Here is a 60,095-nt window from a genome sequence, read left to right as displayed (position 1 = left end):
TGTAGCCCTGGCTCTCCTGGAACTCACTTTGTAGACCAGGCTGGCATCGAACTCAGAAATCCGCCTGCCTCTGCCTCCCGAGTGCTGGGATTCAAGGCGGGTTGTTGGTTTCACGGAGGATGGTAGATTAATAGACCAAATGGGGAAGGGGATAGTCATATGGAAGAGAAAGATTTATGACTGAATGGTGTATGTCAGATAACACAGATATGTCTTTAGTGCATTAATGTAATGTAAGGATTAATATCCATGTTGTAGTAAAAGTAATGTTGAATTTTAGTATGTGTCATAGATCACTGATTAAATTTACTTGCTTATATGCTAGGGGGAAATAATTTAATGCACGATATACATTAATGTTCTATTGTACTATATAATTTTATGTACCACGCCCGGATTGTTTTGTTTGTTTGTTTGTTTTTGGTTTTTTAACTTTGGATTTGGATTTTTTTCTTGGTTTTTGTTTTTTGTTTCTTGTTTTTTGTTTTGTTTTGTTTTGTTTTGTTTTTCAAGACAGGGTTTCTCTGTATAGCCCTGGCTATACTGGAACTCACTTTGTAGACCAGGCTGGCCTCGAACTCAGAAATCCGCCTACCTCTGCCTCCCGAGTGCTGGAATTAAAGGCATGTGCCACCATGCCCAGCATTTCATTTTGTTTTGATTTGATTTGTTTTTGTATTTCTACACAAGGTTTCTCTATGTAGCCTTGGCTTTCCTGGCACTTGCTCTGTAGAACTCAGAGATCTCCCAGCCTCTTGGCTCCCACTGCCTGGTAAACGATTCAGTATTAAGTTTGGTATCTAATAAGGAAATCCTCCTGCCAATTTTGTTTTGGTCACTTGGTCAGTTGGTTGGTGGTTTGCTTGAGACATTGTCTGTCTGTCTGTCTCAGTCAGGGTTTCTATTCCTGCACAAACATCATGACCAAGAAAAGCAAGTTGGGGAGGAAAGGGTTTATTCAGCTTACAATTCCATACTGCTGTTCATCACTAAAGGAAATCAGGACTGGAACTCAGGCAGGTCAGGAAGCAGGAGCTGATGCAGAGGCCATGGAGGGATGTTACTTACTGGCTTGCTTCCACTGGCTTGCTCGGCCTGCTCTCTTATAGAACCCAAGACTACCAGTCCAGAGATGGTCCCACCCACAATGGGCCCTGCCCTCTTGATCACTAATTGAGAAAATGCCTTACAGCTGGATCTCACAGAGGCATTTCCTTACCTGAAGCTCCTTGATAACTCCAGCTTGTGTCAAGTTGACACAAAACCAGCCAGTATACTGTCTCACTTCGTAGCCCTGGCTAGCCTGGAACTCACTATGAAGATCAGGCTGGTCTTGAACTCACAGAAATCTACCCTCTTCTGTCTCCCAAGTGTTGGTATCAAAGACAAGCATGACCACATGTGTCTTCTAGCAATTCTTTCTCAAAATTGTTTTCAGGGCTGGAGAGATGACTCAGAGGTTAAGAGCACTGGCTGCTCTTACAGAGGACCCAGGCTTAACTCCCAGCACCCACATGGCATATGTAACTCTAGTTCCAGAGCACATGACAGCTGTCTCTTCTCTAGCCTCTGGCCATCAGGCATAGATGTGGTGACACACATACACACAGACAAAATACCCACATGCATAAGTAAATCTAAAATAATAAAATTTAAACTTCAACTCTCTTTTTTTTAAGTAAGCAGTTTGGACCTTAGGCGCTGGTATCGTAGCCTAGCATGTAGCATAGCAACAACACTAACAAGGAAAGGAGAGTCATCATTTTAACAAGGTTACAACCCAGCACAGGGTGGGGCAGAAGGAGGAGGAGAATAGAGGGCACATGGGCTAGGGTGGCAACAATTGAATGGACACTCCAGGAAACATCAGAAACAGTAACTAAGTGATAGATACAACAGTCCTATGGCAATCATTTGGGGCGAAGCAATTTGTGCCAAAAGTGCACTTTTGGCCAATCCAAAAGTTGTTTTGTTTGGGTTGAGATGTTGAACTTCAGTAATGGAAGCAAACACATTCCAAAGCAGAAAGGAGGAAGACAAAGAGACACCTGGGTCTGAGTTCTCCCAGGGCTGGAAGCCAATTTAGGCTGAGCCCACTTGACAGTGAAGAAGGGAAGACTTTTGTACTCTCCAGGAGCCGTCAATATCACACTCCTATATCACATTATGATTTTAATCACCACTCACAGAATCTCTGGTGGTTTGGTTGGGTGAGTTTCTTACTTTCATTAAGTGATCAAAGTTAGATTTCAGAGTGTTTGGTCTCAGATTTTCAGCAGGAGGATTTTCTTATCAGTCACCCAACTTTATACTGAATCATTTACTCTCACTCACTCTTTATGAGTACTCATTATATTGTGGTCTCTTTAAGTTCTAGGTGTCAGTCCAGGAGCTTGAGCACTAGCGTTAAGGAAGGAAACAGTCCTTTTATCTACAGTCAGACCTGTAGTCTGTATTTGAATGTCTGAAAGCAGAAATTAGAAGAAATGTGGAATGTAAGTCCATGAAATGACAAACACTTGAATTCACCCAAGCTTTACATTCCAGATCTGGTGAAAACAAGCAGATGATTTCAGCCAGGCGATCATTCTGCACCAGACTGCCACCTAGTGCTCACAGGAGTTAGTGCAGCATTTTATCAGCATCGACAAACTATAATGGATCATCGTCCTTTTCTATACCTGAGTCCTGCTTACTGGGAAAAAATATCAAGGAAGAGGGGAAACATTCTGTTACAATGTAGCTTGAGCCATTCCAGATGCTGTAACAGACTTCATGGCATAAAAACCTGGAAATGTATTTCGCACAGGTCTGGAGATTGGGAAATCCAAGATCAAGGGTGTGTGAGGTTCTGGGTCCCATGCTTAGAAGGAAAAAAAAAAAAACTACTCTTTATAAGTTTATTCTCCCAGTAATTATAATAATGGAAAGGTAGATAGCACCATCCCTCTACGTGTGGGCTGGAACTGTATTTTGGTTCCCAGCATTTGGTATTTTTAAAAACATAATGTTGCTGGGCAGTGGTGGCACACGCCTTTAATCCCAGCACTTGGGAGGCAGAGGCAGGAGGATTTCTGAGTTCAAGGCCAGCCTGGTCTACAGAGTTCCAGGACAGCCAGGGGCACAAAAAAAAACCCCTTTTGGAAAAAAAAAAAAAAAAAACAAAACAAAAAAAAAAAGTTACCAAAAGATTTATTTTAAAAAAATTATGTGTGTGCACATTAGTGTACTTACAGAGGCCAAAGGATTTCTAGAAGCTGGAGTTATAGGTCTGCAGGGCACAAGGCTTGCTACATACATGAGTGCTACGATCCAAAAGCCCAGTCCTCGTGACTATACAGCAAGCAGTCATAATCACTGAGCTATCTCACCAGCCTGCCTGGCTTCTACTTTCTTGGGATCCCATTGACTCTGTGTCAGCCCAGAGGACTTAACAATAGAAGCTGCCCCACTTAGTTGTAGCCTAATGTACTCTCTAGCCCATCATTGAGTCTTCATCCTGAAACTCCTCCCACTGACAGCAGGTTTAAGTGATAGACCAGCAAACTCCTTAGCTCCTTGCGCATGGAGATTTTGTAGCCTGGAACACAACTTGGAAAGAACATGGAATTACAAGTCATAGAGACACAGATTTGACTTCGGTGCTCGAGTGGTCTCCCCTCAATGACATTGGGTTTCCTCAGCTACAAAATAAGAATGAGAAGCTAAAGAGATGACTCAGCAGTTAAGCGTGCAGGCTGCTCTTGCAGAGGACAGGTTCAATTCCCACAAACATGTAAGGTGACTCACAACTGCCTGTAACTCCAGCTTCAGGGACTCCAACGCTCTCTTCTCACCTCACTGTATGTGTACCACACTCATGCATGCACGCACACGCATGCGCGCGCGCGCGCACGCACACACACACACACATTTTTAAATAATAATATTCTTTTAAAAATAAAAATTAATCTAAACCTATGAATATTTGAAGAAGTGACTAGCATGTCTGACACATATATTACATGGAATGAACGCATGCTTTACTGTAAGTTAAAGCTGTTGGCTCAGCTGCTTTAAGAAATTAATAACATCAAAATTTTAGCCGTAATATGGTTGACTCTTCTCTATCAGGTAGAAATCTCCCCACATGGTGCTTTTGCTAGGGGAAAATCTGTAGCGAATAAAAAGGAGCTATTTTTCCTTATCATCTCACTGAGGGTTTTCAGAAAGATGTTGTACTGGGCGTGTCTCTGCTGACGTCACAATGAAGCAACAGGACTACTAGGCTGTTTTTCCAGATAAGCACAGACCGATGTAGAGGGACATGCAAAATCTAACAGATTAAATAGTTTTGATTGCTCTAGCCTTCAAAATATTTTTGGAACTTGCCCCCCAGAACTGTGCTCAAAACTTGGAAAGCTCTTATACTGTCTTATGCCTACATATTGTAAGTTTAGAGATTACATGATATGCTTTCCTTTATGTGAAATGGTGTCCCCACACACACCATCACTACTTATGCACATGCACAACACCATTGATAGTTCAACTGAAGGCTAGGAAGAGTAGATCAACTAAACATGCTCTCTAAACTACATTCTGGGTTTTGTTGTCAAGTTCTTTTTATGTTTATTTTATTATCCATAGTGATAGAGATTTGAGTCTGACAGAACTATTTAAAATAGGAAGAAGTGAGTTGGAGGGTTGGGGGGCGGGCTGGATTCGAGACAGGGTTTCTCAGTGTACCCTTGGCTGTCCTGGAACATTCTCTGTAGACCAGGCTAGCCTCAGAGATCCACCTGCCTTTGTCTTCTGAGTGCTGGGTGTGTGTAAAGGCATGTGCCACCATCACCTGGCAAAAGAAGTGAATTTTAGTATCCTGATTTAGTAATAGAACAACATCATTAATTGGCACTAGATTTATAGGATTGCAATTTTATTCCTGGAAAATGTATTTTAAAACGTTACAGTATATGGGGGGACGATGCATACCTTTAATGCCAGCACTCAGGAGGCAGAGGCAGGAGGATCTCTGTGAGTTCAAGACCATTCTAGACTACAGAGTGAGTTCTAGGACAGCCAGGGCTGCACAGAGAACTAACTCTCAAAAAATAAGTAGATAGATAGATAGATAGATAGATAGATAGATAGATAGATGTATAAAATTTCAGTTAAACAATACGAGTAAGTTCTTGAACATACTGTACAGCATGGTTAGATATGGTGAACTATCTATTCAGTTTAAAAATGCAGATCCCTGGGCTTCAGAGATAGTTCAGAGGTCAAGAGCAATGGCTGCTCTTCCAGAGATCCTGAGTTCAATTCCCAGCAACCATATGGTGGCTCACCACCATCTATAATGAGATCTGGTGCCCTCTTATGGCCTGCAGGCAAACATGTAGGCAGAATACTCTATACATAATAAGTAAATAAATCTTAAAAAAAAAAAAAAAAGACAGATCCCATCTTAAGTGTTCTGGCCACAAGTGGCACTGAGAAATTTATGGGTGTTACTTTGACTGTGAATGGCTTCATGGCTACTGGCATCTATCTATCAAAACCCGTCAAACTGTATTCACTAAGTATGTGAAGTTTGGGGTATAGCTCCGTGGTAGACTGTGCAGTCTGGTAGACTGCCGCCTAGCATGCCAGAGGTTACAGCTTGCAGCTCAAGCACAAGGAGGAAAAAAAGGGTGGGGGGGGGGAGAGACACAGAAGGACAAAGGAAATGTTTTTACATAATGTATTGTGTTAAACAGCAGTGTTTTCCAGATTACATGAATTTTTTCCCTTTCTGTTATATAAGTAATAACAATTAATTTATGAGCCACTACACTTTTCATTGAGAGGAAAATATGAATATTGAAGCTGTGAGGTTTTTTTACCTGGCCTTTTTGTTCCCAGAATAATGACTCTTGAAACAATTAATAAATGTAGAGGCCATAAACTTTGGCTTGCTTCCCCCAGTTAGCTTGTAACTTACATAACCAGTTTAAACTATTCTATGTCTTCCACATAGTTAGTTACCTCTCCTCAGTTTCATTCAAATATCCTATGCCTGACTTTTTCCCAGAGTTCTCTCATGGCAGAACTCCCACCTCCTATTTCCTGCCTAAGCTAATTGGCCAAAGGTTTTTGATTGATAGGTGATGTTTCCACATAGTACATAATAGATTCTCTCTACAGAATGTAGATGTAGAGAGAATTCTGACCAAAATGGAAAGGCTGACACAGCAGGACTGGGGTTTGACACCTACCCAGAACACAGTTTACCCTTAATTATCTCATCTACCAGAGTCACTGGAGTTTGAGTTGTTTTGTATGCACTTTTAGGTCACTTTTCAAACTCATTCTGTTTCTCCTATTTCCTGGGTGAGTCTCCCAACAGTTGTACTGTGTTCTCCACTGATTTTTACAAGATTTGCAGATTTCGATTTATTTTAATTTCTCTGATTTAGATAAAATTATATGTATTCTGAAATTTTTCATTCTAGTTAATTTTTTTAGTGTGTATGAGTGTTTTGCCTGCAGTATATCTTTCTTTGCACCTTGAGTGCATCTAGTGACAGAAAGGCTAGAAGAAGGTGGGGAACTGTGTGGAGTCCTGATCTCCAGGTAAAATCCTGTGTGCTCCTGGACTCACAGGGCTGTGAGTACTTACACAGGAAATATATATATATGAGTGTGTATATGTATGTGCATATATATGTATATATGCATGTATAAATGTGTATGTACATGTATATATGCATATGTGTGTGTGTATACACAAACATAATACTGTTTGTGTTGTCTGATGCCTGTAACCTTAGCACTTGAGAGGCAGAAGCAGGAGGCTACCCCGAGCTACATAAGACACTGTCTCAAAAAAATCAAAAGCAACAGAAAAAGGGACATAAAGCCATCTTATATTAAAATAAAAATAAATCAAAATCCGAGTATGGTATTACATCCTATATGATGGTTCAGAACCATAGGATGTGGTGGTGTGTGCTTGAATTAAGCCCATGCTAGTGGTGGAGGAGAGAAGATAAGATTTGTCAAATCTTCATTGGCTACAAACAAAGTTAGGCCGGCCCGGGTTACACGAGACCTTGGTTTTTGTTTGTTTGTTATTTTTTTTATTTTTGGTTGTTTTTGGTTTTTGGTTTTTTTGTTTTTGTTTTTTGTTTTTTGGGGTTTTTTTTGTTGTTGTTGTTTTGTTTTGTTTGATTTTTCAAGACAGGGTTTCTCTGTGTAGCCCTGGCTGTCCTGGAACTCACTTTGTAGACCAGGCTGGCCTGGAACTCAGAGATTTGCCTGCCTCTGCCTCCCAAGTGCTGGGATTAAAGGCGTGCACCACCATGCCCGGCTGTTTTTTTGTTTTGTTTTGTTTTGATTTTTGGGTTTCTTTAGGGGATGTTTGTTTGTTTTAGGGAGTTGCCTCTTGAAAGCATTCTAAAATGAACAAGTAAAAATGAAACTACAAAGTACTTACTTTAGACCAGAATCAACTACAGTAGGGAGAAATTAACTCAGTTTCTAGATCATTTTCCTTGGAGAAAAATGGGAGAATCGGAGAACATATAAGAGAAACCTAACCATGTATGCTTTTTTTTTCCTACATTCTGTGGTGACATGGAGGTTTGTAAAACAAACAAAGGAACTAAGTTGCTGCCCACTGGCTTATATAAAACTCACAGTATCTATGGTCTTTCTACACTATGACCTTTTAAAAAGATGTTTCCTCAGATGCCACCCATGTGCGATGCCATGTTCTGCGAATGATTTCAGACTTATCATTAGCTTGGGGAGGAAAAAGTGTTGCTCAGAAATCATAACAATAAGCCTGCTGCCATGGTGCTCACCTATCATCCCGTCACTTGGGAGGCCAAGGCAGGCATATTGCTCAAATTCAAGGACATCCTGTGCTACATCATGAATAGCAACCCAGCCAGAGACTCTGCCTCAAAACAAACGATGGGAAACAATTAGCAATGGGAACAGGTAAAAGACTCACAGCCAACTGAAAGAGCTCCCCATTACCAAAACTATAGCAATCTGATCATCAAAATAAATAATATGGCTGATAATCTAATCAACAGAATAAGTAATGTGTTAGATTCTGAAATAAAGTATATAATAGCCAGGGGTTCATACTAGTATAAAAAGAGAAATCGGTGTAGAGGAGACAAATCTGCCTTATGAAAGAACTGCTCTCCAAAGTGTGCCCCTAACTCCTTGACCCATAAGAGTAGGATGAACATGCTGGCTTTCTTCCAAAAATAAAAGCATAGAAAGAGGTAAAAATATAAATAAATAAATAAATAAATAAATAAATAAAAAGACAAACTCTAAGCCAGGCATCCAATGATGCCTACTATCACCACCAGTACTAACCACCAATCACAAATTACATCATATCCAGCCCAGCCCCTGGAGACTATATGACAAGAAAGGCTCCCTACTCTGGGCTGTCTCCAAGACAATCCGTATCTTTATTTGGTTGGTTGGTTGGTTAGTTGTTGTTTGGTTGGTTTTGGGTTTTTTGGCTCTTAGAAACATTCTAAAACAAAATGAAAATGAAAACTGCCAGGCAGTGGCAGCGCATGCCTTTAATCCCAGCACTTAGGAGGCAGAGGCAGGCGGATTTCTGAGTTCGAGGCCAGCCTGGTCTACAGAGTGAGTTTCAGACATAGAGAAACCCTGTCTCAAATTTTTTTTAAAAAAATGAAAATGAAAACTACAAAGTACTGGTTTAATTACAAGGAAAACATTAGACAAACTCAGGTTGAGAGACTGTCCAGAAAAGCATCAGTATTCTATAAAACTGATGAGGTCAGCAAAAAGGAAGAACATCTGTGAGAGCCTAAGGAGATACAATAATGGAACTTAATATGTATCCTAAGGGCTGGTGAGATGGCTCAGTGGGTAAGAGCACCCAACTGCTCTTCCAAAGGTCCAGAGTTCAAATCCCAGCAACCACATGGTGGCTCACAACCATCCGCAACGAGATCTGGCGCCCTCTTCTGGAGTGTCTGAAGACAGCTACAGTGTACTTACATATAATAAATAAATAAATAAATCTTTAAAAAAAAAATATGTATCCTAAATAAACCCTGGAAGGGGGAGGAGGGTACAGGGAGGAATACAGGTAAAAGGGAAAGAAGTCCAAATAAAGTATGATGCTCATTAAATACCAAAATGCTTCCATAGTTGAAATAAATGTGTCATACTCTCTTAGATCTTGAAAAGGGGTCAAAGTTGGCACACTGTATAGAGAGCTTGTCAGAAGCCAGTGATTATAGGCCAGGGCAGATCCACAACCCACATTGTCTGTCACCTATAGCAACCTGAGCTCTCAATCAGATAAACCCAGGATCTTGACTTCACTGCAGAAAAGAATCTCAGCATAGCCAGGATGAACAGGGCCGACATTTATTTCGAAAAGACTTTAAGCAAGATTTAAGCATTGCTGTTAGGGAGAATGACTGGTGTTTGGGGAAAGGATAATATTCACCAAAGAAGTGTATTAGCAAAGGTGTGGCCTTCTCAAAGCTAAGTGAGAATTGCACCCAAGTGTCTCAGCAGCCACTATGTATATGATTTTGGTGGCCTTTTAGTTACAGCTTAAAATGTTGTTAAGAATCGCCCCACATACACACACACAAGCAGGGCAGTATGGATACTTGCCTTTAATCCCAGCACTGGGGTGACAGAGGCAGTCCTGGTCTACATAGTGAATCCCAGAACAGCTAGGGCTACACAGTGAAACCCTGTCTCAACACACACACACACACACCCTTCAGTAAATGACAGCGTGCCTGTCAGAGTGCCGTGGATGAGACTGCCAGCTGATCCAGTAAAACCATGGATCATAAAGTTGCACAAGAGTGTACCCTAAGTGGGGCTTCTTGTCAGAGTCCTAGAAATCTCCCCAGGTTTACAAGTCTTGGAAAGGAAAAAGGTCATAATGGAAGGATGCTTAGGCCTTACATATGATCCTTCACAGCAAATTGTGTTAATTGTGCAGAAATTCTTAGCTCAGCCGGCAGGATATTTCCCCCAGACCTGGGAGTGAGGGGCTCCTTTCCCATGTCCCCACAAAGCCAGCCTTCCTATCTTACCTTGAACTCTGGATACTGACTTTGCAACTTTTCTGTAACCTGAGCCTTCTCAGGTAATAAGTATACTTAAACATGGTGCTGCTGATTTCAAACTCCCCAAGGCTGTTGGAATCTGATTCCCTGTGTTGGAAGATTCCCTTGGCTGTCCCTGCCAAAAAGGATGATCTTAGCAATCTTTTCTCAGAGAAACGGAACCAATAAAAAAGAAGAGATACAGTGTTGAACAAACCTATTGGCTCACACAGGACAGCAGAGGTGCAGAAAGATGAGAACCCCCGAGGCTAATGAAATCTGTTGGAGGAGTTCAGGGGTGGGGGGGTGGGGTACAAGGGGATGAGTTAGGGAAGCTGGGTTTGTTTTTTGTTTGTTTGTTTTTGTTTTTTTGAGACAGGGTTTCTCTGTGTAGCCCTGGCTGTCCTGGAACTCACTCTGTAGACCAGGCTGGCCTCGAACTCAGAAATCTGCCTGCCTCTGCCTCCCGAGTGCTGGGATTAAAGGTGTGCGCCACCACGCCCGGCTTGAAACTGATCTTTCTGTTCTAATCAAACCTTCAAATAAATTGAAATCCACTCACGTGGAGGACAAGCAAACTGACACATCAAATTAACCACACCAGAACTGCTGTTTGAACATACATTTTATAAGAATTTGCCAGGGGGGTATGCACAAACTCAAGGGCTTTATCTCTACAACTGTCTTTTTGAAAACTTGCCCATCAGCATTTACTGGCCCAAGAGTTAGGGATATCTTTAGTAAGTCTCAGTCATCCCTTCTTCTAGACAGGGGCCTCACCTGACTTACTGAGCCTCTGCTCTTCCTTGGTCTGCATGGAAATCTCCAAGGGCGTCTACCACATCTGTCTTTTCCATCGGTCTGCAGATATGGCTTTTATTACTCAGAGGCCCGATGGCCCCACCAAGGCTGACTGAAGCATTTTCCTAGTTCCTCTTTCTTAGAGTCAGCAGTAGGGAAAATCTGTCCAAATTAGATTTACAGAGAAGACACCCACACGCTCATACATCATGTGGCCTGCCAGCTGGGGATGTAGGTCAATGGTATGTATCGGCGTTAGTCTAATATGTGTGAGGCCCTGGGTTCAATCCACAGTATCTTCCTAAAGAGAAAAGGCAGCTGCCTACATTGGGGTTCACCTCTGAAACAGGCAACTTCGTCGGACAAAACATGATTTCCTTTGCTACTTTTCAAAAGCCATATGCTGTCACAAAACGGACAAAGACTGGAAACTGTATTATAGACATCTAGAAGGCAAATAGTCCCTCCCCATTTCCCTAGCTCCCTATCACTGCGAGATGCAAACCCCATCGCCGCCTTCAGGCTGTCCAATGCCCGGGCTTTTACTAGGGCAAAAGAGGACTGGACTCCCTACAGCCCGCGACACACCTCGCACAGCGCAAGCGCCACACCCAACCCAACCCTGCCCACAGCGGGGTATTGCCCGAAACTAAAATGGCGCCTTAGGAACAGGCAACCAGAGATGGGCGTGCCCTGAGGGCGGGGCAATATCCTGCCCCGCCCAGCCAGCGCGGCGGAGGGCTGTCCTGCCGAGAGCTAGGTTGGCCAAGCAACGACACCGGCACTTCTGCTCTCCAGGCGACATGAGGCCCCTGCTTCGGGGTCCGGCGGGAAACGATGATGAGGAGAGCTCGGACAGCACCCCGCTCCTGCCGGGCGCACGGCAGACCGAAGCGGGTGAGCTGCGGGACCACCGAGTGTTTGCTAGTGGCAGCGTTCCTGGCGGGCGGGTGGTTCCCGGCCGTGGACGCCTTGAAGGAGTGGCTGCGGGATCGGGGGGACAGGTAGCCGGTGTAGTGCTGTGGGTCGGGACGGAGGTGCCTGTGGCGCTGGCGGGACTGAAGCAATTCAGGGTCGGAGGGGTATCCGATCCGAGTCAATAAGCAAAGGGGCCAAAGTGCTTCTTGCTCCCTTCCAGCGGCCGCCAGGTTTCCGCTTATGCCGGCCTGTAAACATGTGATCTGGTAGCGCCTTGTTCAGGGAGGAGAGACAAAAACAAAACAACAACAAAGAAGAGTTAACAGCTGTTGAGTGTGCGGGGGACAGTTGCATAACCCAGCGAATATCTTGACTTTGTGCTGTAAGACATCAAAATATTGCAGACATTTCTATTTTTTCCTTGTCTATCAGACTGCAATTGACGTTAGGAAACAGGTTATTCTCAAGATAAGATATCTTTAGCACTCTAAGATAGTATGCCGTGCTAGAGGTCTTGCAGGTGATACTTCAAAAAGCATATTCATTGCCGGGGGGGGGGGTCGGGGGGGGGCGCTTGTTGCACAGCGGTATAGTCCTTGCCTGACAAGGGTCTAGTCTCCATACCCACCATCCCCCAAAACACAAGTATGTGTCTTCACTGGATTTCGCCACACTTTTGTAATGTAGCTTCCTAAAGCTACAGAAAACTAAAGGACAAATCGGCTTGGACACATTCAAGGATATAGGTATGAGAAAGAATTGAACTGGAAATTTGCCTTTGTTGGCCGGGAACAGTCTTCTGTGGGTGTGTCTTTTGTTGACATAACCAAAGAATTCTTTCGTAAGTGTTTTAACCATCCTTCCCACTTGTGTGGGTAACTACCCTACTTTCTGACTTTATTCAGACTGCTTTTGTTGGCTATGGGGTGATCTGTTTTGGTTTTGTTTTTATTTTTAGAATAGTTTGTTGGGGAACTGGAAAGATGGCTCAGCAGTTAGAGCACTGGTTGCTCTTCCAGAGGACGCGGGTTCAGTTCCCAGCATCCACATGGAAGCTTACAACCATCTGTAACTCCAGCTCAGGAGAGCCAACACCCTCCCTACTCAGACACACCTGTGGTACACAGACATACATACAGGCAAACATTCGTATATAGAACAGATTTTTTTTTTAATCTAAAATAGAATGTTTTATTTTGAAAATTGTAAGGCATCAGTGAGTCAAACCTGGGACTTGCATTTTTTTGGTTGGTTGCTTGGTTTTCTTTGAGACAGGGTCTCATGTAGCCCCAGCTGGCCTCTATTTTGTAACTGAGGGTGACTTAGTACTCCTCACCTTCCTGCCTCCACCTCCTGAATGCGTGGTAAGCAAGCATTCTGTCCACTGATTCACACCTCCTGCCCCCTTGGCTTCCCTCTTGGGTTAGAATAGAAGTTTGACACTTTGCCACTGCTCTGGATCCCCTGTCCCTGTGCCCGGTCATCACATCCTCCTCGGTGCCACAGACACGTGGCACCGGAAGTTGCACACAAGTCCGATTGCTCCGCCAGTTTGGTAGGGATATCTACCTTCCCAAAAGTCCAGTCTGTTCCACTAGGAGCCTCGTGCCCCATAAAGCTTAATTTCCCACAAATGAGAGATAACTACACGTCTTAACATGTGAGCTCGATCTCCAGGATCCAGAGAAGGCAGTGATAACAATTCAGTTCCTGAAGTTACTGGGTGCAGAGCAGTGTTCTGTGTACTTTGCGGCTCATCGTCATCGTTCTGTAACAGGAGCTCAGTACAGTGTGCGCTCTACGGTAATGTGCACTATTTGTTAATAAACCAGCTCAGGCGAAGGAAGGTCCTATGTTCTCCCTGTGCCTCTCTCACATCCCTACTTCTGCAGGCCCTTGTCCTGCTTTTGCTAGAATGGCTGTGCTCACACCCACCCCACCCCCGCAGCTACCTGGCAACTTCTGCCCATTGAGGAAGCCTCCGTTAAATATCCCTCTTCCAAAAAAGACCTTTCCTGGCTCATCTCCCGAGATTCTCAGGCCTCCTTTCTCCCTTACATAGGTACGTAGCCCTTTATTTTATTAGAAATGCTTTCTCAGAGCCAGCCAACGATGGCACTCGCCTCTCATCCCAGCACTTGGAAAGCAGAGGCAGGCGGATTGCTGAGTTCAGGACCAGCCTGGCCTAGAGCGAGAGTTCTAGAATAGTCGAGGCTACACAGAGAAACCCTGTCTTGAACCCCCTTCCCCAAGCAAACAAACAAACAAACAGACAAACAAAGTGCTTTCTCTGGTATGGAGATGGGGACCATGTGAATGGACACTGTGAGTTCCTGTGGTCTTTAATCCCCACAGCTCAGCTGATATGGATAGTCGCAGGGAAACCTGCAATGTTAAACACGCAGGGTTGTCTCTTCAACAGAAGATATGTATAACCTGTTTTCCACCCAGAAGGTTGGGAGTGGGTGTGGTTAATAGTCTAGTGACCTGTGCTGTCTGTAAGGCCAGGCCACCCCTGACTCCCTCAGACTTTTGCCTACATCCCAGACTCTTCCTCTCCAGAGCTTTATCTCGGACATTGTTTCTCAATAGATAGAATTCATCTTTATGAAAGAGATCACATGTACTTTGTAATGCCATAAGCTTCGTCATGCACATGGGATTGAGTTAATTGTCACCAGGAAACTTTTTTCCAAAATTATACTGTACTTAAATGTGCCTAAAGCAAACGGTCCTTCCGGAGTTTGAACCAACACCAGCTGCTGAACTGCGTGCGTTAAGCCAGATTTCCTTCTTGCCTCACTTGTATCAACAACACTCTGCGGGCCGTGTTGTTGGCAGAGAACCCCACAATCAATGTGAGGGGCTCAACCATCAGAGATGGTGTATTAGTCAAGGTTTTACTGCTGTGAACAGACACCATGACCAAGGCAAGTCTTATAAAAAACAACATTTAATTGGGGCTAGCTTACAGGTTCAGAGGTTCAGTCCATTATCATCAAGGTGGGAGCATGGCAGTATCCAGGTAGGCATGGAGCAGGCAGAGCTGAGAGTTCTATGTCTTCATCCAAAGACTGCTAGTGGAAGACTGACTTCCAGGCAACTAGGGTGAGGATCTTATACCCACACCCACAGTGACACACCCATTCCAAACAGGTCACACCTATTCCAACAAGGCCACACCTTCAGATGGTGCCACTCCCTGGTCCAAGGATATACAAACCATCACAGATGGTAAGAAAATTTTCCTTTAAATAGAAGCAGAAGGCAGGAATTCAGTCTTCTTGCCCAACGAATCAGGATCTTAAGTGAGATTAGTTCAAAGAATCATGGGTTCTAATGAGTCCTCTGTGACAGAGAACTTTATACAATTATTGAAACATTTGCTAAGACCCAGAGGAAGGGGTTGGAGAAATGGGTCAGTGGATAAGAGCACTGACTGCTCTTCCAGAGGACCTGAGTTCAAATCCCAGCGCCCATATGGCAGCTCACAACTGTCTGTAACTCCAGTTCCAGGGATTCTGACACCTTCACACAGATGTGGGGGGGGGGGGGCAAAACAACAATGCACAGAAAAAATAAAAATAAATAAATAGATCCAGAAGAAAAAATATTAAAAGCAAGAGTTGTACAAGTAACTGTAAAATGTAATCCTTGGCTTCCTCACCAAGTCACTATTGATGATAATAAATACTAGAAGCACATAGGAACTAGAAGTAGGTAAAATGTCTGTCAATTATTTTGCTAGCTAGTGTACACTAATGTTGGACCTGCTCAGGAGAAGTATTTGAGGGAGAGAAAGAGAAACAAAAAGACAGAGAAAAGACAGTTTTCTGCTGAAAGAGATCTTGGCAGGGTGAGTCTGATGGAGTCCCACAGCCGCTCAGGCATCCCAGCCGGGAAGTCACCCATCTCTGTGCTTTTGGGACTTGTTCTCCTGAACCACCTGACTGGAAGCCTCCATCCACAGGCTCCTCCTGCTGCCTGGGTCTGGGAGCTCAGAGCTGCCTGGTGTAACACCTGAGTTCCAAGGACAGGCGGACAGGGCTCCCCTGCTGCCACATGAGCTGGGTCTAGGCACCCCCGAGTTTAGCGTGCTTGGAATTTTGTTTTGCTTTAGGGTCTCACTATGAAGCCCTGGCTATTCTAGAACTCATTCTGTAGACCAGGGTGGCATTGAACTCAGCTCCTCCTGCCTCTGCCTCCTGGGTGCTGGGATTAAAGCTGTTGCCACCACCTGCCACCATATGGCTTTTGATAAGGACAAGGAGCATATGTTTTATATACAGATTCCACATGCTCCACAAAAAAAATGATTGTTACCCACCCCTGGTTGTACAGCTCAATGGTCTGACCTTGCTAATCAGCCAGGTTTTATTAGGTGTTTCTCAGCCGTTGAACATTTTTTTTTTTTAAAGATTTATTTATTTATTATATGTAAGTACACTGTAGCTGTCTTCAGACACCCCAGAAGAGGGCGCCAGATCTCATTACGGATGGTTGTTAGCCACCATGTGGTTGCTGGGATTTGAACTCTAGACCTTTGGAAGAGCAGTCGGGTGCTCTTACCCACTGAGCCATCTCACCAGCCCCTGTTGAACATTTTTAACTGACCTATTATATATAAGTTAGCACATGACAGACAGAAATGCACCGTGAGTAGAAATCCACCTAACTTGAAAAGAAATGTTGCAGAAGGATTGTGAATGTACGGAGAGTATAAGGGAAAGATGGAAACCTTTGGAATGAGGCCCTCCAGGGTGGAGTCTAGTTAACAGAGAGTGGGAACAGATGGGACAAGAGCAACTAGGGGACAGAAACGGAAGAAAGAGACAGAAATGAAAAAAGGTTCCGTGGGCTCCTTCAGCTAAGTTCCCTTCCTTTGAAAATAAAAGATAAATTAAAAAAAAAGAAAATCAATTCTTTTGAAACACAGCAGTGAGACTGAACTGCTGGCACCTCTGTCTCTAGAGAAAACAAGCAGGAAAGAGCCTGCCTCTGCAGGCAGCCAGGGGCGCCCATGGCTGTTGCTGCTAGTAGGGTTGGTGTGGTGTGTGCCTGTTACTGAGACTACAGGCGCAGACTCTGCTGATTCCCAGACACAGCGAGAAGCCATCCAATGACTCAGTGCATCAGCAAAATAAGGAATTCAATCAGTGGAGACTTTCTTTTTTCTCTGTGTAGCCTTGGCTGTCCTGGAACTCACTCTGTAGACCAGGCTGGCTTTGAACTCGGAGAGTTGCCTGCCCAAGTGCTGGGACTAGAAGCTCGAACCACCACGAACCCGGCTCAAAGTGTTCAACACATTGCGGTGTGGTTTTGTTTAGTTGGTTGCTTCTTTTTTGCTTAAGGTTTATTTATTTTTATGTGCATTGGTGTTTTGCCTGTATGTATGTCTGTGATCCTTTGGAACCTATGCCAGCTTCCCTAGATCTGAGCAGACAGCTGTGAGCTGCCATGTGGGTGCTAGGACCCTGGTCCTCTGGAAGAGCAGCTAATGCTCTTAATAGCTGAGCCATCTCTCCTGCCCTGGGTACATAACCATGGCTGTCCCTGAACTCAGAGATCCTCCTGTCTCTGTCTCCCAAGTGCTGGGATTAAAGGCATGTGCCACCACTGCCCGGCTTTTTTTTTTTTTAATTTGTATTTTTGTACATTACAAAAATTTCTAAAATAACTATGTAAATAGGCTTGGGATGGATTTAAGAAGGAAAATAGTACATTGGAATAAAGTTTTTAAAAATATCCTATATAATAAGTGGCCAAGAAATGCAAACATAATTACATGTTTCTCAAACCTACATGTTTCTCAAACCTCCTTGGAGGCCAGAAGGGATTAAACCAAAAGTCCAATCAATAGCAATGAATAAAAGTTGGATTATTTTAAATTTTCACCTAGAACTATTTTTGGTACAGCCTGAGAATTCCATTACATCATACTGTCTATAAAATGTAATAGAAACTAAAGCCTGCCATCAAGTTCTTCCTCCATGAGACTGTTGCGCTTGGGTAGGGTTCACAGTTGTGTTTCATTCACAGTGTCAGTTGTACTGATCTGTGCTTTCTTTGCCTAGGAAAACCCAATGGCTTTCTTCCTCAGAATTTCCTGTGATTAGTTCCCAGGTGCTGCTGAAAACCCTGTTACCTAGCAGGAGAGTCTTAAGCTCAAAATTAAAATAGATTTAAATTTTAAAGATCCTCATTAGCTGGAACATTTGTGGTACATGCCTTTTTGATCCCAGCACTCAGTCGGATCTCTGAATTCAAGGCCAGTCTGGTCTGCAGAATGAGTTCCAGGATAGCTAGGGCTCCACAGAGAAACCCTGCCTCAAAGAATGAATGAATGAATGAATGAATGAATGAATGAATGAATTCCAAGTCTTAAATTTAGCTTTAAATCTTTAAAACGTAAAATCCATTGTTATTAAGTGATTTTGTTTGTTTTTTACCTTTTTGCTTGCCCTTGGTCTAATAAGTGGTCAGACCCTGGCAAGAGAGTATGTTAGCAGAGGCTCACAAGAGCCTATCCTCTACAGAAGCCACTGTTTTGCACAGTATTGCAAGTTTCTGGTGCATAATTAGTAGTAAGTGTATGTCAGCTTGGCATTTGAAGCTACAGCTGTCTGTCTGGGACCCTCTCTGCTGTCAGGTATATAGAGAACTATGCTGGAATGTACTGTGGGTGTACACAGTACGCACCAGGCATGCATAGGGCTCCTCCTCATGTTGTCCTATGGTCTCTGGGATGCTGTTCTGTTCATATGCATCAAAGTGGGAGCCATCTGGGACTTTGTTCATTTTCTGGAAAGACATAAACATAACCTGTGACCTCGTCAGTCACAGAATGCAGCCCGGGACGAGGCACAGGTAGCTAGGAGCTGCAAGAAGAGTCTGTATGCCACATGTAGACTTGACTTTGTCAAGTAACTCTTTTGTTTGTTTATTTCTTTATTGTTGTTACTTTTTGGGTTTTGTGGGTTTGTTTTTGGTTTTGTTTGTTTGCTTGCTTGCTTGCTTGCTTGTTTTTGAGACAGGATTTCTCTGTGTAGCCTTGGCTGACCTGTAAATAACTCTGTATACCAGGTTGACCTCAAACTCAGAGATCTGTCTGCCTCTGCCTCCCGAGTGATGGGATTAAAGGTGTGTGCTGCCACCACCCAGCATCAATTAACTATACATGTTCTTTCTAGGACTCATTACAACTAAGAAATGATAATGGTCATGCTTATATTAGCAAACATTTTAAAGAATTTTACAGTTTCTGTAATATCAATCATGTTACTAAAACCCTTACAATCCACAGGGTTAAGCTGTGGAATGGCTCAATTAAATTCTTAATTGGCAAAAATTAAAAATAAAAGGGGGTACACCCACTCAATTCCCATAGACTATGCTACAGCTAACTATGCTGACATCACTTTAGAGGATAATACTTGTCCTACTGCCCAAAAATATTTTGCCCTAAAAGAAGACACAGCCTAAAGTAAGTGTGTGGTGTGTGTGTGTGTGTGTGTGTGTGTGTGTGTGTGTGTGTGCAAATAGTTCTAGAAACTAATCAATAGTAAGGTCCCAATGTTGTTCTAACATCGGGTTCGGATCCCAGGGTGTGTTTATGTGTTTCTAAAAATGAGCGAAATCCCAGATGGCTCCCACTTTGGTGCATATGAACAAGACAGCATCCCGGAGACCATAGGACAAATGAATCATCTAAAGAGAGGTGACAAACCCATCAAGAGGAGGAGTAAGCCAAAAGCGTGGGAAAACATCAAGATGTTAGCTCATCGAGTCTAGACCAGGGAAACGACAAGGATCCAGTACAACCAACCCCAAAACGCTGCTGCTACATGGCCATTCTCCCATGCTAGTGCAGCATCCAAATGCCTTTTGGATAAAAGACACACCTGCATTAGGAGACAGTGTGATGTTACGCTGTCATGCTAAAAACTGGTTTTAGGCTTTTTTTGTTGCCAGTCCCAGGAATAGTTACTGATACACAAAGAGAGGTCTCAAAGATGGCCTGTGTGATTAGCAAAACTACTAATATTACAGCAAAAAATCCTAGCAAAAATGAATCAAGGCCAGGCGTGGTGGCGCACGCCTTTAATCCCAGCACTTGGGAGGCAGAAGCAGGCAGATTTCTGAGTTTGAGGCCAGCCTGGTCTACAAAGTGAGTTCCAGGACAGCCAGGGCTATACAGAGAAACCCTGTCTTGAAAAACCAAAAAGAAAAAAAAGAATCAAGAGATGGGTGGTTTGAGGACCACAGTTTTACAAAATAGAGCTACTATGAATGATCTGTTGCTCAAACATAAACTTGGTTACCAACAGTTTCCTGGTATGTGTTGCTTTAATGTGTCAGATTTTTCTCATAGTATTGATGGTCAAATTACTGACTTACATAAAGAGATGCATGAGCGAAATCTCTCAAGTGACTTTTGAATGGTTGTCATGGTTAAGGAGGCTTTCTCATTTGGTTCTCTGTTCATTAGTCGTGAAGTTCTCTTATGCTTGCCTATATTAATTATATGTTTGCCTATATTAATTAGACTAGCCACGGAGCCAATGTATTCAGCCACGGCCCCCGTTACAGCCACTGCTTTTTCCTTAAAATATTAGAAATGGGAAGATGTACAGGGAACAAGGCCCTTGTACTCAGAGATAAGCACGAGGGAAACTAGGAATGTTGAACACACGCAGGGTTGTCTCTTCAGCGGAAGGGGTGTATACCTGTTTTCCACCCAGAAGGCTGGGAGTGGGTGTGGTTAATAGCCTGGTGACCTGTGCTGTCTGTAGGGCCAGGCCACACCTGACTCCCAAGACTTTTGTTTATTCCAGACTCTTCCTCTCCAGACCTTTATCATGGGCATTGTTTCTCTGTCAATAGCAACTGTGCTCATGGGAGATGTCATATGTACTTTATAAATGGAGCAGAACACATATACACACACACAAAGAGAGAGAGAGAGAGAAAGTGCTCACATTTTAGAACTGAAAACCTTGAGGATGAAAAGATTGTCATCTTCATTTATTTCATCTAAGTAAGTAAACACAGGTGGCCAGAGCTAAGAGTGGACCCTGGGCCTCGCTCCTCCCTACGCTTCTGTTCGCTGTCACACCCAGCCTACATTCCCCTGTGTGTATAAAGCGCGTTTTAGAGGCTGGTGCTTGTTTGGATGAGTGCTCTGTTCCGTCACGCAAGCTTGATCTTGCTTTGAACTCAGTGTGGTGGGTATCCAGTGGGCCGGCTCTCTGCCATGCAAGCTTGTTTTACCTCGAATCACTTTCAAAGAGTATTCCAATTAATTCATAGGCACATTTTCTTTCCTTCCTAAAAATATTTCTGGCTAAATGGGTTTACAGTCACAACCATTTTCATAAGCCTGGCATCGATTTATTTTTCCTGTAACTTTTAAAACTCTGTAGTCTTGTATTTTCTGATCATTGATGGTACCTTAGACAGGTAAGTTGCCTGACCTGTATTTTTAAATGGTTGTCATTAATATTTTGAAACACTTTGCTCACCTTTACATTTTTTTAATTATTTGTTTTTATGAGTTTTGCCTGTGTGTATGTCTGTTCTCTGAGTGCATACAGTGACCATGGATGGGAGAAGAAGGCAGTGGGTTCTCCAGAACTGGAGTTTCAGACTGTTATGAGCCACACTCTGTGGGCGCTGCTCAGCTAACCCTGTCCAGTTTCAGACTGTTAAGGGCAGTCAGCGCTCTTAACCACTGAGCCATCCCTACAGCCCCTTGCTCACCTTTTAAAAACCCTTTATTTAGTGTTGGGGATGGGAGTCAGAGGTTCTTATCCACTGAGCCATCCCTACAGCCCCTTGCTCACCTTTTTTTTTTTTTTTTTTTTTTTTTTTTTTTTTTTTTTTTTTTTTTTTTTTTTTTTTTTTTTTTTTTTTTTTTTTGGTTTTTCGAGACAGGGTTTCTCTCTATAGCCCTGGCTGTCCTGGAACTCACTTTGTAGACCAGGCTGGCCTGGAACTCAGAAATCCGCCTGCCTCTGCCTCCCAAGTGCTGGGATTAAAGGTGTGCGCCACCATGCCCGGCACCTTGCTCACCTTTGAAAAACCCTTTATTTATTTAGTGTTGGGGATGGGAGTCAGAGGATAACTTTCAGAAGTCAGTTCCCCTCATCATGCTGCTCTCAGTGGCTGTCAAGCAAGCACCTTGCCACTGAGCCGTCTTGCCTGCGCTTTCTCCACCTTCCTTCCTCAGCCTCCAGACCCATATCGCGCTCACATGATAAAGGGCTATAAAGCCACAGCAACCAGGGCGTGAGGTGATACGAACAACGTGCAATAAAAGGGGGACTAGAAAAAAAATATTGCGATGGGAAAATACAATAAAGTAGCCAGGCAGTAGTGGCGAATGCCTTTAATCTCAGCACTCGGGAGGCAGAGGCAGGTGGATCTGAGTTCAAGGCCAGCCTGGTCTACAGAGTGAGTTCCAGGACAGCCAGGGCTACATAGAGAAACCCTGTCTTGAAAAACCAAACAAATGAACAAACAAATATTTTTTTAAAAATTCCTCTCGTGATTTATAGATCATATAATTTAAAGTTTTCTCTCCATCTTAATTTCAGCTCCAGTGTGCTGCTCTGCTCGGTACAACTTAGCGATTATGGCTTTCTGTGGTTTCTTCGTTCTCTATGCATTACGGGTGAACCTGAGTGTTGCGTTAGTGGACATGGTAGATTCAAATACAACTGTGACTGATAATAGAACGTCTAAGGAGTGTGCGGAACATTCTGCCCCCATAAAAGTTCACCACAATCACACAGTAAGTGCTGTTTTTAAACAAAAATGGGATATACTTAAAAACTGAAATACTTAAAAATAATGACAAATATCTGCCCTTATCAGAAAGATACCAAAATATTGGAGGGTTTGGTTTGGTTTGGTTTGGTTTGGTTTGGTTTGGTAGTCTTCTCAGGTCAGGATCTTTTTCTGTCTTCTTGGGAGTTAGTTGAACAATTAACTTAATTATAACTCATGCCCCCACATCTATTGATCTGTTTGGAAAGTAATTTTTCAGGTTCCTGAGGAGAACTTGAAGACATTTCATTGGCACATCCCAAGATTTGGTTGTTTTAAATTATTTTGGCTATCCCAGAACTCACTATGTAGACCAGACATACCACGGAGAAATGTCTGTCCCTGCCTCCCCGGGTGCTTGCATTAAAGGCGTGCACGCCACCACAACCCAGCCCAAGCCTGTGGCTCTATTTTGAACCTTCTAAGTCAAGGTTGTTCTGACACCTCGACAGTTCCTCTCATAGAACAGCATCCTAGACTGGCACACTTGATGAAGTTTATGGCTTTCGGTTCTTTATCCACTCGCTTCTGGAATCTACGTGTGGTAGCGACTCACCTACCTTCTAGTAAGCTTGTCTCTGGTCTTTGTGATGAAGCACCAGAACCAAAAATAACTTGGGAGGAAAGACTGTGCTTTCTCTTGCCGCTTACAGTACCTCATGAAGGGACATCCCATAACCTGCGCAGCTTGCTTTTCATAACCCAGGGCCATCTTTCCACAGTAGCCTAGGCCCTCCCACATCCATCATCAATCAAGAAAATGCCGTGCAGGCCGGGCGTGGTGGCGCACGCCTTTAATCCCAGCACTCGGGAGGCAGAGGCAGGCGGATTTCTGAGTTCAAGGCCAGCCTGGTCTACAAAGTGAGTTCCAGGACAGCCAGGGCTATACAGAGAAACCCTGTCTCGAAAAACCAAAAAAAAAAAAAAAAAAAAAGAAAATGCCGTGCAGACTGGCCTGTGAGCCCATCTGATGGTGGCATTTCCTTCATTGAGGTTCCCTCTTCCCAGATGACTGTATGTAGCCTATGTCAAGTTAGGGGGGTGGGGGGAAGCAACCAGCACAGTTTGCGTGCTTTGCAGTCCAAATCAGCAGTTCAAAACTTTAAAGTCAGGGGCTGGAGAGATGGTTCAGCGGTTAAGAGCACTGACTGTTCTTCTGGAGGTCCTGAGTTCAAATCCCAGCAACCACATGGTGACTCACAACCATCTGTAATGGGATCTGATGCCCTCTTCTGGTGTGTCTGAAGATAGCTACAGTGTACTTACATACATTAAATAAATAAATAAATCTTTAAAAACTTTAAAGTCAAAGGATTCTTTCTACTGCTTTACAGGGTAAAAAGTACAAGTGGGATGCAGAAACTCAAGGGTGGATTCTCGGCTCTTTTTTTTACGGCTACATCATCACCCAGATCCCTGGTGGGTACATTGCCAGCAGGGTCGGAGGGAAGCTGCTGCTGGGCCTGGGCATCTTAGGCACCTCCGTCTTCACCCTGTTCACACCGCTGGCCGCAGACTTAGGGGTGGTGACTCTCATCGTGCTTAGAGCACTGGAAGGACTGGGAGAGGTAAAACTTTGCGTTCTTGTTTTACTTCTTTTTTTTTTTTTTAAGATTTATTTATGTTATGTGAAGCTACCTTCAGACAAACTAGAAAAGGGTACCAGATCCCATTACAGGTGGTTGTGAGCCACCTTGTGGTTGGTGGGATTTGAACTCAGGACCTTTGGAAGAGCAGCCAGTGCTCTTAACTACTGAACCATCTCTCCAGTCCTTTCTTCTTATTCTTTATCTCATCTTCCCTCCTGTTCTAAGTGTTCTTTTAAAAATTTATTTTTATTTGATATGTATGTATGTGTATACACACACACACAAAAACACACACACATGTACAATGTGAGTGCAGATTCCTGCACAAGCCAGAAGAAGGCGTCAGATCTCCTGGAACTGGGTTAACAGTGGTTGTGAGCATCCAAGTGAGTGTTAGAAAGCAAACCTTTGTCCTTAACCACTGAGCCATCTTCTCCAGCCCAGAAAACATTTTCTAACGGAGACAGTACCTCATGCTTCAGAAGACAAGAGAAATAACCCTCTGTCACAGTGGCTAAGATGGCCCATACTTACCATACATACACACATTTTGGCTTGTGAGCCGCCACCATATGGATGCTGGAATTGAACCCAAGTCCTGCAAGTGTCTTAACTTCTGAGCCATCTCTCCAGCTCCTCTGTTGGCAAACCATGTTAAATTGCCTTATTTTACTAAGTTTGTTATTATGTATGGAACTCCCTCTTTATCATTAGTTCATAGTTTTCTGGTCTTCTAACCTAGAATTTATGATTCTATCTAACTATAACATGATTTTATCTAACTATACCAACTTACTTCTAGAATTTTTTTTTAATGTTGATGGAAATAAGTCAATGAAAAACCAACTTACAGAGTTCCAAGTTCTTTTACTTTTTGCTTATTTTTTATTTTTATTTTATGGACATTGGTGATTTGACTGCATATATATCTGTGTGAGGGCGTCAGATTCCCTGAAACAGGAGTTACAGAGCTGCCATGTGGGTGCTGAGAATTGCACCTGGGCCCTCTGGAAGAGCAGCCAGTGCTCTTAACCGCCGAGCCATCTCTCCAGGCCCCTAGAATTCTTCTAAGCTTTTATGCCATGAGAAATATTACTATTTCTTTGTATGCCCTTCATCATTTTTCTCTTACTTAATTTTGTTTCTGTGGTGGGAATCGAACCCAGGGCCCTGCACACACTGCAAATATTCTCTAAGACTAACCCACAGCCTATTTAGAAATCGCTTCATTTTTCTCTTTCTTTTCCTCTCTGTGCCTCTTCTGTATCTCTCCATCATAAATGAATGGATGATGGTCTTAGCGAATGGTCTCCAGGCTAAAGTGATGGATGCTCAGTGATTAAGAGCCTTTAACTCGGCCGGGCGTGGTGGCGCACGCCTTTAATCCCAGCACTTGGGAGGCAGAGGCAGGCGGATCTCTGAGTTCGAGGCCAGCCTGGTCTACAAAGTGAGTTCCAGGACAGCCAGGGCTACACAGAGAAACCCTGTCTCGAAAAACCAAAAAAATAAAAATAAAAAAAAATAAAAAAAAAAAAGAGCCTTTAACTCGAGCACACGGTAGCCACCAGGTCTGGCCCAGCTTATGGAGCTCTGGTAGGTAGCGTCATACAGTAGTGCACTGGAAAGAACACTGGCGTGAAGACATTAGCTTCTGACCAGCAGTGCCACTGTCACAGAAAAGCATTAGGTAAACCCTGACAGCTCGGCCTCAGTTTCTTCATTTTAATAACTGAGACTTAAGTACCTGTGCACCCTCAGTCACAGGAATCGTACAGTTTATATGTGGTGAAATTTGCTAGGAGGCTTGAGAGATTCCAAGACTTAATATTTTATTTTATATTATTTTATTTTATTTTATTTTATGAGACAGGATCTCTCTGTGTAGCCCTGGCTGTCCTGGAACTCACTCTGTAGACCAGGCTGGCCTCGAACTCAAAGATCCACCTGCCTCCCAAGTGCTGGGATTAAAGGCACGCACCACCACCTTCCAACTTAAAGTTTTGTTAGTAGTTTGTGTGTTCTTATTCCATCCTAGTCCTCACAGAAGTCTATTAAATAATTCCTTCCAGGTTATAAAATAAGTACTATGGGCCCCTCTGTCCCCGTCTTCTTTTTCTTCTTACCTAAATGCAGTATATTGATTTGTTGTTGCTCTTGTATCTCTTTGCTGAGCTATTCTCATGGGGTAGTCCTTGTCCTCAGTTGTTTAACGCTGCAGTCTGTTCTTCCTACTGCTGACACAGAGGGCCACTGCACTTTTTAATAGAATTTAAATTGTGTTTGTACTTAGTCTCTCATCTTCCACCATGTTTTCTGTACATACCACACTCCCCGTCCATAAAGATAGGTCAGCAACTTTTATCTTTTCTGTCTGATTTTGAAGCTGCCTTGTATTTCATCAGAAATATCCACCCCCAGGGTGTTACGTTTCCAGCTATGCACGCCATGTGGTCTTCCTGGGCTCCCCCTCTGGAAAGAAGCAAGCTTCTTACCATTTCCTATGCGGGTAAGATAATGATCCTTATAAAACTTTGGTATAATTCAATACATGTGCCCCAGCCTTGGGAAGCGTGCCTGAGTGCCAGAGTCACATGGGGTAGATAGTGTGGATGCCTCTTCCTGGGAGAAAGAATCTTTTAAGGGGGCATCTTTACCATCACTTTTCCTCTTTGGCTCCAAAACAGAATCATGTGCAGTGATTGGTGAATGCTATTTTCTCTTGCTGCTGTCATTTAATCAAAATATGCTGTCTTTTCAAATGTCACTATTTATAAAATAGTTCAGTAGCTGGAAAAAAATTATTGGTTTTGTTCTTTTTGTGATTTGTTGTTGGTTGGTTGGTTGGTTGGTTGGTTGGTTGGTTTGGTTTTTTTGTTGTTGTTGTTGGCCCTTGTGGAACTTGCTATGTAAACCAATCTACCCTTGATTTCAGAGGAATGTGCCTGATTCTGGGACTAAAGGCATGTACCCCCATGCCCAGCAGGGTTTATTTTATTAATTTTGGGTATGTGTGTGTGTTTGTGTGTGTGTGTGTGCATGAGTCACAAGCAGTTTTGAGCTGCCTGATGTGGACACTAGGAGTTCAACAGTATGTGATCTTAAGAGTGTGTGTGTGTGTGTGTGTGTGTGTGTGTGTGTGTGTGTGTGTTGTGTATGTCTGAGTGTGTGTGCTGTTGCATGCATGGAGACACCCCTAGAGGACAGATGAGAGTGTGGGATCTCCTGGGGCTAGACTACGAGTGGATGTGAGCCACCTGATGTGGAGGCGGAAGTGGTTGGGACTTGGCTCAAGACACCTGAGATCAAGTTCCTAGCACAAAGGAGATTTATTTACCCTAGAGGGGAGGGAATAAGAGACAAAGACAGGAGATAAAGGATGAGGGAGAAAGGGAAAGGAACAAGGGGGATGAAGGGATATTTGTCCTGGAGAACAAAGCACTGCCCCTAGATAGAGAGGAGACAGAGGTGGCACATTAGGCAAATGGTGGTTTATAAAGGTACAGAGGAACCCCGAGTTAGGATGAGGTCTTTTGTTTTGGCTGGACAGGTGAAAATGGCCAAAGGGAGCTTTTGATGGCTGAACTTCTAATAGTTTGATAGCTAGAAGTTGGCAGTCGGCCTCAGGAGGAGGAAGTGGCCAAAGAAGGGAACGGACCTTGGTGGGTACCTTTAGGAATAACCTAACAGTGTTCAGCAAGGCAGAGGGAATGGGGGAAGGACCCAGAACTGTGTTTGCCATGCTCAGGTGCTGGGAAGCAAATCTGGGCCTCCGCAAGAGCGGCAGCAAATGCTCTTAACTGCTGAGCCATCTCTCCGGCCCCTTTAGTCGTGATTTCTAGCTTGACTGTGCAATAGACACATTATTACTCTCATCTCTTCCCTCCGTGCGTCTCTGTCCTGTGCATTTGTTCTCATTTAGAACTGCAAGGGAGATAACATGAGCTTTTTTTTTTTTTTTTTTTTGGTTTTTTCGAGACAGGGTTCTCTGTATAGCCCTGGCTGTCCTGGAACTCACTCTATAGACCAGGCTGGCCTCGAACTCAGAAATCCGCCTGCCTCTGCCTCCGGAGTGCTGGGATTAAAGGCGTGCGCCACCACGCCCGGCAACATGAGCTTTTTGTGTAAATTATAATGTTACTAATTGTGTAAGAAATACTTGTTTGATTTCCATTGACTGAGTGGGAAATTTTCCACCTGACTAATCTTAAATACAGTGGTTAATTTTTTTTTTCAAGACAGTGTTTCTCTTTGTAGCCCTGTCTATCCTGGGAACACTCTATAGACCAAGCTAGCCTCAAACTCAGAGATTCACCTGCCTCTGCCTCCCAAGTGCTGGGATTAAAGGCGTGCGCCCCCACCGCCTGGTAGAGTGGTTAAAAGAGATTTGTCTGCAGTGATTTTTAAGCCAGAGTCAAAAGGGTAAAAACAAACTAGCCGTGGACTGGGGGTGTAACTCCACTGGGTGATCACTTGCCAGGTGTGAGGCCCTGGGTTCGATCCCCAGGCACAGCACAAACCAGGCCTCAGTGGTGCACGCACTCCTGTGAGCCCAGCCCTTGGGAGGCCAAGGCAAGAGGATGTGTTGTTGGCTTAGCAGCAGCTACATAGTGAGTTTGAGGGCAAAGGTTACAAGATCTTAGAGGGCATCAGTCCCCATTACAGTTCCCGTTAGTGGTTGCTGGGAATTGAACTCAGAACCTCTGGAAGAGTCAGTGCTCTTAATCCCTGAGCCATCTCTCCAGCCCAGGTTACAGGTTCTTAACCAAGTGAAAGACATTCCGTTTATAATCTAAAGGCCTCTCTTTTCTGGCAGTACTGAGAGTGACACGAGAAGTCTGATGGGAAACTCAAGAGTAGGTGCTGCTCACTGGGCTGCCTCTCCCGGGTCGGATGCTGGCGCTCTTGACAGCCCTGCTCCATCTTGGCCCTGGCACACAGCGCCTTTCATACTTCTCAGGCTTTATCTCTGGCCCTTCCTTTTACCTCAGTGAAGATCCCGGAACCATTGTCCACTTTCCTGTTTTCAGCCCTTGGTCCTTCCTCTCACTGCTTCCTGCTCTGGCTCTGTTTGGCTTTGTTTTTGCATTTGGTTTTTGTTTGTTTGTTTGGTTGGTTGGTTGATTGGTTGGTTGGTTGTTGTTGTTTTTGTTGTTGTTGTTGTTGTTGAGACACCACTGCCCCTGATTCCTGGGTGCTGGGAATGATGATATCCACCCCCTCACCCAGCTACCCTACTTCCTCATTGTCTTTCTTTCTTAGCCACTAGGACTGAATCTTGACCATCTTTTCAAAATCCATACATCTTGCCTTTGCTTGGGGAGGTCAGAAGTAACTCTCATATTTGAGCTCTGGATGGATCTCTGGTTCTTCCTAATTTGGAATAGCCATTGGTTTATATCTGTCTCCTGCCTATGACATGGGATTAGAAATAGTGTCTAAGCCAGGTTACAGTAATATGAATCTGTAATTCCAGTACTTCAGAACTGGAGGCCAGAAGATTAGGAGTTCAAGGTCATCCTTAGCTACATATGGAGATCAGGGCTACCCTAGGCTTCATGAGACCCATCTTAAAAAGTAAATAACTGCTATCTAGCCAAGCAGGGTAGTTCGAGCCCATAATCCCAGCACCTGGAAAGCAGATTCTGTAAATCTGAGGAAAGCCTGAGCTACATAGTGAGTTCAGGACCACCGGGGCTACAGGGTATAATCCTGTCCCGACTAAAAAGAGAAAAAACATGTATATACAGACTATCATTTAGCTCTCACTCACTTAACTAAAATGTCTTGCATGGTTAAAATGTATTGTTTTGTTTATAAAACAATTGTTTATAATATATAAAATTATGAAAAGCCTCATTCTTATTTCAATAAGCATGCCCATACCCGCTGGCCTCCTGCATCAGCCTCTCTAGTGCTGGGATTCCAGCATGCACCACATGCTTGGCTCTCATACCAAGCGGCATCTTATAGTCCTCAGTATCTGCATAGTTGAAAATGTGTATGTATATGTATATGATGTATATGCTTTACATTGTCTAGAACATGATCCTATAGGCGTGCTGGACTGTCTATTCACATGTAGCTGCTTCTGATTCCATAGCTCCTTCTGGTCTATGTCCACCGTTTCTGTCCTCCTTAAATGGTAGCCCTCCCCACCCCACCCCCGGGTTCACCTTTCCCCAAGGCTTACAGAGTCTTCTGTGTTGATCTAGGAGCACAGCTTGGAACAGTGATCTCCCTTCCTCTTTCCGGAATAATATGCTACTATATGAACTGGACTTACGTCTTCTATCTTTTTGGTAAGTAAATAAGTCTTCAAATTATAACATAAATTAAAAATGTAACAGTAGTTGGTTGCATTTAAATGTGATTCTGTCTCCCAGCTTCCTAACTAAAAGAATTTCATAACTGAGCATGGGGGGTTGTAAATCTTTAGTAAAAGATTTCTGAACACACACTGACTAAACAGTAATTCAGAGTCAAGCACATAAGGAGTCTGTGGTCCTTCTGGCAGCCCAGGGTGTGACATGTGACTTTGCTGCAGCCTGGGTGCTGCTGACTGCGTGCACTTTGGGTTCGCATGCTGCCACAGAAGCCTGAAACACATCAGCTCAGAGTCAAGAGCATCGTATACTATAAACTGAAATGTGTTCACTATCCGTGCAAAAGTGTTCTGCTGTTCTAGAAACGGAATTGTTTTACTATAGAAAGCAAAAGACAGTATCCCCTACTGTCATTCTTCAGCTTGTCAGTATCAAATTAGTGTATCTTTGGGTTGGATCGGAGTGTGTGATTTTAAAAATTAGTGTTTGAGCTGGGCAGTGGTGATGCATGCCTTTAATCCCAGCACTGGGGTGGTAGAGACAGATGGATCTCTGAGTTTGAGGACAGCCTGGTCTACAGTTTCAGGACAGCCACAACTACACAGAGAAACCCTATCTCGGAAAAAAAAAAAAATTACTGATTGAATTGCTGGATTGGGATTCATGAGAAAGAATCTTTCGCTGAGTTTTTGGCTCAGGCTGAGAGGAGAATTTCCGAGAATTGAAATGACCCTAAACACGTTCTACCGTTTTGTACCACCCATGTATACAAAGTGCTGTTCTCAGAACAAACCGTCACAAGACGAAAGTCAACCCTGAAAAGGCTTGAGGATGCTGAGCGCACTCTTTAGTGTGAAGCAGTCATCCAGTATTTAAAGTTCTATGTAAGAACAAACACATCTGTCTCAGTGTGCAGATCAGCTTCTGGCTCTCCTAAGTAGGCACATCCTTGTAACAATGAATAACAAAGAACTTAAAGTTTCTTTCATTTGTTGCTAGTAAATATTTGATTAGCCTTATGATTTTATGTACCTATATACACGGAGTTGTGTAAAAAATTCTCGATAGAAAAGGCTTAAGAAGTGCTACTCTAAGCCAGGCAGTGGTAGCACACACCTTTAATCTCACTGCTTAGGAGGCAGAGGCAGATGGATCTCTGAGTTTGAAGCCAGCATGGTTTACAGGACAACCAAAGGTAAAAAAGAAAAAACAAAACAAGCAAAAACAACAGGGAAAAAAAAAAGCCTTAAGCCCTATTCTAACTCACTGAAGGAAACATTGTCGAATCACAGTGTTCTGAAAAGGAGAAAACCTGTTTCCCAGGCTGTTATGGCTGACGGGATCAGCCCAGTGTGACCTGCTGGCTTTGGAATTGGCTTCTTTAGAAACTGCTGTTGAGTCCTGGCCTTTAGCGTCACATTGTGACAAGTTCTTCTCTGGGGGTTATGAAAATGTGTGTTTTGAAAATACTTTCTCTTAAGCAAAATAGGCTGTTGTCTCTCCCTGAGGAGGTTAACTTTTTTCCTTTCCTTTAGTATGAAGGCATTCATTTCTTAAATTGATTGTCAGGATCATGCATATTCTTAATAAATTACATTATTACACAGGTATTTTCTACAGAAAATGGACTTTAAAAATGAATGAAACAGACATCTGGGTGGATAGATAGATATAGATATAGGTGGAGGCGGGGGTCCTTTGTGTGTTTTGCTGTTTTTGTTTGTTTTGTTTTGAGACAAGGTTTCTCTCTTCGGCCCTGGCTGTCCTGAAACTTGCTCCGTAGACCAGGCTGGCCTCAGACTCCCAAAGTGATGGGATTAAAGGAGTGTGCCACTACCTCTCAGCTAGAATCTCATTCTTAAGAGATTTTTCTTGTCCATAATAGACAATCCATTAGAGACAAAATGAAAATTTAATATTTGGATGTCACAGCATGGGAAGAGATGGGAATTAAGACTATTAATTGTCACAGGTTTTCCTTTCTGGTTATGAATATGTCCTGGAATTAATTATATTAGCACAATGAAATAAATATTAAAAATTTTTACTGAGCCAAGATGGCCATGGTGGCGCTTGGGAGACTGGGAAACTAAAGCAGGAAGATTTAAACAAAACAAAAATCTGTAGGCCCTTATAAGTCCGTCTGTCTGCAGACCCTGATCAGCTGAGTCTTGGATTCATTTCATTAGAGAGTATTTGAAGCTGTGCATGGTCACACATATCTGTGATCCTAACAGTTGAAGCAGGAGAATTACCTAGAGTTTAGTCTGAGCTTCATGTTGAATACCTAGCCAGCCAGAACTACCTAGCAAAACCCTGTGTGGAACCATTCCCCCACGTGCATAGAGAGTAATAGTTACTGTTCCACTAAAGAGCTGAAGCTTGAAACTAAATCTAATTTTACATTACATTTATAGATCTGTAATCTTTTCAAGATGGGTACAAAATGCTGCTGATATATTCAAATTGCATTTAACTGTTATCTTTCTATTCTAAGGTATAGTTGGAATTGTCTGGTTTATCTTATGGATGTGGATAGTCAGTGATACACCAGAAACTCACAAGACAATCTCCCATTATGAAAAAGAATACATTGCTTCATCATTAAAAAATCAGGTAAGGACTCTGGCACATTTTAAAAATTGATATAACAGGGCCGGAGAGATGGCTCGGCAGTTAAGAACACTGACTGCTCTTCCAAAGGTCCTGAGTTCAATTCCCAGCAGCCACATGGTGGCTCACAGCCATCTGTAATGGAATCCAATGTCCTCTTCTGGTGTATCTGAAGAGAGTAACAGTGTACTCATATACATAAAATAAATAAGTCTTTAAAAAAAAAATATTGCTGGGCGGTGGTGGCACATGCCTTTAATCCCAGCACTCAGGAGGCAGAGGCAGGCGGATTTCTGAGTTCGAGGCCAGCCTGGTCTACAAAGTGAGTTCCAGGACAGCCAGGGCTACACAGAGAAACCCTGTCTCGAAAAAAACAAAACAAAAAACCTGACATAACAGTTTTTGAAATAGATCTTTCTGTTGTTCATGTCTTAGGCGGTTAGGATGAGCGAAGGCAATGAGGATCTACAGTACTGCTGAGGAAGTGCAGTTCTTTCTGAACTAAACTCATTTCTTCTCAAGGCCATCCTGGGAACTAAGGGTGGGGCTCAGTGAGTGGAGTCCTTGTGAGTAGTCAGGCACTAACTGAGCACAGACGGACAAAGAGGGTGCCATTATTAACCCCCTTGAATTGGGGAATTCTACCACATGTGACAAACCCATACTCCAGGGCCAACCCATTTATTAAATAGTAGTAGTTTAATGTCTGTTTTAGAATTAAAATGAGTATAAATAGATATCCTCATGTCTTTTTAAATTAAGAATTATTTTTATATTTCTAAATTGTCTGTGTGTCACTCTGTGCATGAGAATGGAGTTGCCCTCCAAGGCCAGAGGTGTCGGGTCCCTGGGAGTTACAGAAGGATATAAGCCACCCATTGTGGATTCTGGGGCCAAACTCAGGGCCTCTGCAAGAGAAGTGTGCACTGTCAACGGCTAAACCTTTTCTCCTGCCTCGTCACATGGCTTTCTTTGACCCAGCGCATTATCTCAGATACCTCTGCTCTGAAGGCCATGTCACCATCACTGGCTGCATATAAGACCCTCAGCTGGTTTCACTCTCTGTTCCTGCTTCTTTCCCTGAGATGCTGACACTGCCCAGGCTAGACTCAAACTCTGAGCTCACATCACCCTCCAGCTGAAACCCCATGGTTATCTGAGGCTACAGGTGTGGAGCACCACACCCTGCATGCACAGTTCCTATAAACCATTTTAATATAATGGAGACTGGATAATGAAAAACAGATCCTGATAAGTCCTTCCAGTCTCTTCACTTTTCCTTCCTGTCAGCCTCCAGCTGTGATAATGACACCGTTCTCTATTTTACCGAAGCACTGATGTATCAGGTGGCTCAGACGCGTGTAGCTTTGGTGACATTGATAATTCTACTGTACGTATGTTCTCCTCTGATCAGTCAAAGATTCTTTAGTTAATATGTTTAATGAAACAACTAAAACTGGTTAATTATTTTGCTACTTAGCATTTCACAGAGTTGATATTCAGATCTAGAATGCACAACTGGATTCGGTGTTGTGTGCTCTAGTCTGAGTTTTAGCCAATGGTGTGTGTGGTTAAGTGTTAGCAGAGCTAACTTAGTTAGCGTCTCCTAATTTGACCTTCCCTTCAGCTTTCTTCGCAGAAGGTGGTGCCGTGGGGGTCCATCTTGAAGTCACTGCCACTTTGGGCAATTGTAGTAGCACATTTCTCCTACAACTGGACTTTTTACACCTTATTGACGTTATTGCCGACGTATATGAAGGAAATCCTAAGGTTCAACGTTCAAGAGGTAAAGAGGAAATAGCTATCCGCTCTAGAATGCATGGTCAGAGCCACACCCACAATTCCCTTTTACCTTTATCAAATTCAGTCATTTTTTTTCTGTGCTGGCTAAATTTTATGTCTGCTTGTCTTGTCACAAACTAAGTCATTTGAGAGGCGAGAACCTCCATTGAGAGCAACACCCGACCACCACCATGGAGCCGGCCAGTAAGCAGCTCCTGCTTGCAGGGTCCCGCCTGGCGTGAGCTCCTGCCTGAGCTTCCCTGAGTAGACTGTGATTCATGATAAGGCCAGTAAGCCCTGTCCACTCCGAGTGGCTTCTGGTCTTGGTGCTTCATTCCAGCAGTAGTGAGCCTGATTTAAGACCTTTGTGTCTTCTGTGTTCTGATGAACTAATTTTTTTTTTTTTTTTTTGGTTTTTTCTGTTGTTTGTTTTTTCTCTTTGATTTGTTGGGTGGGGGGGGGGTTGTTTATTTCTTTTTTGAGACAGGGTTTCTCTTTGTAGCTCTGGCTCTCCAGGAACTCACACGGTAGACCAGGATGGCCTTGAACTCCCATCCCCCACCCTACCCTACCCTACGCCTGTGTGTGTGTGTGTGTGTGTGTGTGTCTGAGAGAGAGAGAGAGAGAGAGAGAGAGAGAGAGAGAGACACCCTGAGACCCTATCTCACTGAGTGAGGATAGGATTGGAAAATAAATCTGTAGCTGAATAGAAATGCAGTTGTTCAAACTGACTCTCTTTTCCTTAAAAGTCAGCGTATTCATGAAACACATGAGCTGTCCTTTGCTCACAGTAGGGCTGATTCTGAGAAGTTTGTGTGTAAAATTGTATTTTAAAACTTTAAAGTAGGGCTGGCGAGATGGCTCAGCAGGTAAGAGCACTGACTGCTCTTCCAAAGATCCTGAGTTCAATTCCCAGCAACCACATGGTGGCTCACAGCCATCTGTAATGAGATCTGACGCCCTCTTCTGGTTTGTCTGAAGACAGCTACAGTGTACTTACATATAGTAAATACATAAATCTTTAAAAAAAAAACTTTAAAGTAGCTAGATGTGGTGGCGCATTCCTTTAATCCCAGCACTCAGGAGGCAGGTGGGTCTCTGTGAGTTTGAGGCCAGCCTGGTCTTCAGAGTGAGGTCCAGGACAGACAGAGCTACACAGAGAAACCCTGTCTTGAAAAACAAAGACAAACAAACAAACAAACAAAGGTAACACCCAGGAGGACCTGGAGCAGGTGGTATGTTTCCCATGAGGCTGCTGTCACAGGGATGAGTCGGACTGAGTGCCATGATTGCAGCTGATGCTAATCATATATGTGTCATATGTGGACATCGCCACATTGCTCCACTAGGTCTGCTATTTTCAAGAAGTCAGGGTTGACTAAGACTCCTATGTTCTATCATAATTAATCCTGGGTCTCCTTCCCTCTTCCAGAATGGGTTTTTATCTGCATTGCCTTATTTTGGCTGTTGGTTATGCATGATCCTCTGTGGTCAAGCCGCTGACTATTTAAGGGTCAAGTGGAACTTTTCAACTATAAGCGTTCGGAGAATTTTTAGCCTCGTAGGTAAGTGAGATAAACCAAGTTTTCTTTTGTTTCCCAGTTGTACACATAACACTCTAAACCCCTTTGTCTCTGATCATGAAAATGGGAGGTTTTCCCACACACAACCAGCTTTGCAGCATACAAGCTATGTGAAACAGCTAAGTCTCACAAGACTGCCCTCTTCCCGTGGCCTGTCCTTGGGCTCAGTTAATTTGCTAGACTGACTCACAGAACTCAGGGCACAGACTTTATTTCTGACTGTTCATTTATTATAGAGGATGTTACAGGGGGAACAGAGAAATAGCCAGATAGAAAAATCCTTCGGGCAAGGTCTATAGAAAGGGCAATGGAGCCACCTCCCTCCAGAGGTTCCCCATCTGCCAGAGACACCACGAGGAGCTGTGCTGCTCGCAAGCTCACCTAGAGCTCATCCACATCCTCTGGTTGTGTTGTTAGTTGGTTATTTTTTTTTTTAAAGATTTATTTATTTATTATATGTAAGTACACTGTAGCTGTCTTCAGACACTCCAGAAGAGGGCGCCAGGTCTCGTTACGGATGGTTGTGAGCCACCATGTGGTTGCTGGGATTTGAACTCCTGACCTTCGGAAGAGCAGTCGGGTGCTCTTACCCACTGAGCCATCTCACCAGCCCTATTAGTTGGTTATTGGTTGGTGGGTTTGTTGTCACAAAATCTGACCATGTGGCCAGGCTGCTGGGGAACTTGCTGTATAGCTTAGGCAGCCTGGAACCCAAAGTCATCCTCCTGCCTCACTGCCCTGAGTGACTGAGTTACAAGCATGGCTACTCGGTAGCTCAGTTGCTTGTCTCCAAGACAGATTCCCCATGCTATGCTACCTGGGTTTGGCCTCAAAACTCACCCCTTTCCTGCTCCGACTGTCGAGAGCTGGGATTACAGACCTGGACCACTACACCCAAGCCAAACCTTTTCCTTTTGAGATGCTCAGGAGGCTTCATTATGTCAGCAGGACTGAGTAAATCATTGGTCATTGTGGTCCTCTCAACCTCAGGCCCACCTTTATCTCCTCCGCAGCGACCTTTGCCTTTTTGATAGCCAGTCAGTGTAGTACATACTGTAGTCCCGATGCTGGGGAAGCTGAGGCCAGAGAATCATTTGAGACCTGGAATTTGAAGCCAGGGTAACATAATGAGACTCCATCTCCAAGAAGAAAAAGAAATTGAGAGGCAGGCCTGGTGATCCCAGCCCTTGAGAAGTAGAGCCAGGAGCATCAGAAATTCAGATAAATGTAGATTTGGGACCCAGAGAACTGGCTGCTGTTACTGAGAACACAGGTTCAGTGCCCAGCACCCACACGGCAGCTCACAGCTGTCTGTAACTACAGCTGCTTGGGATCTGATGTCCCCCTCTAGCTGCACAGGCACTAGACATGCATGTGTGCACAGGCTTACATGCAAGTAAAACACCCATACACATAAAATAAACCTTTTTTTTTAAACTATATGATGAAAAGACCCATTCCAGGTAAAGTCTTCAAACACCTGCCGAGCACCCACTACAGGAGTTCCCATCCCATCCTGTCCAATACTGCTCTGACTTTGGTCATCTGTAAAGGAAATCATTTCTCTTTGGGTTCAATCTGATATGTTTTCTTCCGTGGACCTGCTGTGTGTAATAGTATGCATTTTGTTACCAACTCCTAGAACCAAGATGGATCTGATTTCTAACTACATCCAACAAAGTTTATTATTTGTGTACTATTTGTGTGTCTATCTGCGTGTGTGTGCGCGCGTGTGTGCGTGCATGTGTGCGTGTGTGTGTGTGCGTGTGCATGTGTGTGCATGTGCGTGTGTGTGTGTGTGTGCCACTGCAGAAGCCACTGGATCACCCTGGAGCTGGGAGTTACAGATGGTTGTGAGCCACCCAACCTGAGTGCTAGGAACCAAACTTAGGTCCTCTGGAAGAGCAGGAAGCACTCTTAGCCACTGAGACCTCTCTCCAGCCTCCAGTGGAGTTTATTGTATAATTTGTTTACTTTGATGATATGAATTTTAGTCGCAGTGTGCATCAGCTGTTGCTTCTCCCTTCCGCCCTGTTTTCCAGTCTTTCTGTCTTTGGTGGTCAGCTCTGTAGATGTAGGCTGAGTTCTCATCACATGCAGATTGAATAGCACGGCAGGGGGAGGGTTTCCTTTTCTTATTACAGGAGTTGTATCCTGTATTTCCTGCCAGGCTTTCTAGTGATGCAATGAAGACGCTTCGGTCTTCCAGGCAGTTCCGTGTTTGTACAGTAGGTGGCAGCACTGTCCAGTTCAGGGTTATGCACTTTTAAACTGAGCAACTACCGTAATGGCGCTTCTTTTTCTCCTACAACTTTGTAACTCCAGGAATGGTTGGCCCTGCGGTTTTCCTAGTCGCGGCTGGATTTATAGGCTGTGACTATTCCTTGGCCGTTGCGTTCCTAACCATATCCACGACGCTGGGAGGCTTCGCCTCTTCTGGATTTAGCATCAACCATCTGGATATCGCTCCTTCGTGAGTACAGATACAGAGGTTTGCTGGGAATGGCTGCGATTTTCGTTTCTTACAGTCATAATAAAACATAGATAACGTAAAACACGCTACTGTTTGCAGCCATTACCACCTGCAGTCTCTCAGCTTTTACATCTCTGCAGTTGGAATTCTGTGTCCCTTAAACCAGCGCTAATGCCACTTTTCCCGTTCCCACATCCTGGCAGCCACCATTCTTAGTTCTGCTTTCCGTGACTTTGACTGCTAGAGGAATTTTTGCTGGATTTCAGTTTACACAGCCAGTAAATTTTCAAACCATGAACTGCCACCATAGGGTTCTCCTGCACACAGAAGTGTGGCTGACGTGGGTCTGTCCCAGCTAGAATAGGCACTGTGATAGCCCATCCTCAGAACAGTCACCAAGCCTGGCACCTAGGTTGCCTTACCGCACAGATGAGTAACAGAGCCATCTTTGTCAGAGACAAAGCTGAGACCTCAGTTCAGCTTGGTAGGATGCTGGTCTAGCAGTCAGGAAGCTATGGATTCAGTCACCAATACTACATAAGCTGAGCGCTGCAGCACTCACCTGCATCTCCAGAATTTGGAAGATGAAAACAGGAGAATCAGGAGTTCAGGGCCAGTCTAGGACAGAAGAGACCATGTATCAAATAAACAGACAAATAAAATGGAGCCAGCAAGATGGACGCTTTAGGGTAAAATTATATACATATATATATGTGTGTGTATATATATATTTTTTTTTTCCTTTATGAATCAAGGAAGTGGAGGCAGGAGGAACAAAATGCCAGGCTCAGCCTTGGCTGCAGCTCAAGGCCAGCGGCACCCATAAGAGACCCTGTCTCAAAAAACAAACAAACCAACAATTATAAAAGAGTGGAGCCATTGTCTTGCCCAGTTGGCATTTAGCACGTTACCTGTCTGTGAACACGGGTGTCCAGTACGCGGCTGCTTCCAGTCTCTTACATAAACATCCTCTTGTTTGTCCTCAGAGGTCCAGTGAGGTGGGCGGGGGCTCTTGACTTACTATATAGAAACTCAAGTTCAGGGGAATTAAGTGTCTTCCACCACACAGCTAACTAATGCTAGATCCATAATCCATAATCCATAATCTGGACCTAAAATTCTTACTTCAAGCCCAGACAGGTTTTTATATCTTCCTCTCTGGAAACATTCTCTGAGCCATGGAGCTCTGTTTTTCCAGCTAGGATAAAGAGGGACTAGACTGAGCACCTCTCCTCGGAAGATTTGGGGAACTTAACTTATAAGAAGTAATGGATATCTATTTAATTTAGGAGAAATTGCGAAGTAGGTTTTTTGGTTTTTGTTTTTTTTTTTTAACCTTTGAAATATCCCAGACTAGCACCTAACCAGATGTTAGAGCCCTCTGAGTCCTGTGAACACACTAAGACAAGCCCTTGTCCACAGCTCTCAGAGAGATCCTGACCAGGCCTTACTAGGTCTGGTGGCATACTTCTATAATCCTGACATCATGGAGGCTGAGGCAGGAGGATCACAGAAAGTTCAAAGCCGGCCTAGGCTACATATTGATTAAGGAAAGAATCTGAACAGACCTTTGAAATTAATCTGCTCATATGAAAAAAAATACAATAATATGAAACAAGCCGTGCAGTGGTGGCACACACTTGGGAGGCAGAGGCAGGCGAATTTCTGAGTTCAAGGCCAGCCTGGTCTACAGAGTGAGTTCTAGGACAGCCAGGACTACACAGAGAAACACTGTCTCGAAAAACCAAAAAAAGATATGCATCAAGATTGGGGTTTCATCCTGGAGTTCAGCTAATAGAGCAGTCCCCTATGCATATGAAGTCCTGAGATCAAGCCCCACTGCTGAAGAAGAGAATAATTCTTTTTTTTTCTTTAAAGATTTATTTATTATATGTAAGTACAGTGTAGCTGTCTTCAGACACCCCAGAAGAGGGCATCAAATCTCATTATGGGTGGTTGTGAGCCATCATGTGGTTGCTGGGATTTGAACTCAGAACCTTCGGAAGAACAGTCAGTGCTCTTAACCATTGAGCCATCTCTCCAGCCCCCTAATTTAATCTTCTTAATAAGGGGGTAAGCTCCTTCCAACTAGACGGCCTTAGAGCTCCACATAGGACCATTCCCAGCAGAAACAGATCACAGAACAGCAGCGGAGTGTGGGAGATCACATCTCTAATTTCAACACCTGCCTGTTGGTTTTAGTCACAAAAGATATACATAATGTTGGGAGGATTTACTATATACCAGCAACCTTAAAATAGCTGTAAAATGTAAAGGAAGAGTTCATTGAACTTTACAAACTAGGAGCTGTGTTGAATATACATATCGATAAGGGGTGAACTAAAGGAGTTTAATAGTGAAAGTTAATTGCAAGGAAATTTGGTTGAATTTAGTGATAATTTGAAAGATATAAACATAATTGTAATCATAAACACTTTGCCAGACAGTGGTGATACACACCTTTAATCTCAGGACTGGGAGGCAGAGGCAGGTGGATCTCTTGAGTTTGAGGCCAGCCTGATTTACAGAGTGAGTTCGAGGACAGCCAGGGCTCCACAGTGAAATCGTGTCTGGCGGGGGGGGGGGGGGGGGGGGGGGGGGGGGGGGGGGGGGGGGGGGGGGGGGGGGGGGGGGGGGGGGGGGGACAGAAGGGGTCAGGGGAAACACTTCCAAGCTGAAAGAGTTGAGGCACTAAAAGCTGTTCCATTGGAACAGGAACATAGATGCCAATTTTATTAACAAAGAGCTTCATAGTAACTAGGGCATCCCTGGCTACGTACCTAGTGAGTTCACGGTTGCCTAGGCAATGAGAGAGCCCTGTCTCAAATAATAAAGTGACAAAGAGTAGAGCTATTGATTTTTCCAGTTGTCAATTGCTGTGCTACTTATGTATAAATGCCATTGTCTAGTACTTAATAGCTTAGTAGTCACTTGTACAAACATTTGTTTATCCTGAAAACAGTCTAGTGAGGTAGGTAGGTGTTCTTGACCAGTTTCAAGGCGGAGGAAATGTTAACATTTATGGAGTCATAACCAAGCCTGATAACCTAAACAGATTCAAGGAGATAAACAGTGAGGGTCTGGAGCCATGGCTCAGTGATAGAGAACTTACTGAATATGTGTAATGCTGCCATGGGGGAGGGGGGAGGTTAGCCTCTAGCACTGCAGACAATAAAGTGAAACACAAAGATTAATGCTGCCCCTTAAACCAAAAGAAAAAGAATTAGAAAACATTGCAGCCGGGCAGTGGTGGCGCACGCCTCTGATCACAGCACTTGGGAGGCAGAGACAGGCAGATTTCTGAGTTCGAGGCCAGCCTGGTCTACAAAGTGAGTTCCAGGACAGCCAGAGCTATACAGAGAAACCCTGTCTTGAAAAAACCAAAAAAAAAAAACAAAAAACAAAAAACAAAAAAAACAAAAGAAAGAAAGAAAGAAAGAAAGAAAGAAAGAAAGAAAGAAAGAAAGAAAGAAAGAAGAAAGAAAGAATAAAGAAAACCTTGCAGATGAAACATGTTTTCGATTACGTATCTTGCGGGATCCTAGTGAAAAGTTGGAAGGGTTTTGAGTAGCCCGCCCGTTCAGTATGCTGTGCACACCGGGGGCATCAGCTGAGAGCTGATGAGCAATGTAAAGTCTTGGGCTGCACCACGGACATACTACCAAGAATCCCCACTTGGAGATCCCTGGGTGAGTCTCGCACACATTCAAGTCTGAGGCACTAGTCAAAATCTGTCTTCCCACCCCCTCAGCAAACAGTTCTGAAGTTTATATACTCAGCATTTAGAACCCCACAGGACTCTAGGAAAAGATTCGGTGCCTGCTTCTGAGATTAGTCAAAGACAGGAATGAACTACTTTAAAATTAAGCAGTTGTAGTGTAGTATAATTCTTTTTCAACAAATACTAAATATCCGTTGGTACAAGCCCTAACAGACGCAGCCTACTCAACGGTGGGAGACAAGAAAACCATGCAAGTAAAGCAACCTGGTTTTGTTCCAGGCTGAGTAGAACATGTCCATAGTCCTGGTATTCCACAGGATGACAGGTTGAAGCCAGCCTGGCCTACACAGTGTAGCCTGTTTCATAAAAGCAAAAAAAAAAAACTATGGCTGAGACATTTAAATAACACCAAAGTCTGAAGAAACAGTGCAAAGAAATTAGCCAAGCTAAAGAATCAGTGGATCAGCTGGGTTTGGTGGCACACACCTTTAATCCCAGCACTCAGGGGGCAGAGGCAGGTGGATTTCTGAGTTCACGGTCAGCCTAGTCTACAGAGTGAGTTCCAGGACAGCCAGGGCTACACAGAGAAACCCTGTCTCAAAGGGGAAAGAAAGAAAGGGAGGGAGGGAGGGGAGGAGAGAGAGAAGAGTGTGTCTAGGAGTTGAGAATATAGTTACGTGGTAGAACGTTTTCCTCACCACGAATGAGTCCTAGGGATGTTGGTTCCCAGCACCACAAAACAGGGGAAAGGGCTAGTAGTCTAGACAGAGGAATTTGTAGGAGAGGCAAAAAGAAATTGGTGTCTTGGTATGTCATAACAAAAGAGGTTTAAACAAATCAACTTCATATTCCATCTAGTTCTGGGACACATTGTGAAAAAAAATTTTTGGCTTTTTGTTTTGTCTTGTTTTAAGATAAAAGAAACCTAACCCAAACATGTTAATATGCTCACAAAAGAAAGCCAGTGATATTTTACACACACACACACTATCCCTTAGCCATAAGAGAAGGAAGAAGAAAATAATCATATCCAGTTCTTCTGCACTCCTCTATGAAGGTGCTAAGGATGCTCAGGATCCTTGCAGCAAAGCCACAGCTCATGAGCCTGTGTGCATCCAGAGACCAGAAGAGAGCGCCAGAGCACTGGTCCTCTTCCTGGACCTTTGGAGCCTTGAGCTCAAGTCTTAGCTAGGCTGGAGCCAGCAAACCCCAACAGTCTTGCTTGATCCATTTGCTGTATAGCTGGGCTTATAAGCACTTTCAGGGATGCCTTGCGTGTCTTATCTCACAGGCACTAAGATTCTAATTCTTTTTGGTTTTTCGAAACAGGGTTTCTCTGTATAGCCCTGGCTGTCCTGGAACTCACTTTGTAGACCAGGCTGGCCTCGAACTCAGAAATCCGCCTGCCTCTGCCTCCTGAGTGCTGGGATTAAAGGCGTGCGCCACCACGCCCAGCTTAAGATTCTAATTCTCATCCTCACAACAGCCCAGCTTTTCCCCACTGAGCCATCTCGTTAGTCTTCACAGAACTGATCTTACTATTAGATGAGATATGGAAAGTACTTAAAAACCCCTTTTAGTTTTTCCAATGGACAGTCAATATTACTATTAACATGAAATATGTGTGTGGCATTTTCCAAGCCCTTCCATAAATTGAAATTAAGATTTTTTTTTGTTTAATTTTAAAACAGACTAGCCTCAAACTTGTATCAATCTCCCACCTCAACATCCTCTTGCTGGGATTACAGGTATGCACCACTGTGGGTAAAGCCACGGTTTACCTATGGTTTGTTATGGTGCCTGGAACCTATAGATGTTTCAGTTGTTATATCCACCGGCAACCCACACTCCAGTACCAGAAAATACTGACTGAATCTGTGCAGCGTGTTTTCTCATCTGTAGGCGTCCGTCTTCAATGGCACTTCCTGACCAAGGGGAATATAAATACTTGAATGGGCGTCTTGGTGCTGACATTTAGTATTTCACAGCATCCGTCTGTACTTAGGATCTGTCGGTAGAAAGTCCTGGCAACGTTGCAGCTGGTTCCTCCTCCTGCCAAGGTGCTAATGGTTTAAAAAAAGAGAAGGAGAGAGGTCCTGCCAAGCTTGGTTAATTTAAGCTGTACTCTCTGAGGGGAAGGAGCCAAAAAGATCTTGGCTTGCTTATTATATGGTTTGTATATGGGCTTCAAGTATAAAAATATGGATGTTTGTAGATGGCTGAAACAGGCACCGCAGAATTATTTATTTATTATCACTATTATTATTATTATTGTTATTATTATTACTTAGGGGTCTTTTAAAATGAGAAAACAATTTCAGATCAGTAGCTGACAACCTAGATGCCAGATGTCAAGGGTCCTAGTAGAAGTTGCAGCATCTCACAGTAGGACTGCATGAAAGCCGGAAACATTTCTTTCATTTGGGCCAGGACTTTGCAGGTGTCTGGGTGAACATCAGGAGGATCCGCTTACAAGGCCGTTTTGGAAGCTGCAGTCAGCTGAAACCCTCCACCTTTCTTTAGTCCTTTAACAAGGCATCAATCTAAATCAGGAGCTCTAAAATCCAGACTCTAGATCCGACCCTGTGCTTCGGAGGGACATAGAATTAATTATATTAAATGATACATCATCAGGGTAATCTGTAAAAACTAGAGTTTTAAAAGACACACATAGCACCTCAGTAAAGAGAGAGAATAGTTTATAGAATGAACTGGTTCATACAACAGTTTGTAGTAAGTCAGCAACCTGGTATGTAATCCAAAATGTTACACTTGGTTCCACCTGTACAAAATTCCTGATCTGAAATTGGCAACTTTGGATCACATGTGTAAGAGAGGCACTACCCTTTGTGGAACTAGACTCCCATGGTGGGCATGAGCCAATGGTCCAGGCATGGCTAGCCTGAGATAGCATTGACTCAGGCAAGGTGCCATGCAAAGGCAGTGGACAGAAGAGGGGAAAGTGAAGCCTGAGTTGGCATTGAGAGCGTGCGCTCAGAGTCAGCAAGCTGGAAATCCAGGACGGTTACCTGTCTTGCTAACCCGGATGACAGTGAAGATTCTGTGACAACTGCTGGAGCAGCACAGAGAAGACTTCCCTTCCCAGAAGAGAGGCTGAATGAGTGGTAGGGTGCAGGGAGTGTGGGTGGCAAGATGAATAGTGAAGTAACAGGAACGCTGTAGCAGATGTAAGCACCTAGAGTGAGCACACTGGGGGTCTGAAGGTATGGGTGTGCCATTCTTGGGAGTAAGGCTCGACACACAGGCAGCTCAGCTGTTCTTCCTCTTCTTTAGGTAGTTAGTTAGCATCTGTAATCTAGGCTGGCCCTGAACACAAAATGTCACCAAGAATTGCCCACACTTCTGATCTCCGGTCTCCACCTCCCAAGTGCTAGGATTGCAGGCGGGCACCATCATACTGAGCCATTACAGCCTTTTTGAGATAAATGTTAAACTATCCCTGTAGGCTTCTCACTAGGAAAGGAATAGCCTAGCTACGTACATTAAAGTACATACAGTCTAAAAGGTAGGCCAACCATCTTGAAATGTTTGTAGCAGCTGTAACACACATCTATAATCCCAGGATTTGAGACAGAGAAGCAGAAGAGGCAAAATTTTAAGGGAGAGGCAGGCAGCTGGAAAGGCGGCTCTGCAGAGGATCTGCGTACGAACACAGCTCTGGCTGCTCTTCCCGGGGGTCTGAGTTTGGTTGCCAGCATCCATGTCGGCGGACAGCTCACAACCGCCTGTAATCTAGTTCCAGGGAACCTGACAACCTCTGAACCCACACACACTCACACAAACACATACACTACACAAATAAAAATCTTTAAGGGGCTGGTGAGATGGCTCAGTGGGTAAGAGCACCCGACTGCTCTTCCAAAGGTCCAGAGTTCAAATCCCAGCAACCACATGGTGGCTAACAACCATCCGTAACGAGATCTGGCGCCCTCTCCTGGAGTGTCTGAAGACAGCTACAGTGTACTTACATATAATAAATAAATAAATCTTTTAAAAAAAAAAATCTTTAAAAGGCGAGTTCAAGGTGAGGACTGAAGAAATGGCTCAGCAGTTAAGAACATGTGCTGCTCTTACAGGTGACCCAAGTTGAAGTCCTAATACCCACATCAGGTGACTCACAATTGCCAATGATTCCTTGAAGAGGGTGATCTGATACCCTCTTCTAGTCTCTCTCTCACACACACGTATACATAATTTTAAAATATTTTTTAAAAAATTAAGAGTTTAAGGCCATCTTTAGCTACTTGGTGAGGTTCAAGGCCAGCCTGTGGCTCAGGAAACCCTGTCTCTGAAAGTTTGTAACTGACCCTCTTGCAACATCTATGCCCACTCTTAGGTATGAACTATCTTCTCTGAGTGACTCTTTCTCCTCTCTTGGGCTTAAATCTGTATTAAAACTTTGCCTCAAAGAGAAATTTATGACTGGGTGTACCTGTAATCCCAGAACTCAGGAGGCAGAAACAGGAATAGAGAGTTCCGGGCCAGCCTGATCTGCCTCCGAATTTAATAATGAGAGGGCTAGAGACCTGGTTAAGTGGTTAAGAATGCTTGTTCTGGCCGGGCGTAGTGGTGCACGCCTTTAATCCCAGCACTCGGGAGGCAAAGGTAGGCAGATTTCTGAGTTCGAGGCCAGCCTGGTCTATAGTGTGAGTTCCAGAACAGCCAAGGCTACACAGAGAAACCCTCCCTCGAAAAACCAAAAAAAAAAAAAAAAGAATGCTTGTTCTGGGGGTTGGAGAGGTGGCTCAGTGGTTAAGAGCACTGACTGCTCTTCCAGGTATCCTGAGTCTAATTCCCAGCAACCATATGGTGGCTCACAACCATCTGTAATGGGATCTGATGCCCTCTTCTGGTGCCTGAAAACAACAACAGTGTACTCATATACATAAAATAAATAAATATCTTAAAAAAAAAAAAAAAAAGAATGCTTGTTCTGCAAAGGACCTGGGTTCGGTTCAAAGAAGAGTCTATAGCTACATTCCAGGAGTCTCACAGCTGCCTCTGACCTACAAGGACACGTGGTAGACACGTGGAGGCAAAACATTCATACAAAATAGAACTTTTTAAAAAGAATTTAATAATAGCCTATCCCTGGAACTATTTCCATAAGTCTCCCTCACTTTTCCAGATGCAGAGGTAGCTTCGTGGTTAAGAACACTTATTGCTCTTACATCAAACCCAGATTCAGTTCCCATCACCCACATCAGAAGGCTCACAACCAGCTGGAACTAGTTCCAGGGGAATCAAGACACTCTGTCCCACATCAGACACCTGTATACATGTGGAACATATAAACTCATACAAGCTCATATGCATAAATTAAAAATATATATTTTAAAATAATTACATTTGCTCTGCTCAAAATAATAATAGTAAAAAATGTTTATAGCAGTAAACTGTTTCTTGATGAAGTACTAGATGCATGGTTTCACTTTGAGAAAATTCAGTGACTTATATGTACTGATGGAGTCTATGTTTTTCATATGTATGCTATGTGGTGGTCATCTTTGTCATGGTGGTGCTTGACCTCATTAGCCCATCCTCAGCTTTATGAGGTCCTAGTGATGAAACCCAGTGCTTCCTGCATGCCAGCTAAGCTCTGTATCAACTGAGCTAGATCGACTGGGTCACTTGAAAGGGTTTTTTGGGTTTTTTTAAAGTAGATCTGGTGGAGTAAGAGGTAGAGAACTCAGCAGTTAAGAGCACTGGCTACTCTTCCAGAGCTTGTGAGCTCAATTCCCAGCATCCACATAGCAGCTCGTACTCTGACGCTCTCTTCTGGTCTGCAGGCAAAGAGACTGTATACATAAAACAATAAATCCTTTTAAATCCACATAGCAGCTCGTACTCTGACGCTCTCTTCTGGTCTGCAGGCAAACATGCAGACAAAGAGACTGTATACATAAAACAATAAATCCTTTTAAGAAAAAAATCTGGTGACATGTAAGGGAACAGCCCTGTCCATGAGAACCTGAAGACAATAAAGTCTGCTGTCCGCTGGTCCAGGGACACGTCTCACAATGGTGGAGCTAGCAGGCATCTTTGTCTAAGCCTTTGTTCTTCATAGGATGGAATCCATGAAGGCCTCGTCATGGGAGCCTTCTTCAGTCCTTGTGTTTCTTAAATAAGTTACGGCATATTAAACAACAGAACTCAGTTGGTTTTGGGTTGTTTTGGTTTTATTTTGAGACAGAATCCTGGAATTTGCTATGTAGACCAGGCTAGCCTCGAACTCACAGAGCTCCTCCTGCCTCTGCCTTCCAAGTGTGATTTGTATCAAAGCATTGATAATATATATATATATATTATATATATATCTGATTCCAGGGGAGGGGCTGTGTGAGGGGGAGGACTAGAGGGAGGACTGGGAGGGAGGACTGCAATCAGGATGTAAAGTCAATCAATCAATCAATGGAAATTTTTTTGAAAACAGGAAAAACAACAATAAAAAATATCTGATTCCCTAAGATTTACCCTTAAAATAAATCCGTGCACTTGAGAAACCTTTCCCCAGCTTATTAAGAAAAGTCTTTCTGCCACAAGTACAAAGTAGACCTACCTGTGTACCAGGACAATGTGTGAAGATTTGCATGTCAGCAAATATGTAATTAGTGAAACAAGTGAGTTGTGAAATTGTATATTTAATATGATCTCATGTCTAATTACATGTTTGGCAATATAAGCATACACCAGTAATGAGTATATTTACCAAGGTGCTAATTAGATGATTATCTCTAAGTGAAAGAATTATAGACTTTTACTTTCTTAATTTTTTTTCTTGTCTATATAATTTTCAAATTTTTTAATTTAGAGGACTGTTGAAATCGTTCTGTAGCACTGGGCGGTGATGTTGCATGGCTTTAATCCCAGCACTCAGGAGGCAGAGCAGGCGGGTCTCTGTGAGTTTGAGGCCAGCTTGGTGGTCTATAGAGCAAGTTCCACATAGCCAGTACTACATAGAGAAACCCTGTCTCAAAAAAAAAAAAAAAAAAAGAAAGAAAGAAAGAAAGAAAGAAAGAAAGAAAGAAAAGAAAGAAGGAAGGAAGGAAGGAGAGAGAGAGAAGAAATAATTCTGTGGGTAAATAAGCTGCCATAGCGTGGTGACCTGAATTTGAGCCCTGAAACACACGTGGTGGAAACAGAGAACCAAGTCCCAAAGTTGTCTTCTGACCTCAGCTAGCATGCTGTGGCACTTGCGCGCGCGCGCACGCGCACACACACACACACAAATAAAATATCTATAAATTTAACATTTTTTAAATTGAGCTTTGTCACCAGGAAGTAGCTTTGTTTCGATGCTAAAGACTGAAACACAGAACCTCAAGCACACTGGACAAGGGCTCTGCTACTGAACTACACCCCCAGCCTATAATCTGTTCCTTTCTGGGTTTTGAAGTAGGATGGCAGGCAGCCCAGGCTAACCTCAAACTTGATACATAGCCAAGGCTTGATCCTCCTGATCTTCCTCTCTCTTCACCTCGCTATTGCTGGGGTTAAAGGTGTGCCTCACCGGGCCACACTGCCTGACTGTGGGCCACCCCCCGCCCCAGCACTGCTGCCACACTGCACCCCCCTCCCCTATGCCACACCATGCTCTAACACAAGTGTTTTCACTTTTAAGCTCCTGGTACATCCACGAAACAAAAGTTCTCTAACAAGAGGAATCCCATCTGCAGCCGTTTTACCGTGTGTGCTGTTTTATGGCAGCCGTGTCACCGTGTGTGCTGTTTTATGGCAGCCGTGTCACCGTGTGTGCTGTTTTATGGACCTTTGTGCTCACTTGTTTTTATTTCTAACCCAGTGTAGCAGTGTAGGCAGTCTTTTTTTTTTAATTTCATGTATGAGTATATGTATAGCTGTCTTCAGACACACCAGAAGAGGGCATCAGATCTCATGACAGGTGGTAGTGAGCCACCATTGTTGGGAATTGAACTCAGGCTCTCTGGAAGAGCAGTCAGTGCTGGTAACCGATGAGCCATCTCTGCAGTCCCCGAGTGTAAGCAGTCTTACAAAAGGCTCTGCCACTGACCTGCCTGCCCTAGGCTGAACCAACCCACCTTGCCTCCAAGGCTGATTTCTTTGCTCAGGCGTTGGTGCCCCTGGACTTTATCATAACTACAAACCACAAGCAGACAGTGGTGATGCACACCTTTAATCCCAGCACTAAGGCAGAGGCAGGCAGATCTCTCTGAGTCTGAGGTCAGCCTGGTTTACAGAGTTGAGTTCCAAGACACAAAGAGACTGTGTCTTGGGAAAAAGTAAAGAAAAGGAAAATATAAATGCAAGGTTTTTACTAAAATATAAAATCCTGGTTCCATAAGTCATTTCGTGGAGACAGAATGTCTCAACACAGGGATCTGTCTGTAAAGGAGCTAACTTATGACACAGGTCTCTGTGAAATTCTCTTCCCAGGTATGCTGGCATCCTCTTGGGCATCACAAACACGTTTGCCACTATTCCCGGGATGACGGGACCCATCATTGCTAAAAGTCTGACCCCTGATGTAAGTAAAAATTTGGCTTTGAAACTAAAAATATTTGGAAGTTTCACATCTGTGTCAAATTGAGCTTATTATAATGATAAAATTATGAGTGTTTTTTAATGTTTATATGGATGTTTTGCCTGGATGTTATATCTAAACACAAAATACATACAGTGCCCAAAAAACCCAGAAGAAGGTGTCAGGTTCTGTGGACCTATAGTTACACACAGTTAAGCAACACATGAGTGCTGTTGTCGGCTATTATCTAGGTCCTGGAACCAAACCCGGGCTTGCTGCGCAGGAGCAGTAAATGTTCTTAGCACTGAGCCAACCCTCCTGGCTTTTATGAAATTCTTTGTGACAAAAATAAAGTAAAATAAAGTTTATGTTGAGAGCTGCTGCTTTACTGGGTGGGAATGTGAGTCAGTGAGTGGAAAATGACGTGCCTTAGTGGATGCAGATGCGTCTGGGTTCAGGCTGGAGGAGGTGTGGCTCAGTTGCTACAATAGAACACTTTGCTGGAATCGATGAAGCCCTGGGTTTGATTCCCAGCAGTAAACTGGGCATAATGGAGCAGTTAGGGTATCTCGTATCTCGTAATCTCGGCACAAGAGAAGGAAAAGAAAAAAGTGTACTCTTTCAGAGACCACGCCTTGGGGGTTAGGCAGGATGGTAGAATTCAATGAAAATCTTCAGCCCAGAGCTCAGTACGTTGACCAGGCTGGCTCTAAAAACAGTGCTGGCTCATCAAGATGGTTCAGTGGGTAGAGGCACCAACGCCTGAGTCCAATGCCCAGGACCCACAGGCATGGTGGAAGGCTAAAACTGACCCATGACCTCGGACCTCCACACATATACTGTAGTATACGTGCCCACATACTTGCACGCACACACACTCTCAAACAGAAGTGCAGTATAAAACCTTTAAGAGAACAGTGGGGCTGGAGAGTTAGCTCCAAGGTTAAGAGCACCCAGCGGCTCTTACAGAGGATGAGTTCAGTTCTAACATCTCCAGAGAGATGATGGATGGCTCACAACCATGTGTAACGCTTGTCCTCTCAGGCACCTGAACACACATGGTATACACTCAGACATAGACACAAATTAAAAATGAAAAATAAAATCCTAACTTAAAAAAAAAAAGGCTAAGACTTTTTGACTTTATCAAAAATTTTAAATGTCACCAGGCCATGGTGGCTCGCACCTTTAATCCCAGCACTCAGGAGGCAAAGGCAAGCAGATCTCTGAGTTCAAGCCCAGCCTGGGAGTGAGTTCCAGGACAGCCAGGGCTACAAAGAGAAACCCTGTTAAAAAAAAATAATAATAAATATATCTATTCATCTAAAGACTTAGTTACAAAAAATAATAGGAAAACTAAAAATGTACCTGGGAACATAAAGAACTCCTGAAACAGCTGAAATTAAAGGCATGTGCCACAACCCCTGCTCTTAGAGCCTAAGTGTTTAACAGTCATGATATTTCACCAAACACAGTGTGTATGTGTTGGCAGGAACATGACTCAGTGGCAAAATGCTTGCCTAACACTCACAAGGCTCTGGGTTCAATCTCAGCAGCAAAAAACACAAAGAGTATAAAATACTAATTGCATGAACTGAATCATCAGGTGAGTGAGGTGTCAAGAAACTGGAGCGAGAGTGAATTGAAAGCAGCCAGAGTTATCGTGAACATCTGCAGGACTTACCGTAGGCCAAGTGAAGAGTACTAGCTTAAGCCAGCTAGTAGTGTGTGCCTATAGGCCCAGCAGTCAGGAGATGGGAGAGAGAAGGGAGAGGACAGGAATTGTTAGCTCCAGAGCAAGATCAGGGCTAGCCCAGGACACCTGTCATCAGGGCTAGCCCAGGACACATGGGATCCCTAAAGCAAACAAAGAAGTGAAAAAGCAGGCACAGTGTCACGTGCCTGTAACCCAGCACTTCAGAAGCAAAGACTGGGCTGCGTAGTGAAAGCTGGTCTCAGGGAAAAGAGAGAGGGAAGGGAGGAAGAAAGGAGACGGGAGAGAACTTGGTTCTGTAAAGACAGTTGGGGACAAGTTGTAAGAGAGACATTAGGACAATTCACAAAGCCTAGGGAGACAGCTCAATACATATTCAAGACATTGATTGATATGTGTGGGCAGCTGTTGTCCTGTCATGGAGCAGAACACTGCCCCTCAGCAAAGCTGTTCTCTTTTCCTGCCATGCCCCCCTCACCACTGAGGGCAACAGCCGTTAGCGTTGTCTGAGCTTTTTATAGAAACAGAGTGGTCAGTCTGCTCTGTCTGTCTCTGTCATGTCTACATGAACTGGTTCCCCTCATCGTCAGTCGGTGCTGGACTGAAGAATTGCTCCACAGTCCTCCTGCGGTCGGGTATCAGCTTTGCTCCAGGCACAGACATCAGTGAATATTTCTGTTCTCACAGCCTTCTGACTACAACCTTCTTATACAAACATTTTTTTTTTCCTTTGCCTCTTCCTTCCCTGTCCAGAACACTATTAGGGAATGGCAGACTGTCTTCTGTATCGCTGCTGCTATTAACGTGTTTGGGGCCATTTTCTTCACGCTGTTTGCCAAAGGGGAGGTGCAGAGCTGGGCTCTCAGTGACCACCACGGGCACAGAAACTGAAGACAACAAACAATAATTAATGTGTTTTTATTTATCATGGAAACTGAAAGTGCCTTTGGTATTTGAATGTGCGAGCATTCTATGTGAGAGAAAGTACTTATATTTGTATGGTAATCATGAAATGTTACCAGTTCCAAGATCATATAAAATGAGCTGTTGGGCTGGAGAGATGGCTCAGTGGTTACAAGCACTGACTGCTCTTGTAGAGGTCCTGAGTTCAAATCCCAGCAACCACATGGTGGCTCACAACCATCTGTAATGGGCATCCAGTGCCCTCTTCTGGTGTGTCTGAAGACAGTGACAGTGTACTCACACACATTAAATAAATAAATAAATCTTTAAAAAAAAAAAAAGAAGAAGAAGAGGAAGAAGAGGCTGGTCCTCTTTTAAAAAAATAAATAAATAAAATGAGCTGTTTTTAATTATTACTAGTATATCTGCCAGACCGTATACTGGGTTCGCATATCAGGCTGCAGGAAAGGCAGTGTGATAATAAGGTAAGGGCATAGGAAATGAAGCTGAAATGGACACCACACACACACACACACTGATAAACTTGGTTAATTAAATTAGATAAATCATCTCAGATCTTGTTAAAATACCTGTTTTTGTCTACTTCCCTTATAAAAATGCTTGCCAACTCTCCCTGACACCTAGATCTCAATAACATCTCCAAAAAACTGCCAGCCACAGTAAGAGTCGGCGGCCTGGCAGCGGTACTGGGGGATCCATGCCCAGGCAGCTGTCAAGCATTCCCTCCCTGGCTGCAGGGCAGGAATGCCCAGCACTTACCAGGGGTGGTGGCTTCCAAGTGCAGGGCCAATGACAAGTGTTTGGCTGACACTCTTTCCCCCATGGCTGTTAATGTGCAGATAAAGCTCTAAGTGGACTGGAGCAGTGGGAGCCGTAGCTACTGTCTTGACACTGCCAGCCTGCCTCGGCAGCACTGGGGCCTGACTCCTGGCAGGTGATCTACAGAGCAGAAGCGTGGTACCCAGTCAGTCACAGAGAATAGCATCCTTGATTCACATCACTGGCCCATGAATCGGAGAACACATTTTCACATTCAGGTTTTTCTAGCTACGTTAGAACTTTTTAAAATTTCTTACATTTCTTCCCTTCAGTCTGTCTTGATTAATGCTTCTGGTTACAGTTTAAAGGAACTTTCAGGGCCAGGGGTTTGGCTCAACATTTACATAGGATTGTGCTCCATCCAACGCCAAAATAGAGGTAAAAGACAGGGCATCCGCCGGGCGTGGTGGCGCACGCCTTTAATCCCAGCACTTGGGAGGCAGAGGCAGGCGGATTTCTGAGTTCGAGGCCAGCCTGGTCTACAAAGTGAGTTCCAGGTCAGCCAGGGCTATACAGAGAAACCCTGTCTCGAAAAACCAAAAAAAAAAAAAGACAGGGCATCCAAAGCTTGTCAGTCCCCTTTACCCTGCTTCCTGAAGCCAGTGTCACACAGCTTCTCCTGACCAGTGTCTCCCAGTGGCTAGGCATACTGTAAAAGGTCCCTAGTCTGTGTGGTGGTGCCTTTAATGCCAGCACTTGGGAGGCAGGGGCAGGCAGATCTTTGCGACTTCGAGGCCAGTCTGGTCTGCAAAGGGGCTTCCAGGACAGCTGGGGCTATTACTCAAAAACAAAAACAAAAAGATTATCCAAGGATTGAAAGCCTGCCTTATGTTTTGTTGTATCTGTTCAAAGCTTATCTGTAACATTTTAACTAGTGATTGGTTAATGTACTGTTGTGTAAATACATTTATATAAATTTGTTTTTAATTTGTAAATATAAATTAAGTTGCCATGTGACATTTCTTTTATAAATCATCAAAATCCTTTTGCATTAAATTTTTGTGTTTTTATTTTATTTTATGTGTATGGTGTTTTGCCTGCATGTACGTTTGTACACCTTCATTCTTTGCTTCCCAAGGAGGCCAGAAGAGGTCGTCAGCTCCCCAGGAACATAGTTATACTTAGGTGTGGGCTGCCATGTGGGTGCTGGGAATGAATTAAACCCGGTTCCTCTGGTAGACCAGCCAGCGCTCCTAACGTCTGAGTCATCAGATCCCGCTGCGTTCATCTTTGTATCTGACTGTTCTGTCCACGGTGACAGGTTTACATCTTTTCTGCATCCTCCAGAAACCATCCTTCCAGCTTCAAATGCATCTCTGCCACCACCCAGTGGGAACTGAGACATCCTCAGAAATCTCCATTCTCCCTGGAGACGTAGCACATAGGGCACTAGCTGAGCACTCCTGAGAACCAAGGTTTATTTAGAGAACTGGAGAAGGAGGAGAAGGAGGAGGAGCAAGAGGAGGAGGAGGAGGAAAGAAGAAAGGAGAAATCTCTATTGCCACCTTTCTGCCCTTCCTAGTTCTAAAAAGGGTCCAATCTTGCCAGCTGCCAGGCTTGGTGGCTCACACATTTAATCCCAGCACCTGGGAGGCATCAATAGGTGGATCTCTGAGTTCAACATCAGCCTGGTATGAGTTGCAAGACAGAAACCCTGTCTCAAGAAAGACAGAGACAGAGACAGAGAGACCGAGATGCACACACTAAGGTGACACACCTGAAATTCCAGTATTCTGCAGGTTGGTTGAGGCAAAAGAATTTTGAATTCAAGGCCAGCCTATGGTATATATTGAGGCCCTGTCTCCAAAACAATTTTTTAAATAAAATACATATCTTCCTCACCAATGATCCCACCCCCCCTCATCTAAGGACTTTAGTAATTCTTCTTTAATTTGCTGCTTCTAGCACTGACTCTTATTCTTTTCTATCTATAATAATAATAATAATATCAGGTCTTCTCTAGACTTCAAATAAAAATAGAATAAAGTGTCCTGGAAATGTAAGAAATCTATACTCAGAATATCTCTAGAATAAGAGGAAAGAAGAAATGATGGCTACCTGTGTGGAGAGAAGGCAGGCCACCAGACTTCAGACAGACTACATTTAAAAAGCAAATGGTGGGGCTGGAGAGATGGCTCAGCAATTAGCACTTGCTGCTCTTCCAGAGAACCCACACTCAATCCCCTTACCCACATGGTAACTCACAACCATCTGTAACTCCAGCTCCAGCGGATCTGACGCCCTAACACAGACATGCATCCAGGCAAAACACCAATGCATGGGGGCCAGGCGGGGGGGTGCAAACCATGTATCTCAAACTACTTTAGGGGCCACCAGATTCTCAGCTGCCTGGTGGACATATCAACTGCTGTCCTCCAGCACCTGGGATGAGTAAAATACAGCTCTTAGGCCCTTGTCTAGTCACCCATGTGTCTTTCACATTCCACATTGTTCAAGTCTGGTTTGATTTATTTTGTTTTGTTTTGTTTTGTTTTTTACCTTTTTGCCAATCCTAAGAATCTGCGGTTAGGGCTGGGGTGTAGCTCACTGGTGGAGCACTTGCCTTGCATGTACAAGGCCTTTCGTCCATCCCCAGCAACGCAAAAATAAATAACAAAAAAGCTGTGACCTTTGTTTCCACTGAAATGGATAAGAACTGGTCCAGCCAGGTGTGTGGAGCACAGCTTTCGGGAGGTTATCTCTGTGAGGTCGAGGCTGGCCTGGAACATAGTGAGTACTCAAGAATGACTTTGCATTCCAGACCTTCCTGACCCTACCTACCAAGTCCTGGGGTTTCCCCAGACGCTGGGATCGCTGACATGCCATCAGGCTCAATTGGTAAATGGTTCTGAAAATATTTAGGAATAGCTCAGTTATGTGGAGGCAAAATGTTTCACCAAGTACTTAGCCATGTTTACTGAGCATTCATGAGGCACCAATCAGTTGTTCTTTGCACAAGGACCTAGCAGAGGAAAAAAAAAAAAAGTACAAGTTCTTTTTTTTATGGGGCTTATGTTTTTATTTATGAAACATTTGGGAAGGGATGTTCATTTCTTTGTGACGGGGTCTTAGTCTGTGTCCCAAAGCGACCTATAATTCATTATGCAGCCCAGGCTAGCCTTGAACCCTAGGCAATCCTCCTACTCCAGCCACCCAGTTACTGGTGTTTACAGGCATGGGCCACCACGCCTGGCTTCCAAACTCTTCATGAATTCCAACCTTTGAAAACTTCCATGCAAAACTTTGTTACCCACCCAGCAAAGAAATCCCACGGAGATGAGCTGCCAGGTGACCTTAAAAACCAGGCCTATGAAAACAATGTAGACAAACACCAAAGTCAGCAGCTTGCTTTAGCCCTTGCATCTTTCTCCAGCCTTTGGTCATCTCTTGAATTTAGCACCTGTTGCAAAGCAGATTCTCTGACTTGTCTTAGAACCACATCCCACTTTTAGAAGTAAAACCATCCCAAATAGGAAGAAAAGGAAAAACAAAAACAAACAAACAAAAAAACACCCTGCTGTCAAATTTAAATTTGAGCCAGTTGAGAGGACTGGTGGTGGCTTCTACCTGTAATCCCAGCCGGTGGGGGCAAGCTGATCAGCCCAGCATCATCCTTAGCTACACAACCAGTTCAAGGACAGCCTGGGCTACATCAAACCCAGAAAATAAAAACTGAATAAATCTGAATGCAGGAAGAACACTGGGAAGTCGGCTTCCTCTCAGCAGAAGCATGTCGTAGCCTCGGAGAAGCCGTAAAAATGCGTCACTTCCGCTGAAGAATTAAACTTTCTCGTGGACATGTAAATCTAGATGCCTGCGCATCTCAGAGCAGCCATGGGCAGTACAGGCAGCTGTAGGTTTTTCCTGTAAGGGAAAACACTGGGAATCTTTCCAAGCCGAGACGTTCCCACCTTGAGGAAGAACACTGGTGATTTTCCAGGTGGCGGTTTGCCCTGAGTTATGTGGAGGCTGGAGAAGAGGAAACAGGTTCCACTGCACCGCCAGCCCAAGCGCAGCAGGCCTTGCGCAACAGATGCTGCGCAACAGCATCTAAACATCCTGCCTCGGGCTCGCAGAGACTACCCTCTGGCTCTGGAGGCTGGCAGATAGAAGTTATGACCAATACCCACATACAGACACGCGGTTGCCTTTTTAGGCCCAATAACTGAAACGTCCTAGCAGTTTTCAACATTGTGGGCATCATGCATGTGTATTGGTCGGATCTGCTCTCGGCTCACCGTGAACAACCTTCTCTAAAGCATTTTTGTACTTGCACTCAGCAATCTGAAACACACAGTTTTGTTGAGATGGATAGCAATCTAAACAGGATAGTCGGATCTTTTTAATGCTCAAGAATGTGTTTGTGGGGCTGGAGAGGTGGCTCAGCAGTTAAGAGCACTGACTGCTCTTCCAGAGGTCCTGAGTTTAATTCCCAGCGACCACATAGTGGCTCACAAGCATCTGTAATGAGATCTGATGCCCTCTTCTGGTGTGTCTGAAGACAGCTACAGTGTACTCATATACATAAAATAAATCTTTTTTAAAAAAAAATGTCTAATATGGAGTTCTGGGTTATTAGGGGCGACATAGTGAGTCCAGAGAAATGGAGGGGCAAGGGGGGCATCCTTGGGGAACTACCCCTTAGGGAAGTTGTCTGTTCTAGAGAATTTGATCAGCAGTATAAAAACCCACCTAAAGCATGCTGGTGTCTCTGGGTGGTGGTCACTCACACTGGCTGGTGGTCACTCACACCCCGTTCAGGTATGCCCTGTGCTGTGGTCCTTTTGACCACATACCAGAGTTATTTCTCTAGTGTCTCATAGCTTATAATCACTGCCTGCTTTCTACACTGTGCAAATTACATGTGACTTCTTTCAACACAGATCACAAGGATCAGGAAGCTAAGGGGAAGCAAAGTTCAACATGTTATTAACACTCCTGGTCACCCAAAGATACCACTGAGTTAATGGATAACAGACTAGAAGAGGGCTTGCAACTTCTTTTCTGTACCAGAGGGCCCTGCCTAAACTATTCAAAGATTTCTTGTAGATACACAAGAAAAGGTAATAAGTTTCATGTGTCAGTGACACTTAATTTCTAACAATTAGGAGCTGAGACGAGACGACTAAGGGTTTTGAGCCATTCTGGCTACACAGCAAGTTCCAGGCTAGCCTGGGATACACGAGATATCTTGTCTCAAAAGCCCAAACTGAACGGGGAAAATGGAGGAGCAGTGGATTGGCAATTCACTTAATAGGAAGGAGACCGGATATCAAGCCTATGAAGAAATGGTCATTGTCCTTAGAAGCCAGAGAAAACGGAAGCAGAGAAAGGGCAAAGGAAAAACCATGCTAAAATCACCATGACAGCTTTTTTTTTTTTTTAAG

The 60,095-nt window shown here is 43.9% G+C and overlaps 1 protein-coding gene across 1 annotated transcript; it reads left to right on the top strand.

The window, feature by feature from the left end:
- The first annotated feature begins 11,645 nt into the window (after nt 1-11,645).
- Nucleotides 11,646-54,083, top strand: Slc17a5 (solute carrier family 17 member 5). The gene is made up of 11 exons (XM_021172448.2): nt 11,646-11,798; nt 22,415-22,611; nt 23,981-24,214; nt 26,654-26,741; nt 30,448-30,534; nt 33,056-33,174; nt 34,799-34,957; nt 36,386-36,518; nt 38,862-39,009; nt 51,164-51,254; nt 53,719-54,083. The coding sequence occupies exons 1-11, from the start codon at nt 11,705-11,707 to the stop codon at nt 53,854-53,856; spliced, it is 1,488 nt and encodes a 495-aa protein (XP_021028107.1). The 5' UTR covers nt 11,646-11,704; the 3' UTR covers nt 53,857-54,083.
- The last annotated feature ends 6,012 nt before the right edge of the window (nt 54,084-60,095 follow it).

This window comes from Mus caroli, chromosome 9 (assembly GCF_900094665.2).
Source record: "Mus caroli chromosome 9, CAROLI_EIJ_v1.1, whole genome shotgun sequence".
Lineage (NCBI taxonomy): Eukaryota > Metazoa > Chordata > Mammalia > Rodentia > Muridae > Mus > Mus caroli.
Note: the sequence above shows the minus strand (reverse complement) of the source record. Positions and strands in the feature narration are given on the sequence as shown.

Coding starts and splice junctions, on each gene's coding strand:
- Slc17a5 (XM_021172448.2), top strand. CDS start 11,705: ATGAGGCCCCTGCTTCGGGGTCCGGCGGGAAACGATGATGAGGAGAGC. Junction 24,215..26,653: donor CACTGGAAGGACTGGGAGAG/GTAAAACTTTGC, acceptor ATCCACCCCCAG/GGTGTTACGTTTCCAGCTAT. Junction 30,535..33,055: donor TTACGTCTTCTATCTTTTTG/GTAAGTAAATAA, acceptor TTCTATTCTAAG/GTATAGTTGGAATTGTCTGG.